This window comes from Pelecanus crispus, chromosome 11 (assembly GCF_030463565.1).
Source record: "Pelecanus crispus isolate bPelCri1 chromosome 11, bPelCri1.pri, whole genome shotgun sequence".
NCBI classification, from domain to species: Eukaryota; Metazoa; Chordata; class Aves; order Pelecaniformes; family Pelecanidae; genus Pelecanus; species Pelecanus crispus.
The window spans coordinates 19,597,635-19,667,630 of NC_134653.1; the positions used below are offsets into that span (position 1 = coordinate 19,597,635).

General features: G+C 55.5%; 1 protein-coding gene across 1 annotated transcript; it reads left to right on the forward strand.

The window, feature by feature from the left end:
* The first annotated feature begins 22,310 nt into the window (after positions 1-22,310).
* On the forward strand, positions 22,311-46,414 carry NTN3 (netrin 3). Its single transcript, XM_009484544.2, has 6 exons — positions 22,311-23,304; positions 30,352-30,540; positions 37,320-37,469; positions 38,357-38,410; positions 45,736-45,810; positions 46,086-46,414. Exons 1-6 carry the CDS (start codon positions 22,338-22,340, stop codon positions 46,412-46,414), a joined length of 1,764 nt encoding a protein of 587 aa, XP_009482819.1. The 5' UTR covers positions 22,311-22,337.
* Positions 46,415-69,996: the final 23,582 nt, after the last annotated feature.

Consider the following 69,996-nt stretch of genomic DNA (forward strand, 5'->3'; position numbering starts at 1 on the left):
GCAAAAGAAGTCATGATGGGGCATTCCAGAGGTTTCCTTCAGACAGCATCAGAGCCTTTTGATCCAGTTTGAACCCCCAGACTCTGTACATTCAGATTATGGTGCTGATGTGGTTGCAGCGACACAAGGCAAAAAAGGAATGAAAAGGTCCTTTACAGGCTGGATGGTGGATGCGATCCTTTGCCAGTAAGTGCGAGGAGAATGTTTTACTCCTCATCAACTTGCCTGGGTCAGTATGTTTTTCTTCCCCAAAGAAAATCCTTTGTAATGAAGCCTTTCTCTGCAGTATTTCAGATGCATAACAAAAAGTATTTTCCTGCCTGCAAGTAGTGTACTGTTAGATGTTTCTATCTATATCTTTCAGGTTGGAGGTATGGAACAAAAATCTGACCTTTTATTGCCCACCACCATCTTTGAAGCTGGGAAGGTCCCAATTTCAACCTCAGCAGCAAAAGGCACATGTAAGTCTTGATTTAAAAGGTCTGAAATTACTCTCATCATCTCTGGCTGCTTGTCTTATCCACCCAGTCTCACCTCATCCTGCCTCACCTGGAGTCAGGCACAGGCAGCTGGATCCCATCCGCAGCACTGTCTTGGCCAGCCTGTGGGTGAGATCATCAGGGCCAGATGTCCTGAGGTGGGGGCTCGAGGGGCACTATCTCCCTGTTAGTACCCATGTCACATAGCACAGCTGTGCAGCTGTGTGGTCCCCCCGGGCCTGACCCAGCCTAGTTGTTGTCCATCCCAGCCATGCAGGAAGCCATACAGGGGTGGGAAGAAGCTGCAGGGCTGACTCTTTCCCAAGGCTGAGCCAGACCCATGATGAGAGAGGAACCTCAGGAGATGCCCTTGTTTCCCCTACCACCGTCAACAATACATTCTGCAGCTGAAGACCTGAGAGCAACCCCAGCCCACTCTCCATGGTCCCCATGTGTCACCAGTAACACCTGGTACCAGCTCTGCCTGTACTCATCCCCTTGGCTACATCACGGAGGATGCTGAGCAGCAGGCATCTTGCTGTCTCTGTCTCACACGCTGTTTGGCATGCAGACAGCAAAGTGCTGAGAAGATGCGCAATGACTAGTCTGTGCGGGTTACCGTGCCATTGCCTTTCCAAACACTTTTAACTAAGAAGAGATGATAAGCCACTGACTGGCAGGTGGCTGCCAGCGAGCAGAGCCCCTGTGCAGTGCTTCTGGCACCTGGACTGCAGCAGGCAATATGCTGTCTGCCAAAGAGCATTAGCTGGCGGTGTGTGCGGTTTTTCTGCAGATGGAGGGGTGGATCACAAGTGCAAAAAATGCTCCTGATGCTGCTAGCGCCTCTGAGACACCAGGTGAAATAAAAGCAGGGTCACGGTATCTGTTATCTCAAGATCTCTCCTGTGCAGGCGGGCATGTGAATGATTTAAATCACACCAACAAATTTTATTTTCTCCTTACAGGATGCATCAGCTTGGCTAGTGCTCAACGTGCTCTGGGAATCGCACTTCAGCATCGTAGTCCTGTGCCTTCAGTCAGCGATCTAAGAACTGCAGCCAAGACTAGGCAGGCACCTCCCCAGGACTCCCTGGGCTTGTCATAGGGCTGTCCCTAGTGTGGCTCTTTGCCCTTGGCTTTGTCTAGCATCTCCAGACCTTTCCTATAAAATGAACTGCTGGAAGTGTGAATTTCCATGCCTCAGGACTGCTCGCTGGAGCGTGTGCATTCCAATAACCAGTGGAGAAAAGCACAAGGTCCCATCCCTTGCTGTAGCTGCAAAACCTGCCTCCTCATTGCAGAGTGTCCTCCTGTGGGAATCTGCAGCTCTCCCATGCCTTCTGGTTAGGATTAGAGCTGTGGGGCCTTGAGGACACCTTCGTTTTCACCTGCACGTGCATGGGCAGGTTTTGCTCCTATCTGTGCTAGTTCTGCTTTTGGACAAGCCAGGGTACCCTGTGATGATCTGCTTGGGTGTTTGAGTCCAAAGACTGCTCCTGGGTTACAGTTCTCCCAGGTCTGAGTTGCTTTTGAGACATCTGCCACCCAGGGCTGAGAAGAAGTTCCCAGGCCTGCTCAGAAGAAAACTGTCGCTGCCTGCTTGGCACCAGAGCTTGGACGCGAATTCTCTTGTTTTTCATGAGCAGGCTGAGCGGTCAGCACATACCACGAGCAACAGTCAGAGGAGCAATAAATAGCCTGCCCAGACCAGAAGGAGACAACCTGTTCAGACTGGACCACTCATCCCCTGTGCTGGGCAGAATGACTATTGCTCTGCGTCAAGGTCTCGTGCGTGCTGGGGAAACAAAGCCTCCGGCCTGGCCCAGACTGCACTGAGTGGGTCCTCCAAGAGGAGCGATGGTTACCAGGCGGGTTAGCTCAGTTGGTTAGAGCATGGTGCTAATAACGCCAAGCTCACAGGTTCAATCCCTGCTCACTGCAGGGGGGTTGGGCTCGATGATTTCTCAAGGTCCCTTCCAACCCAAAGCATTCTATGATGATTCTATGATTGGCACATCCCAAGGATGTGGTAGGCAGCCATCACGGTTGTTGTTGTTCCAGTGGGACATTTCACTCCTGCTCTCCAAGCTGTGCCAAGAGGCAGATGCCATCTCTTCAGGCTGGCTGTGGACTGCTCCTCCAGGGCTGGTTCCCATTTGGGATCGCACCCAACCGTATTTCTGCCTCCCAGCGAAAGTCTCAGCCTTGCTCATTCTCCAGGAAAAGGAGCGCTTTGAAAACATTAAGGTTCTGTAACTCATCCCAGGAAAACCCTGTTTTCCCAGATGATGTTTCTTTGTGGTCTTACATCACCCGTAAGACTGTGGGGAACCGGAGACGTCCCACGTAGTCAGTGCAAGCCCATCACTTAGCGTTTCCCCTTCTCCCCTTTAAGGTCTACAACAGAAGCAGGCGTGAAGGCTGTTCCTACTGCTACAGGCAAACATTTCCTCCTAGTCATCTCGTGCCGAGCATCAAATATGGAATAGCCAGGGGTTGTAAAGTGCTCTGAACCTGAAAAGTGCTAACTAAGAAAATAAAGCACAACACGAGTGTTATTAATAAATGCCAGCTGCTGTTATATAACTCCTAATCATGAGCCGCGTCTTTCGATCCCCATTGTTCCATTGTCAGGTCCCATTATCTGGGAACTCTTACCCACCGACCACAAGAAATAGCCTGGGCTCTGTGGGTTTGCAAACTTTGTTGTTGGAAAGCTTTTCATGCAATTGTTTTTGCTTTGCACTGTTGCCTTCCTTATTGTACAGATGTGGGTGTGTATCACAGCCCACACCCTCTGTCTTTTGCCCCAGGATAACTTTGAAAATGAGCTGATCCATCTCAGTGAGTGTTTTTCCTAAGAATTCTCTTTAACAACAACAACATCCAAACCAAAAAAAAACCCTCATTTTCCTGAAGCGAAGCTTGTGCTGGGGAAAGATGCTGGCTTGCAATCCCAGCAGAATAAAGAGTGCACTTTATCCTCAGAAGAGACTCCCCGCAGGACTGGCAGTGCCTTAGCCCAGGCCTGAAGGAAGAAGGGAGCGTGGGTTAACAGGGTCTCTGGGACTCATTTGGCATCTGTCTGGTTGCAGGGCTGGGCTATCAGTCCTCCCCTATGGGCCTATGAGCTTTCAGCAACCCTGCTTCAGTGCTTGACCTGTTTGCCACAACCCACCTCAAGGTGGGCTTCTGCATGGCTTTCTACCTGGGAGTCAACATGAAGCTCATCTGGCACCGGTGCAAGCTTGTAAGTGAGTCTCAGCTCTCCTTAGGGCTAATCCAGATCTGTGCAAAAGTTTCCACGCCCTGATGAGGAGTGTGTGGATCTTTGTGGCACCTTCACACTGGTCAGTGTAAGATACACCAGTGTGGGAAGATCTGTAGCTGGGTCATGCCTGTTCAGGTTGTTTGGGTCGTGGCTGCTCTGGTTAGAAGTGCTGTCGTTTCCCAGGGCTCAGAGTAGAACTGACCACACTGAAAAATGGCTTTCTGGTCAAAATGAGAAATTGCACTGAACTTTGTCTGGGTTTGGAAGAGAAATTATAAATCAAAACCAGAAAATGCCAGGCAAAAAGCTTTTGGTGTTCAGTTTCTGAGGCCTGTATTTTCTCTACCAACAACATGTTTTAAAAATCAATGCATTTTTTTCTTCCTTTTGCTGGAAAACCTGAAATGACACAGGAAGCTAAAAATAGTAACAATACCCAACCAAGTCACTGGTTTTTTTCAATCAGCTCCAATGCAAACTTTGGTGTTGGCTCAGGCACGATTTGTTATTTTTCTGACCAGGGCCTGTATTAGGGTTGTGAATATGTCCAACCAAAATGGTCTAGAAAAGCCACCAACCCGTTCCTGAATGGTTTTCTCTGGAGCTCATCCAGCACCTCGCACCTTCAGGCAGCAACAACCAGTAAGCACAGTGATGCTCTTGGGATGGGAACGGAGATGAGGAACACCCACGGCAGTGCTGCAATGTGACCACGGCATAGTCCCCAAGCCTGGGGCTGTGGCCGTGGGGTCACCCTCCTTCACCCTCAGGAGAGATGGGCTCTGGGACACTGTTCTCACAGGACCATCCTTGGTGGCTGCATCTCCTCCCCAGATGAGTCTGAGCTCTCCCAGGTGGCTGTCCTCTGGTCTGTCCTGTGTTTTGCAGCAAAAGGTGGGTGCAGAACATGCATGGCCACCACTGGGTGTCTTCTCGCCTCCTTCTGCCTGGCCATTCCCAGTGCTTTCTTTCCCTTTAAGAGGGAGCGAGACACAAGGCACAGAGGTTGTGTGTGCTGTGTGGGGAGCTGGGGCAGCCCAGGAGACCACTCTCCTGGGACCTCTGCATGGTACAGAGACGTCTACCTAACAATTGAGGGAATATTTTCCACCCAAAGAATTCATTTCGTGGTCCCCTCTTCATTTGTGACACAAGGGAAAATGTGAAGCAGCCAAGACGCGTGAATCACTGTCCCAAACAACATATAATGAACTCATAAAATCAAAGGCAGGGTTTGTTTCAACCCGTGCTGCCAGGGCTCCTTGGACATTGTCTGGAATGAATTTAAGTTGTTACAAAACTGTGTCTCTGTGTCTCTGTGTGTCTCTCTTCCCCCCAACCCTCCAACCCATCTTTCTTCTCTTCCCCCTTCACACTCTGCTTTACTATGAGCTTCTTTCCCCTCCTTTCCCTCCCACTTTTCCTCTGCCTCTCCTGCCTGCCTTCTCACCCTGTTTGCCCTGGTCCCTCCTTCCCACCCCTTTGCCCCAGGCCTTCCCCTCAGAGCCCTGCTACCTCCAACCCTCCCTGTGGCTGGGGGGCAGATACACCCACCGCTTTTCAGCCAGACTTATTTCCAGGACAGCTTTGAACGAAGACCTTTAGCCAATTCAACAGGGGCTGTAGTTCCTTCTCAGTGTGATGCAGCCATGCCAGGGAGCTCCCTGGGCTCTCCCCCAGCAGGACCTCAGCACTGCTGTCAGCCGAGGCTGGATGGAGAGGTGACCTTCCCAAGCAGTTTGTGGAGCTGGAGGAGTGCGACCAGCATGAACCCCACTGTGAGTGCTCCGGCCATCTGTAGCCCCAGCAAGTGCCCCTGTGGGCTGCCGCAGTGAGGGGCTTTGGCAACACGGCAGCAGCCTGAGGGGCTCTGGCAACGCGGTAGTAGCCGTGCTTGGAAAATGCCTGCACACCCCATTTACACTCGCTGGCTTTGGGAGAGTGTCGTCCTCCACCCCACCACTGCTGGGAGCAGGGATGTGCTCCGCAGGCTCCACTGGGTGTGACAATGCTGGCAGCGGCACAGATGGCTCGCCCTTGACAGTACATCAATTTGACCAGGTGCTCACGCTCCTTCTGCTGCCTCCCAGGAATTGCCTTCATTCCTACAGGCCTCCCCATGTGCCAGCACTCCTGAAGAGGGCAAGGAAGCAGGCACTTAAATCCCACCACCACTTCAAAAAACGAGGGATTTGTTTACATCATGCAAAGTGCTGCTGCTTGCAACTGAGCAGGCTCTGGAGCAGCAAGCCTCTAGCAGAGATTATGGGGTGCTGCCCAAGGCAAGTTTGAGTAGCGGCAGGCCCTGCTCCTTTGGGGACCTGGGCTGGCATCTCCATGTTATGACTCATGGTCCCAGTAGCAGGTTGGGAGCAAACAAAGGGCCCCCTGCGCCATGCCCAACTCAGCAGCAGAGGCATGGCCTGAGCTGCTGAGGCTTTCTGAAATCCCAGCCCAAATCTACCTGAACACTAAAGGCTGAATTGGTTTGGAACAAACAAGACACAAACCAAATCTCACCCCAGCCCATGCCAGAGACAGCCTAGCAAGCTGCTCCCGGCTCACACAGGACAGCCTCCATCTGCCAGGCAGGTTTGTGAACCTCTTCCCTTGGTGTCTCACTGGGAACACCCCTGCGGCATCAGGAGCATGCTGTGCTCTGATTGCAACATCAGCAGCCGCTTTCTGTGGTGAACGCCTGCTCCTCCAGTACTGTGGACGAGGAGTTATCCACCAGCCAGCACGGCTCGGATTCCTCCAGTACATGAGGACATCTCCTCCAGATCCCTGCTGTAAGCCCAAGGTTGGTGGGCGCCTGACTGGAGCTGGGAAGTGAGAGGAGATAGGAATCAGGTCCCCAGCACCTGAAGATGCTCAGGTTCCTAATGAGGCTTATTAAAAAATCTCCTTGTGCTAAAGCCAAGGTTTGCTGCTGACTTCAGGCCTGTGGATGGTGTTTCGGCCCCTGAAAAGCAGTCCTCAGAGGTCAGATGAGATGTTTTCCAGGAGAAACCCTTGCTCTTCATCCACATAACCCTGCTAAGCAGAGATGCTGCTGGTGGGTGGTCGTGCTTCCCTGAGAGACCCAGCCACACAGGGAGCGTGTCACAGGCTCCCGCGATCACACGCACAGGCGTGCAAGACACCGCACAGCATCCTCCCGCTGATGAAAACAAATTTAGCTGCAAGTGCCCCAGGGGACGGGTTTTTCATGAGGCCACTGTACGAGCCACCCGCTCCCAGGCTGCTTTCCTCGCCCAAGCCCCGAAGAGCCGGGGCTGCGAGATCGCAGCTGCGGGGAAAGGGCACCACCTCGCGGCTGCCCGGCCGGGGCTGTGCTGCCAGCGGGGCCGCATCAGGCCTCGCACCCGCCGCCACCGCTCGCCCACGGAGCCGGGGTTTCCCGACCGGAGCCCGCGGTTGCTGCTGCGCCTCTGCGGACGGCTCGGGACACGCCTGTCCCTTTGCCTGCCGTGGGGAAGGAACACGCCGGCAGCCGTAGCGGTGACTGCAGAGCAAGGGGTGGCCACAGACAGGATTGTAAGGTGGGGTGACGAAATTCTTGAGCAATCTGCACACAGCTACAGCAGTGATGCAGGAATGGAAATAGTTAAAACTGAAACTTAGCGTGGCTGGAAAGGGCCAGGCTCAGGGCTTGCAGCTCAGAAAGCTGCCGAGAGATGGAAAGAAGCACAAAATCAATTCCTGACCCCTACTAACAGCTGCTTGCTAGGTCGGGGGACCTGCAGTTAAGCAGGACACATTCATCACATTCAGCATTGCCCAGGGCATGTCTTCACCCTGGCAGTTAGTGTGAGCAGGGACATGCCAGTCCCTTCCTCATGGGGGGAGGGCAGCCACAGGGGTATAACATGGAGCTGGAGACATGCTGGAAGAGCTACCTCAGGTGCCTGCGGAGCTGCAGCTTGCTGGGGGCACAGAGGGTGTTTGGGGAGATGTTTCACGTCTTTCCTGGCCTCTGCACCCTCCTCCCACAGCATCCCCCCAGCTCAAGGCTGGGAAGGGCGATGGCACCGGCATGTGGCCTCAGCACAGACTTGCAGGTTCAGCATCCCTCCAGCCTCCCCCCGGCTCCATCTTGCTGGGGAAGCTGCAGGGCAGGCTGGCCTTTGGTCTGCCCCAGATTGGTCTTGTGCGTTAACTAAAGCTTTGGCTCTGTACCTGACCTGTGCGATGTTAATGTACAGAATCCTCTGAGTGGGGTGGGCAGGGACAGGGCAAGGAAAAATACATGTCACACCACTGTTATATGCTGGATGTTGCACCTTGTTTCTTTTTCCTAAGCCACGTTCATTGCACACCTTTCAACCAACAATCCCTGTCCCCACCGGGATCTGGCTCTCATGTCTGCTTATGCTTGGAAACAGGTATTTATGTCAGTGGTGAAATGGCTCATGTATAAATGAGACTCAAGCCCAGATTCTCAGCTTTCCCCTGGCAGACGACAGGCAGAGGCAAAAGTCTGTGTCCATCTGTGATTTTGCCTGTTGCAATGTCATGCCAATTTTACGCAGGCTTATAGGGGCACCCAGACCTGAAAACCTGGCCATGAGCTGCCTCCATCGACCCTCCTGGGTGGCAGAGAAGACTCATTATGGCACAGAGCAGTGCTACTGGTCCCCAGGAAAGGCCCCTTTGGGCTGCCCCTGTACTTCTACAGTGCTTGAACCCTGGGCACTGCCTAAACCTGGACCCCAGGGTGGACAGGCAGCCTGGGAGGTCTCGGTTCTCCAGCCATGCAGAGCAAGAAGAAGGACCCAAATGCCTGATGGGTGTGCTAGGCCTGCAGGAAGGCTGGTGGTGAGTGGGAGGCTCAGGGCTGGAGGGGACAGAGCCCATGGACTGGTGAGCCACAGGCAAGTCCCGAGCCACTGGCATGATGGAGCAGGGGCAGGATGGCTTGTGCAAAGCACACCCAACGAGGCAGAGTGTTCATACCTCTCTGCATGCACTGGGAAGACCACATTTCAGTTCCTGGGGACAGGTGGGGTGACCCACACTGCAGAAGAAACCGGATGTGGGGACAGGCTCTAAATACAGTGTGTGAAAGGAGATGTGTCTGCTAGGAGACTGGCAGCTTGGCAAGGGAGGCAGGTGAGGTGCCTTTTGAAGAGTAAATGGCACAGAAAGAGGGAAACATGAGAATTATGGAATTACCCTGAAGACCAGTGGCTAAAATGGGATCCTCTTCTCTCACTTCACTGAGACAGGAGCCTGTGGGACTGGGCAAAGGAACGAGTCCTCTCTTCTGGCAGCAGACCTCTTCCTTCTCCAGTGAAGAGATTAAAGAAGGATTCAGGGAAGGTGGTAAATGGTGTCTCTTCCCTGCCTGCCCAGCAAGGTGGCAGGAGCCTGCCTCAAAACATGAACTGCCACCTCTCAGAGCCTTTCCTACATGCTGGAATGTGGAGGCAACGAGGGGAAAGGTGCTGCCTGGTGCCAACATGTTCTCCTTCCTCTGGTGGGGATGGAGGCTGTGGCTGTCCTGCTGCAGGTCTGGCAAGTGGCACAGCCTTGGGGTGCCTGGCCCTTGCATCTCCGTGACTTCCTGCACCTAGCAGCTTGTCCTACCCCACTGCAGCTGAGCAGGAGGACAGGGAGGTGGCCCGACCTGTAACGATAGCACATGTTGTGTCCGCCCGGGTGGACCTGGGACTGAATTACAGTCCGGCTCATGGCCTGCAGTGAGTCGGGTTTTGCTGAGCCCGGTTCCCCGCCGCTTGGACCCACCTCTCGGCCTTCCCCCGACGACGGGCCCCGGGCGGGGCTAGGGTGCCGCGGCACGGCGGGGCCAGCCCAGCAGAGGGCAAGCGAAGGCCGCGCATCGCCCCTCCCGCCGCCGCCCCGCTCCTCCCGCAGCGCCGGAGCTGGGGGATGCGGGCGGTGCTCGAAGCGGTCCCGACCTGTCTGCAGGTCAAAAGCAAAAGCTAAGCAAGTGTTCTGCAGGACTGGACTGGCTGTGAGTTTGTGTTGTGGAGAGGATGTGAGATATTGATTGCAGAGAGGGTGTAAGAGTTGAGGTTCTTGAGCCTGGAGAAGGCTCCAGGGAGACCTTACTGTGGCCTTTCAGTATATGAAGGGGGGTTAAAAGAAAGGTGGAATGAGAGTTTTTACCAAGGCCTGTAGTGACAGGACAAGAGGCAGTAGTTTTAAACCGGCAGAGGGTAGGTTCAGATTGGGCATAAGGAAGAGATTGTTTACTATGGGGGTAATGAGACACTGGAACGGGTTGCCCAGAGAAGTTGTGGATGTCCCATCACTGGAAGTGTTCAAGGTCAGATTGGATGAGGCTTTGAGCAACGTGATCTAATGAAAGATGTCCCTGTAGTGGGGTTGGACTAGATGGTCTTTAAAGGTCCCTTCAACCCAAACCATTCTGTGATTCTGTATCTGCCCCAGCTGACACAGTGCTGGAGCCACAGCTTTTGCTCAAACAGCCCATGGATGTCTGTGTCCTTCCAGCAATCCTTTGTTAAATGAGAAGCCCGGCTGGCACCAGACATCGTGCCTTCACGTGGCACAAGGAGTAGGAATAGATGCACGCACAGAACAGGAGCTTGCAGGGGGCAGAACTTCCTGCAGACACCAGGGTGACAGAAACCACACAGTGTATTCGCCCACTCCTCCTCCCAGCCCTCATGAATCCGCTCAGGAATTAGTGCAATGTGGTGAGCATTGGGTACCCCATTCATGGTAATGTTGGCATGCTGAGGGACACCCAGGAGGGTCTCAGCAATCTGGTTCCTACTACAGTGAGTGTCCCATCCCCGCTGATGTCCTCAGCATCCCCCTGTTTGCCAAACCCAGATTTTTTTTCTCTCAGGCTCTCCATCCTACAAAGAGGGAACATGCAGGCAACAGTGGAAATGGGGAACCGGGAAACAGCTTCTGTCCTTCTCAGCTGGGCGTTCACTGATGTGAGGCCTGTGGACAGCAGTCCCAGGACTTGACCATATGGTGGCCAGCAACTCTAATGTCCCAAGGACAAGGGGGTCTAATACTGTCCTCTGAGTATGGAAGAAAACAGCAGCACTGAGACTACTCCAAGGTTGTGGGTGGTGGCACAGCCCCGCAACCCAGCACTACCCTGGAGCAGCCAGGCCAGGCCAACTCAGCATCATGGCTCACATCCATGGTAGTGCTTGTGCTTTCTGGTGAGGAAAACACCTTCAGGTGCATCCCTGGGACAACTCCTGCTTTGTGTCACCTCAGGATCATGGAGCCATACTCCCTTTTGCCCCATTGCCTTGGTCGTCCCACCCTGTCCTCAGCCCCATGCACAAGGTCCTGCACTTTCCTGACAATCGCTGGCCTTGCTCTGCTCCATGCTCTCATCTGACCCCACGAAAGGCAAACGCTGGCCCTGCACTTGCTTCCCCTCTGGGATCTGCATCTGGGCTGCTGGGGCTTTGTGGCTTGGCCTCCTGGCTCTCCAAATGCATGAGTGTCCCTGAGAGAAACAGTGGGGCTGCAGGACACCCACAGCATCAGACATAGAGCTTTGAGGTTTCCCTGTCCATGGACTGCATGTCTTCTGCCCTGTCACCTGGTGGCTTTGCCCTTGTTTATCCACGTCCCTGCAGCTGAAGTAAGGGGAAAATGCATTTTGTGCAACAAGGTTGAGAACAGCAAGCAGCATTTCCCCTGGGACTTGTAGCCAGCTGGGGTCTCCTCCTTCAGCAAGCATCTGCCAACTGGCTGGGGAGAGCACTTCTGCTCAATGTGCTGCCCTAGAGCAACAGGGTGGGGGTAACCAGGGGTCCTCTGGGAGTGGGGTGATGCTGGGTGGGGGCCTTGAATGTAATGGGTGAGCACCATACTGGCACCTTGCCCTTCTCCCCACCTCCAGTACCTCCAGTACTCACTCCAGTACCTCTTCAGTCCTCACATCCATTGCGAGAGCATCTATGGGAAGGGCATTCCCCAGGCCAAGTTGGAAGATGTGGGGGCTGCAGTGCTGTGAACGTGACCCCAGTGAGCGACAGGATCCAGGTCCAGGTTTTCTGCTCTCCTCCACCACCTCACACAAATGATGATTAAATTATTTTCACCTATTTTCCTGCCCCACTGGCAGGTGGCTTGGGGATGGCAGTGGGGCAGATGCTCCTGGGGAAGCTGTGCTGGGCAGCCTCTCAAAGTGGAAATGCCCCCATTTCTCTTCCCCGCCTTGACCAAAAATCAGAGGCCAAGGCCATCAGAGGCAGCAGCACATGAAAAGCCCCAGCATCGCACGGGATGGAGCAGAGACTCCATCCTCCTCCATGAGAGGAGGCTGCTCCCCGCCTGGTAAATCCCTGATTTCTTCTGCTTTCGGAAGCAGGGGGATGATTATCTGCTGCCTTCCTTGCGGCACCGGCTGAGCCCTTGGCGTGCTGGGCTGCCTGGGCTGCTACTCTGGAGCCACCAGCACGCCCAGGGTGATGGACCCGCTTCGGGCAAAACAAATTCCCCGGGTCGCGGTGGGGCTGGCTGGGCGGCAGGTGGAAGCCCGCGGTCACCGCACCCGCGCGACGGTGGCTCGACGGGGAGGGCTGTCCGCCGGTGGGGCGGCCCCTTCTTCCCCGCCCGGCCCGCTCCGCTCCCGGCCCCTTCCCGCTCCGCTCTCTGCGGGGCGGCCGCGGCGGCGGGAGGGCGGAGGCAGGGCTGGCAGCGCCGCGGCGGGCGGCGCACACACGCACACACACCTCCCTGCATGTGATTAAATGGCTCGAAATCTGCTTCTGATTTCCTCGGGGAGGTGACTTTTCCCTTCTTTTCAACCCGGGATTTATTGGAGCCTTTTTACTCCGCTTCCAGGCAGCGGTCGGGGCTCAGTTTCTCCACTTCTTGCTTTTCTTTTTTTAATTTTTTTTTTTCCCCTTTCCTCTCATTTTCTCCCTTTTCTCCTTCCCTGTTGCCTCCCTCCCTCCCGCAGCCGGAGCAGCCGCGGGCGGTGCGGCGGAGCTGGCGGGAGCACGGCCGGCTGCGGGCACGGCGCTAGGGACCCGCCCGCACCGCCGGGAGCAGCACTCCCGCTTTGCACTATTTCGCCTTATTTTGCTTTCTCCCCTTCAGCCCCCCGGCAATTTGTTATCATTGCTTCCCCCCCCCCTTTTTTTTTTTTTTTTTTTTTTTTTTGTGTTGCGATCAGCCAAGGGAAGGGGGAGCTGCCCCCACGCCCCGCCGCTCGCCCTGCTGCTGCTGTTGCGGCGGCGCCGGCTCCTCTCGCCGCCTCGACCCCGGACCTGCCGCCAAGACCGACCCCGCTACCTGCCCGGCCGCGGTAAGCTGCTCCTCCAACTTCCCGGCGCTGGCGGCCACGGCCGAGCAGCTCCCCGCTCTCCTCCCCACCGCTCCCTCCCTCGTTGCCTTTTATTCCTCCCTCTTCCCCCCACCCACCCTCCCTTTATTTCCCTTTCCATCCTTTCACCGCCGAAAACGGGACCTCCCCGCGGCGGGGCCGGCCGCCCGCCCGCAGCCGGCCACGGCCGAGCCCCGCTCCCGGCCCCGGGCAGCTCCGGCCGCCGCTGCTCCGCGCTTTGTCCCGGCCCGGCCCGGCCCGCTGCCACCGCCCCGGCAGAGCCGGTGGGGGGAACGCGGGGGTGCTCGGCACTGTACGAAGCGTAGTGGTGTCGCATCCCCCTGCTTGCTGCGGAGCTGCCGGGGAGACCGGAGCCTCCCGAGGCGCTGAACACCGGTCCCACCTCGGGTGCGGGTGTAGGCAGTGGCGGGAGCCCTGCCAGACTGCTGCCTGCCGTGCCAGCTCCAGCTGACCAGGCACAGGGCACGCACGTGCTCCCCCCTGCCCGCAGCTCCTGCCGGAGGCCTTTATCCACTCGGAAGGTCTTCACCAGCACAAAGCACCTTGGCAGGGTGGCTTCACCCTTGCCACCAGCCCAGGCTTGGGGCCATTGCTGATCCCTTCCCAGCACAGCTGCCTCGGAGAGACCCCTCTGCGGGGTGGCTCAGAGGGTGAGTTCCCTCTGGAAATAGCCCCGCACTATGTACTCAGCTGCTGTACTCAGCTGTACTCAGTCCTGGGGCCAGGCTGGGTGAAGCCCCTTGGCACTCCCCAGCACCCTGCCCCAAACCTCATCTAGGGTGAGGGCTGGCGGTTCTGGCTGGGGCATGTGCGAGCGGGTGGTGGCACAGGGAGAAGTGAAGCTGGGCTGTATTTGGTGGGTTTGCTTTTGCTTTTCTGTCTTGGAGCTGCTGAACCCTCGTTTCTTCAAAATGCTGTCCCTCCCCCAGCTTCCCTGGCCCGCTGGAGAGTGGGTGGATGGAAATACCTTTCTTGGGATAAGGAATAACTGGCGTGATGGAGGACGTGGCGCTCGGCAGTCTGCTGCCTCGCTTGGCTCTTGCCAAGCAGGGTGGGTGAGGAAGGCCCCGTGGGCAGGAGCAGGAACTACTCCAGCAGCGCAGTGGTCCTGCTGGTTTGCCGCTCAGCCAGGCAGTGCTTGTGCATGGATTCTCCTCTCTTGGGTGAGCTCACTCCATGAATGTACGGGACATAAGCCGGGCTGAGCATCCCTACTTTTCTCTGTGCCATTTGTGCCAGACCTGCAGTCAGGCTGAGATGATACTGAGCATAGACCTGGATGTGCAAACCCTGGATGGCTGGAAATGACACAGATCCTTCTTCCCCAGCCAAGTTAGCTGTTGCCTGCTCTCAAAGCCAGGAGAGGCTGGAGCTCCCTGTAACCAGTGCAGCAGGGATGTAGCTTGAGCCATGCTCTGAAAACACTCTCCAAGGCTTTTGGATGGATGAAAGGCAACTTTTTTTTCTTTTTTTCTGCAATATCCCATTTATAAAACAGAGGGAGCTGCTGTGCTTTTCTGACCACCTGGTTGGAGCTAGCTGGTGAGGGGACAGGAGGTCCAACAGTCCAAGCCCAGAGTGGGCTGCGGGGATCCCAACATCCCTTCCTCCTCTGCCTGCGTGTGGAAGGAGGAAGGCGAGTTGGGTCTCTGCAGAGAAGAGGGCAGGTGTAATGTTGGGTTGGGAAGGAGCCGCGGTGAGTCTGCAGCCTGGGGAAGAAAGAAGCAAGGCCTAGGGATGCAGCTGAGCACACTGTGGCCTAAAGCAAGGAGCCCACCAGGAATGCAAGCTACTGGGAATCTAGGCCGAGGAGCCTTGCTGCTGCTCCCTGGGCACCAGAACATGATGTCTTCAGCCTGGGCTGGCTGGAACAGTGGTCCCACCTTGGGTGACAGCTGGCAGAGGTGTGGGTCTGAGTAGGATTTCCCAGCCCTGAGGGAGGTGAGCATCAGCACAGACCTTGGGGCACATGCTGAGATGGCTTCATCTTCCTTCAGCAGGGAAGCAGCCTGTCATGCCAAGGGTGTCCACGGCACCTCTGCCTCCTGTTCCCCCACCCTGTTAGTCAGGCCCTGCTCCATAAGAAAGCAATTATTTTGTGCCCCCATGTGCCCCTCCCTGAGCCTGCACAGGACACTTGCACTCAGTATAGAAACACGACAGATTTTCCATATTCCGCTTTGCCCCGTGATGTTTAAAAACGTACATGACGGCCTCTTCCAAATGCTGCAGACTTGGCTGGCACTCAAGCAATAACAGGCTGTGTGACACCAAGGGCATGAAATATCGTACCAATAGCCAGGGGCAGGAGGGGGGAATGAGATGTCAAAGTGCAGCATGTTTCCAGCCCCATTGTCGTGAGCCATCCTCTACCCGATGTGAGAGATCTTTCAAAGCCGGCCAAATGTTGTCATCTGTGAATACCATTTTAAATATTCATCCAGACTGTTTTCAACATCTGTGCCCAGCATGTTGTGAAAAGGCAACAAGGGACGTTATGGAAACCAGATCACTTTATTCCCATATGGAGTGGAAAGGGGTTGAAGCAATGACGACTTCTGGGCCAGGACCACGAGAGTCCCGTGCATCCTCTGGGAGCAGCAGGAGGAAAACCTTCTGCACCCTGAGGGATGCTCCTGGGAGCACACGATGGAGCCAAGCAGCCTGGCAGGAGTGTGCAAAGGGGTTCAGGGAGCTGGGGCAGGATTAGAGTTGGGTAAAGCAATAAGTTGAGCAGTAGTAGAGGTTAATAAACAGGGTAGCATCAAGGCATGTTTCCTGCTCCGTCAAGGCCAGGGGCTCCAGATGCCTCCTTGAGTTGCTGTTGCATTGGAAGCACAAGGAGGAGATCTCCAGCTTGCACTGGCCAGGGGATGCAACAAAGTGTTGCAGCAAAACAGATTCAGCTCTGCAGCATGTGGGTGATACCATGTTTAAATCCCCCCTCCTGGGAGCGGGATCACCTCTACCCCGGGTTGCTGGCAAGCAGAGTGGGAGCAGCCGTGCTGGATGTTGGTCCCTCCTTCCCATGGTCAGCGTGACTTATGAGTTACCAAAATGGGTGAGCAGGGATGCATCTGAGCATCCAGCCTTTGACAGATCCATGCACATGGTTGAGTAGTTGAGTAGCCTGGGGACTGTTTGCTTCATGGTGGATTTCTTTTTTTTCTTTGGGGGGGGGTTGTTTTCGATAACCTAGGAAATCTGGGCTCCATTTCTGCCTTTTGTAACGTCAGGCTGTAACTAATTCAAGCCAGGCCAGATTCTGACCACAGGTATGCCAGTGTAAATTTGAATGGAGTCGCTTACGTCTTGGTTTGGCCCGATCTGAATGGAGTTACTTCTGGCTGATGCCAAAAGGGCTGAGGTCAGAATCTGGCCCATCCTTTCCTGCATGCAGTGTAATTTGTATGCGTCTCCTGGCACCACTGGGGTATCGTATGGCTTGTGTAATTCTGGCTCCAGCCTGCCAGAGTGCATTGCAGTATCTATTGCCGGGAGTGCCTGCTGCAGGAAGACGCTGCCTCGTAGTTGCCCACGTGAGCTGCGCATACTTTGGGGAGCAGGGGCTCAAAGCACGAGGGGCTGCGCAGAGTGGTCAGCTCTGCAGATGTGAGTCTGTAGGTGCATGGAAGCTTCTGATATTTAAATATCAGAAGAGAGGAAGGAGCTTGTAAAGAAAAGCGAGGCATCTCCTCGGTACCATTAGCCACATCCCAAGTGAGCATCAGTCGCTCCATTAGCAGCTGGGAAGGCGATTAGCACTGCCTGCCGCGCCATGTCCCTCTGGCCTCTCCCCACTGTGTGCACTCCCTCCCGCCGGAAAGCCAAGCCCGGTCCCAGCGCCTTGGCTGTGTGGGGTTTTTCCTTTCATTTTAAATACTTCTTAGTTTTGTTTTTTTTGTGTCCCAGCGACACATGGAATGATTTATCCATGGCCGGAGCACAGTTTGGTCCTGATGTATTCTGCTTGTTGGGTGGGGGGACGAGGCATCCCCCAGCTGGCATCGGTGAGGTGGGTTAGGGTCTGGTGCCCATGGAGGGGAGGGAGGCAGTGGGTACCCAGGGACCCTGGCAGCTCCCCGAGATCTGTCCCGTTCATGGGGCTGGGGCAGATCTGCAGTGAGTCACTCCCACAGCACATGTGGCAAGGGAGTGGGGATGCCCTTATTAGAAAAGGCAAAAGGTGGGAATGTGTAAGATCTGGCAGCAGATACATCCTGGTTAAGGGACATGCTGTGGTCATTTGTGCCCAGTTACAGCTTCTCTGAGCACATCATTCCTCTTCTGCTTTGGGTTCCCTCCTGTCTCCCCATTGCACTTCTGCTCAGAGGGCACCTAAGCTGCTGGCAGGGTTTACTGGGTTTACTGGCTTGTCTCAGCTCGGGGACAAGCAGTACTCACAGATTGGCCCTGTCTGAACACTTTGGATCTAGTTGCTGGATCCCCTCAAGTGCTCGGGTCCTTTGGTCCTTGCCTGGGCTTTCTCTACCTGCTGCTCCACGGCTGTGCCATGCCATGAGGAGCCTTTTGGTGCCCCATGTGTGTGGGTGGCTCTGTCCTGGCCCCGTGCCGGCACCCAGGACCTCTTCCCTGTGCACTGGGTGATGCAGCACCTCATAGGGACCAGGCATCCCCATCTCAACTAGTTCCAAGTAAGGCCACATACTTTCCTCGGGTTACGTGAGCACCCCATGCACCGCACTGACCAGGCCCAGAGGAGAAACCCAGCCTGCTACACCATGCCAGCAGCACTGGAGAGGCCTGAAGGAGCAGCACAGGTCCCTGGCAGGAGGGAAGCACCATTTCCCTGCTATCTCTTGAGGCTTTCCCCTTCCCCTCCCAGGCAGTGCTGGCTGCTCAGCTTTAGCCATCACCTGCCTTCTAAACCCATTGTTTTCGGTGGCAGGGCTGCAGCAGACAACGGAGGACTACTCGGGCTGCTCACGCCTTTCCCGTCTGCTTTAATTAGGGAAGGCTGCTCCCATGCTGCAAAGGTCCTGGGATCAAATCTGGCTAATAACCCCCTTCCCCCCCTTCCCTGTGTTGTTCCACTTAATCCTGTAATTACCTCTGCAAAGCTGCCACTGCCCCTGGTCTGCTGGGCGGTGACTCTGGGCCTGCTGTAGGCACCAGCATCTGTGTTTGGGGAAGTTTGCACTCTTTGGTCTGGCTCATCTGCTGCACCTGCCTCATGTATTCAATTTTGGGGACCAAGCACCCGCCTGATGGCTTAGCATCAGGAGACCCAGAGCTCTGGGTGTGCATCTGCACCCAGCATCACTCTCAGCAGCACTGCCTCCCGGGAAGGCAATGGGAAGTGGAACCCACGGTGGGCTGGAGCATCACCCTGACAAGCCTCCCACAAGGCAGGGAAACACTGCCGGTCGCCTTGGGAAGTGTGTTGCTCTAGGGAGAAGGGGTGTGGAGGCGTTGGATGCAGTAGCTAATTTTTTTAAAGCACTTCTGAAGCACTACAGCAGTGTGACTTCCTTCCAAACCGCACGGCTGTTAGCATTCCCTGCGCGGAGGAGTGAGGAAATCGCCCACCTCAAAAATGCAGCCGCTGCTGGGGAGGAGCCGGGAGGGCGGCTGCTTCCTCGGGAAGGGTGAGCCCTGCTGCCAACATCCCCCCAGCCTTGCGGGTACTGCTGGTGGCCGGGAGCTGATGGCCACCCGGGAGCCTCACTGGGGACACCTTCAGGATGCTGTCTGTGAAAGATGCACCCCATCACTTATGTCCCTCCTCATGCTGGATCCAGGCGCGTGCTAGGCTGGATTCAGCACCAAGGGGCTCATCCCATCACTCCCTGCTGAGTCAGCAGCGTCTCCATTTGATCTGAACTGGGGGCAGCAAAGATGGGAAGTGGAAAGGGGGGGCAGATGGGGGCCAGGAAGAGAAATACCCACTCCTGGGCCTCTCTGGCAGCTTGCCGGCAGTCCTGGGGTCACACTGAATATGCATAAAAGGGAGCAGATTGCAGTTTACCCTCCTCTCCGATACAGAGGTGAGGCCCGCAGAGACCACCGGCCCTGGCTCTCTTTCAGCAGGATAATGGGGTGAGCCGAGTGCGGAGTGTGCATGCCTGTGTGTGGTCTTGAGGATGATAATGATTTCCATTCATGCCCTGCCTCCACAGTGCTGATGCGCTGCTGGTCGAGTGTTGGCTCCCTGGTGGCTGCTCCTTGGCAGGAGTAGAGTCCCCAGAAGTTGGGCACCAAATCTCTGGGCTTGTGCCTTGGTATGGCTGGTGGGAGGGACAGAGTTTCCCATCAGGGCAGGGAGGACGGGCAGGAGATGCTCATGCTCCCCATGTGCCCCAAAAGCAGTGGTAACGCCAGCCCAGGTCCTAGACCTGCTGCCCTAGCCCTGCTCATAACACTTTTGTCTCTGTGCTCTCCCCGTGCTGCCATTGGGTGTTGGTGCTGTCTCTCTCCCCTGGGCAGGGGTTTCCCACCACCTTCATGTCTTACTAAACGGGGAATTAAAGGGCCTTTGCAGGTGGCACACCTGAGTGTGGCCCTACTCATGTCCCCTTGCTGTCATGTGGCAGAGAGGCAGTGGTGGATGTAGAAGACTTCTTCTTGGCAGGGTTTAGCCTTGTTTGATACATTCTCAGTTGCCCTGGGGTGGATGGATGCAGCTGCTGAGGCATCCCTGGAGGTTTCTCCTCTCTCCTCCCGGTGCAGAGGTCTTCCCACAGGGTTGTCCCCATGCTCTGTGCTGCCCTGGGGCTGGTGGGATGGGAGGTGGTGGTGGCTGCACCTGGCTGGGTTCCCCTCTGTGGGGTGTGCGGCAGGATGGGGATGATGGGGGAGCTGGCAGCATCACAGGACTGAAGGAGCTGTGCTGGGTGTCCACAGGTATGTGTGTGGCCAGGTGTGCCGGGCATTGCAGGGGAGTCTGTCAGCATTTCACAGCCTGCTGTGCTGGGTGTGAGCACAGGAGAAGGGCTCTGCCTGTGGGCTGGCAGGGACTCTGTCTCGCTGCCCACTGCTAGGCATCAGGCAGGTGCTGGGGATGGTCCCATTAGGACTGTGTTGTGGGGAGTTAACCAGGCACTGTCTTTGCTCAGCAGTTCCTGGACAGGCAGATGCTGGGGAGCTTGTAGCAGCTGTGGCTTTGCCTCCTGCCCAGGAGGCGGCTGCCTGTAGTGGGGCCAGGGCTCCTGACAGAGCCCTGTGGGCTGCCTGCAGCAGAGGATGCTGTTCACTGCCTGGTGCTTGTGGCACTGTGCTTCCTCCACTGCAGTGACTGCTACGTCCCTGCTGCTCCCCTGTCTACTCCGGTAGCCCTTGCCTGCATGCCACACTCCTGGAGTAGGGGATTCTTGGTGCTCCAGGGACAGCATCCCTTGTCTTGCTGCCTGCTGGCTTCCCAGCCACTGAACCGTGGGCTGCTGTGTTCTGGAAAGGTTCTGCAGCACTGCTGGATAGCAGGGGATGCACTGCTAGGGCAAAGCAGAGACCACCAAGGGAGCCGCCAATTTTTCAGCAGCAAGTATGTCCTTTTCCATCAGCAGAGGATTAAGCAGCAAGGAAACAGCATGGAGGTGGCAGGGCCAGGATTTGTCCTGGGGAAGATGTCCAGGGACGGGCTGAGACCCCTGTCCCTGCTCCCCTGTCTGTGGGCACAGGCTCTGGCACTGGCTGCCCAGCTGAGCATGGCTGGGAAGGGAGGAGCTTCCCCCCATTAGCGGTTTGGCAACCCAGAGAGAGGCAGCTTTCTTCCACAGCCACGGCTCCTTTTTTTTTTGCAAAAGGGAAAAAAAAAAACCCAAATCCCAGATCATTTCAAAGGTGATGTCCCCTGCCAGCCTCCTTTGGCTGGAATGGGCAGCTGGACAGGCAGGAACAATGTTGGGGGCTGTAGATGGGGAGCAGAGCATCTGCTATGCTGGGTCGTGCTACTGGCACAGGGCTTGGTTCCTGAGAGTGAAGCACAAAACCCAAGTCATGCTGTAAGGTTTTACTAGTGGGAGAGGGGACGATGGTGGGATCCCCTCCTCCTGCCCTGGCCATGGCACGGGCTGGTAGAGGCCAGAGAACCCAGCTTGGTGGCTGGGGCAGGCAGCGCTCAGCACAGACCCTCCAGCTGAGCATGTGGGATGGCAGGGCTGATGCCATCTGCCCAGCTAGGCAGCTTAAGTATCTACCACCAACTGCAGCACTTGGGGCCATTCTCCAGTGAATGTGTGAGCTGTGGCTGCTCACACGATGCTGTGGATGGGGCATGGCTGATCTGCACCTTGTGGGATGCTCCTGCTGCATCCAGGGCTGGTGGGAGGGGATGTGACCTCCAGTCCCTCTTCCACCCTCAAAGCCAGCAATGCGGGAGGCGGGCCATGTCCCCTGGGAGCCACCCAGCATCTCCTGGCCCTGTGCTGCAGCTGCCAGGAGAGGAGCCCAGCCAAGCCCTGCATTTGGTCCTTGCCTTTCCCTCCATTAACAGACAGGCCAGACCCAGACCTGGGTTTCTTGGGGGTGAGGCCAGAATAACCTTTTGCCAGTGGGAATACTCAGGTAGTGTGGTGGTAGGATTTGGAGGTATCCAGCCCCTGGCTCAGAGAAGCCATTGTGCCCATGGCCAGCGGGGTGTGCTGGGACTGTGGCACAGCAGGGAAAGTGGTGCTGGACCCAGGAGTCCAGGGGCTTCATCCTGGTGAGCTCCTGCCTGTTGCAAAATGCCCCCACAAGGTGTTTTCACTGCTGCTCCTTTCTCCTGCACTGGCAGGGCTGTTTTGGGCTGCAGTTGAATAACTTGGAGTTCGCAGCTACTGACCTGAAAGGTCTCCCCAGCTCTTCCCCACCACCAATCCTTGGCAGCCGTGCAGTGACAGGGGTCTCCAAACTGTGTGACAGCCAAGACCGCTGGCAGGTGTGAATGTTCCTGTCACCCCTGAGACAGTTTGTAAGAGGACAGAGAAGAGCTGGACCCTGATTTCAACCTCCTCCTTCCAAAGCTCAGCTCCTTTTGCCATTTCCCATGGTATTTCACTCCTGCTGATGAGTAGCAAGGGATTGGCATGGATAAGGCAGCGCAAAATAGTCACCTCCCTGCCCGCTCCCAGGATGCTGCATCAGTAGATGTGGGGTGGGAAGGTGGGGCACAGGTTGAGGGCCAGACCAGAGGGTGTTCCCCATCCCTTACCAGCCTCCCCGCATGGGCAGTGCTGAGGCTGTGCTTCTCCCGGTGGGGCTGCTGGTGCCATTCACTCTCTTTGCTCTCACCCCAGGGAGGAGCCTCTTCCCTCACCCCAGGAGGATGGAGGTCCTGCAGCTGCTACGCCTGCTCCTCACCACCACCATGCTGGGCCTCTCCCAGACGGTGAACCCCTTCATGGCCCAGCAGACCCCCCCAGACCCTTGCTATGATGAGAGCGGCGCTCCTCGCCGCTGCATCCCTGAATTCGTCAACGCTGCCTTTGGGAAGGAGGTTCAAGCCTCCAGCACGTGTGGTAAGCCCCCGACACGGCACTGCAATGCCTCGGACCCCCGCCGAGCCCACCCACCCGCCTACCTGACTGACCTCAACACCGCCTCCAACATGACATGTTGGCGCTCAGAGACCCTCCACCACTCACCCCAGAATGTCACCCTCACCCTCTCCCTTGGCAAGAAGTTCGAGGTGGTCTACGTCAGCCTCCAGTTCTGTTCACCCCGGCCTGAGTCCACTGCCATCCTCAAGTCCATGGACTATGGCAAGACCTGGGTGCCATACCAGTACTACTCCTCCCAGTGCCGTAAGATCTATGGCAAGCCCAGCAAAGCCACTGTCACCAAGCAGAACGAGCAGGAGGCCCTCTGCACCGATGGCCTCACTGACCTCTACCCCCTCACTGGCGGGCTCATTGCATTCAGCACCCTTGACGGGCGACCCTCTGCCCAGGACTTCGACAGCAGCCCCGTGCTGCAGGACTGGGTGACAGCCACCGACATCCGTGTGGTCTTCAGTCGCCCACATCTCTTCCGCGACCTGGGCGGTCGGGATGCTGGTGAGGAGGAGGGGGGCACCAGCTCGACCCCCTATTACTACGCAGTTGGGGAGCTGCAGGTCGGCGGGCGCTGCAAGTGCAATGGGCACGCAGCACGCTGCGTGAAGGACAAGGAGCAGAAGCTGGTGTGCGACTGCAAGCACAACACAGAGGGTCCTGAGTGTGACCGCTGCAAGCCCTTCCACTATGACCGGCCCTGGCAGCGGGCCAGTGCCCGTGAGGCCAACGAATGTCTGGGTAAGTGATTTTTAAATACTTTTTTCTTCCAGGGTTGAAACCCCAAAACAGGTCATTTGGGGAGGAAGGGATGGGTGCTAGGCCAAAGCAATGGAGTGTGCTTCTCTGGGGATGCTGGGGAACATCCCCCTTGTTGGAGGGCTGGAAAGGCTCAAGCATCTGCTCTGTCTCTGCTGCAAGTGCCCCTCTGGAGGTGCAGTGGTTTGGCCATGAGCCAAAGCATCAAAACCCTCCAAAAAATCACTGGTGTCATCCAGCTCATCAGCAAACCCTGGTGTGGAATGTGGGATGCCCAGCTGGGAGTGTTTCCCTTGGGCAGCAAACACAAGGGTTTGGGAGGGGGAGTCATGGCAGTCCCCTGTGAGATGTACTTTGGGGCAGGGAGCAGGCAGCATAACCTGGCAGAGATTAAGGAAATACTTGAGATACCCCAGTTCAACATTTTGTCATTTGCGTTTGGTCTGGCATGGTGCTTTGCGTGGTGGTTTTAGTTTGTCTGTCCTTGCAAAGGTTTCCATGAGTTAAAAATACTGTCATCGAAACTAAACATTTCCAAAACATCAAACTGGCATTGCTTGGCTGTCCCGCTTGTGAATCTTTGTGGGATTTTGGTGGAGGTTTTTGTCTTTTGTCCTGATTTGGGATGCACTTGGGGGATGCCAGAGCCCTGTGAAGGTCTGGGAGAGGGATGAACAGCTTCTCGCTTCTCCTGGACTGGAGCCTGGGTCCCAGGGGGTGGTGGGAGGATGGAGACAAGGGAAAGCCATACCATTAATCAGTCCCTGAAAGGCTCAGTGGATGTGCCAGAGGTCAGAGGGACTTGTTAGTATTTGTGATTGATGTCTTGTTGAGATCCTAGCTGTCGGCTTAAATATATATATGTTACAGCAGATTTCTTCTAAGAACGGCTAAAAAGGCAGTGGATTCAAAGCAAATGCTGGATCTGATGCTTTAAACCACCTCACGCCCTGTGGGAACGTGTCAGCCCTTGCGTTTTCCCACTTGTCTCAGAAAGATGAGGTTTGGAGCAAAGCACGGAAAAAAAAACCCTCAACTCTATCCTCTGCCCACGGCTGCTCCCTCCAGCTGTCAGCAGGTCAGGCAAGTGAGGGCTGTGGCTGGTGGGTGAACCCATAGAAACACCCTGGGACAAAAGGAGGACCTCGACCCAATGGCTGCCTCCCTTGTGGCACCCCATGCTGCATCCTCCTCACAGCTGAGTGCTCTGGTAAAGCAGCGTGATGGCAACAGAGGTGGCTCTGCTGGCACAAATGGGGTTAAACCAGAGGAAGCTCATTTTGGGGGAGCATCCACAGATGTCCAGTCCCTCTGTCCATCTTGTCCATCGCAGGGTGAGGGTCCTGCTCCGCAGGGCTGTGTTCTTGAGCATCCCTGTCCCCATGTACATCACCCTTTTGGCAGATGGGGCTGAAAAAATAAATGAGGGAGAGCAGAGGAGGCAGGGGTGAAGCGCAGTCCCTTCAAGCTCCCCCCTGACAAGCCCCATGCACAAAGACCCTTCCCCAAGCTGCGTGTGAAAGTAGTTTTTCCTGTTGATTTGCTCGCCTTCTTTCTCCCTTTCCCTCTTGGGCTTTGTGCCCTGTCTGAAGGGACCTGAAAGAGCTTCTCCATCACCCGCCTCCGAAGGGCTTAGCAGCTGAAAGCTGGATTAGCTCCCTGAGCCTTCCCCTCTGTGCCTTTCAACAATGACATCTCCCCAGCCAGCATGAACAGACGCAGCAATTAGCACCAATTAAAAGGAGAGGCCGCCCGGGAAGTTCCCTTTGCTCAGCCTGGGGGCTGTGGGGTTTCAGACTCTGTCCTGCGGCCAGGCATCAGTGATGCTGGCTCATGGTGGTGGATGGTCGCGTGTAGCTGGGGAGGGGCGAGGATGAGGAGGGTGGATGGATGCAGGAGCCTGGCAGCCCAGTGCCAGCTGAGGGGCAGGTTGGGGGGCTGCAGCACCCCAAAAGTGGATCCAGATGGAGCCATGGGGCTGATACAGCTTCAGTATGATCTGGGGAGTCACCTCTTGGCTCTGTGCTCCCCAGCACCCTGCATGGGTTTTTGTCCCCCTCCAGTGCACAGGAGTCTCTGCCTGCTCCAGCATGGGGACATACTGGTGTTCTGCACCATGTCACGGTGCTGGGACATTCATCCACCCAGCTGGAGGTGAAGACAAACTTTTCTTATTTCACAAGAATTTCTGCCTCTGGCTGATGCGGGGGAATGCAGAGGTGAAACAGCCCAGTGATACCTAAGGTCTGAGCATGGGTGTGGGGTGTGACCCCCACCACAGCTGCCATCAGGTGGCCGTGACATTTGCAGGGACATCGCCGAACGGTGGTGTTACAGGAGTCAGCGTGACTTTGGCAAGCAGGCAAGTTTGGGCATGTCACAGCCAGGATGGCAACAGTGGATTTGCCACACTGCTGGCTTGGCAAGAGGATATGGTGCCAGCTCCATGCCACAGGGTGCGTGGCCCCATGCTTGGTGGTTAGAGAGAGGTGCCATCGGTTCACAGGCACAGGGGGCTCTTCCGATACTGCAAAAAGGCTGCATGTCCCGCAGGGAGCTTACTCTGCCAATACTGGGATGTTCTGTCTACCCTCTAGTGTGCCCTGACCGAAACAGGGGAAAGAGAAGGGCAAGAAAGAGAGAGACGTGTTCCTATCCATGTGTCCCCCCAGCTTTTAGCCCCAGTCAGGCTCAGTGAAGAATAATGCCAGTAGAGCAGCCAGCAGGAGCAAGATCGCCAAAATCCTGAGCCCCTCCATGTGATGCATCAGCTTTATTCTTGCAGACTCACACCTCCTCCTTCCCACTGCCACTGCCGGTCCCTGCCTGCACACATGGAGCTTCTTGGGGCAGCCCGGTCACCCCCTTGGTAGGCTGTCCCCGAAACACCCGGCCTGGGGAAGGGGGGGAAGTGGATTAGCACAAGGCAGCCACTGGAAGTAATTGATGCACCCGCTGGTAATGCGGGAGCTCTTGTTCCCTTTGTGGCTGCCACGGCAGGAGTGCTCCCTGGAGCACTGGGATAATGCACAGGGCTCGCTTTGATCTGGGGGGCTTGGCGGGGAAGGGGCTGTGCTCTCCTGGGAAGACCTTGCTGGCTGCTGCTCCCTCCACTTCAGGCTGGGGGGCTGTGGTGATCGATCTGGGATGCCAGTGCCTGAAAACACAGATTCCCAAGAGCAGTGATGGGATTTAGAGGATCCCATGTGCTTCCCCTGTGTCATCTCCCCCTTCCTGTACATGTTTGCTTTTTTTTTCTGTCTCAGTACTTCCCATGCAAATATTATCTCAGAAATCCCCCAGTGAGCTGGCCTGGGCTGGTTTACCCCATGGAGCAGGATCTGTGCTGCCAGTGGCCTGTTGGCAGTTGCATCTGCAGCCCCTTCCCTTGCCCCTTCCCCTGCTGCAGGGTGCTCCTTGCCCTCTCCCCAGCAGATGTGCTGGAAACTGGTGGGTTCCCAGCAGCACTGGCCACAGTCCTTCCTTCCCTGGGGAGAGTAAGGGTGAGTGGTTTGGGGTAGGTGATGGTTTTCGGAGGTGGGCAAGCAGGCAGCATCCCCCTGCTACCCCTGCCTGGGGACCTGCTCCCCATGGGGTGCAGCATCCCAGTGGATCTGGGGTGCAGGGGGGGAGGCAGCCACCACAGTGGAGGAGATTAACACTTGTCTGACCATCCTGAGTCCTGCTCCTCACAGGATGGGGCTGGAGCAGCAAAACCTTGTTCCTCACACCCCTGTTCTCAGCTTGCAGCCCCTTGGGGAGGGCTCTCTGCTTCTGCTTCTCCTCCTGCTTCTTGGCAGTAGAGGTGTGAGCCCCAACCCCTCTCTCTGAACACCTTCTCCATGATGGAGGGGCAGTGCAGATGGGAGGGAAGGGGCTTTTCTGGTCTTGGTTCCTGTCCTCGGGGTGGAGGTGTAGTCCCATCCTGCCCTGCAGTCCTGGCCAGGCTCTCCTCCAGCCAAAGCAGGGGCGTAGCTCAAATCCACGGCGGGTTGGCAGCAGTGGCCAGTCTAGGGTTTCGCTGAGCCGGCTGCCTTCACTAATTATTCCCAGGGAACTTGTAGGGGTAGCAAACCACCGCTCCTGCCCTGCGGGCTCCATTGCCTGCCATGCGTGTGCCCTCATGCATGGTGCTGCCCGTCCTGTGCTGGGGTTCCTGCCCCAAAATCCCTTGTGCCGTCACCCCAGGCTCTTCCATCTGCAGCAGCCCAGGGGAGAAAGAGGTTGTAAGGTAGCCAGGGCCTGGGCAGGGGTTCAAACGCTGTCAAAATGGGGACAGAAGATTGCTCCACTGCAAGGCATCAACATTTAATTAGTCTATTATTGCAAATTATTAGATCTTGTGATTGTTTAATTGATCATATGATTGTTTAATTGGGCATACTGTACAAGGTCGGAAGCAAGCTACCATGTAATTAGCCCCAAACTGTGCAATTAAATTCTTATTAATACCCCAAACAGCAGGGAACATTCAAGCCTTTAATTAGTGATTAACGGGAGACAGACAGAGCTTGCAACTGAGTTGATGCTCAGGAACAGTACAAATATTTAGCTGGGTAAGAGGGGGGACGCGTCTGCCCAATTAGCACCGGATCGCTGCACTGGGGGGGTGAGGGCATGGTCATGCATGCTTCTGTGACCCTGTCCCTGAGCAGGGGACAGCCGCCCATACCAGCATGGCCAAGCCCAGCCAGGTGTCCATGTCAGCTGGCCAGGATTGCGCCAAAATCCCAGCTTGGCCTCTGCTAAGCTGGAGGCAGTTTGCTGACACCCAGCCTGGGCTGGGAGCAACAACCCAGAGCAGGCAGCATCACGGCCTGCAGGCAGAGGGGATGATGCTGAGCAGCAAGAGGAGGTTTCTCCCCAAAGGCCAGCTCCTGGGAGGATCTGTAGCATGTTCCTGGGGAAAGGTGGCCCCGGGACTGACAGGGACGTGCCAGCCAGGAGGGCCCCCAGCCCACCGCAGGGTTGATGATGCTGCAAAAAGGCCCCGGCCAGTTACTCTCTCACCAGTTAAACTGGAGGCATAGAGAGACCTGCACTGAAGGCAGAAAATCATTTACCTGACCTCTCTCCTCTGCTGCCCATCGCCTCCTCTCCGGGCTGCCACCCCCTCTCCTTCCCCAGAGGATGCCGGGGGCTCGCGGGGGCAGCCCCAAGCATTCCCAGTGGGACAGCAAAGCTGCCTTTTGGGGTGACCCATCTGGCCTTTCAGTGATGCAAGGGAATGACAAGGCCCCTCTACTCTCAAAAAATTGCTCCTTTGCTGCAGTTACATGTGGCTGCCTTGGTTCAGTGGCATGAACCACCTGTTTGTCTGTGTCCTGTTATCTGGTGAGTGCAAGAGTAGCCTGGATGTCAGGGTTCTTCACTGCATCTCTCCTAGCCTGACTGAGTGTTGGCATCCCCAGCACAGCAGCATCCTAGGCTGCCTGGGACCACAGGCAGTATTTGCTGTTCTCCCTCCAGGCACTGCATCCCAGCCCCTAGCCCCATGTCAGAATTTGCCTCAAAAGCCCCTATTTTTCATAAGCACTGGGAAAAAAAAAAGCTCAAAAGGCACAAGCCTCCAAAGGCACCTACCGCCACGCCAGAGTGCTATTTTGATGCCTGCCATGTGATTTTTACACTAATCTCATAATGTGGGGCCACTGAGGTTTGAGTGCATGGTGCTGGCAGCACCGAGGCCAGCACAAACCTTTCGCCCAACTCATTTAAGCCTCTGAAGAAGGCTCTTTTTTAAAGCTGGGGTTTTCTCCGGCTTTCTTCCCCTAGCGTCTCCAAGGCTGGAGTGACAAGGCAGGCGAGGGAATGTTTGATCTGCATGGGCTGAAGCTCCCACCGATCCTGCCGGCCGGGGGGGGAGGCAACTTCACACAACTGCCAAGCCAGGCCTAAGCAGTTAAATCTGGGCTGACACGTTAATGAATTTCACAGTACGCCTGGAAAAACTCTCACCCAACATCAATTTACCGGCACAGGGAGGGGGCTGGGGCTGGGGCTGGAGCTGGGGGAGGAGGGCGCTGCGTTTTGCTGAAGGAAATCTTGTTCCCATTATCTTTTTGTGAGAGTGTTAAGCAGGAACGGGCATTGCTTTGCCTTTTTATCTCGCACACGTGGAATCGGGTGGGGGGCTGCACTGTTCCTGTGGCTAATGAAAAAATAGCATGCATGTATGTTTGCAGGAGCTTGCACGTGTGTGTGAGCATGTGCAAGCTTCTGTGCATGCATATTCGTGCATGTGTATGTATGCACACATGTGAGCATGTGTATGAATGTGTGTTTGCACATGTGAGCATGCATGTTTGCATGTTTGTGCACATGTGTGTGCACATGTAACAGCATGTAGATTTTTAGGTGCACATTTGTGTGCATGCATGTTCACATGTATGTGTTTGTGTGCACATGAGCTTGTGTGTGTGTTTGTGCACATTTGTGTGTGCACACATATGTGCATGCATGGGTTGCTATGTGGGCTTCTTTGTGTGTGTGCACATGCACACAGGCTAGAGCCTTAAATATAAGGAATTTGATGGCTCCATTGCTGACGCTGAGGATGGCACCCTGTGAGGCAGCAGGGGCAATGCCATTGCAGCCCCTGGCATGAGGTGGGTGGTCCTGCCGAAAGGCGGGCCAGGCTCTGTCACTGGACCTGGCTGCTGGGGAAGGGGGAGGGGGGGCGGCAGGGCTGCAGGTGCCCGGCTGGCACTGCTGGACCCCCTGGCTGCACCCTTTCATCCCACACTTTTCTGCCTTCAGCCAAGCATTGCCCCGTCCCTATATGTGCCCTTTCTCCTCTGCCAGCACCTCCCGGCCCTGCACCGGCTCCGTGGGGCAATGGATACCGCACATCTGGATGGCATTTTGGGGTCAGCTGTGCTGTGTCCTGCCCTGCCCTGCCCGTCCCACTCCCCCAGCGCAGGCAGCCCTGGCCCCCAGCAGCAGCAGAGGGCACTGGGACAGCTCCAGCCCACCCAGGGGGGCTCCCAGGTTTCACCTCCAGCCCTCACCTTCTCCCTTCCTTTGCAGCCTGCAACTGCAACCTGCACGCCCGGCGCTGCCGCTTCAACATGGAGCTGTACAAGCTCTCGGGCAGGAAGAGTGGTGGTGTCTGCCTCAACTGCCGGCACAACACCGCGGGGCGGCACTGCCACTACTGCAAAGAGGGCTTCTACCGGGACCTCAGCAAGTCCATCACAGACCGCAAGGCCTGCAAAGGTAAGCTGGGGGGTTCTCCATGCGGGCAGCATGGGTGATACAATCTCTCTTGGTCTCCTTGCTCTTCCGTCCCATCCTTGGGACATCCCTCTGCTCTGCTTGGAGCTTGGCTGCACCCTCTGGCAGCTGCAGGTCACCTCCAGCCTCCATCACCCTGGTCACCTCTGCCACCCCAAGGGCACCAGGAGGCAGGGACATCGCTTCGAGCCCAACATCTCCTCGAGGGACAACAGGCAGGGAGTGAGCAGGCTCCCAGGATGCCTGTCCATCCTGGGAGAGTCCTGGTGGGGCTGCAGTTACGGTCTTCGCAGTCGGTGTTTGGAGAGATGATGGGCAGGTTGCTGGAGAACGTGCATGACTAAACGTGCTGGAAACCTGTCTCTGACACCATCGTTGTCTGTGCCATAGACACACTTGGAAGCATTCAACCTACTTCACAAAATGACCTGCGGTGGCTTCCCTGCCTTGGAAGGCTGGGGATGCTGATGGAGGTTTCCACCTCCCTGCTGGGCTGCAGTGCTGGACCCCACATGCATTTCAGCTATGCAGTGGTTCTTGGGACCTGGTTTTGGGGGTATGCTGAGCATCATGGCTCATGGTGCCTGTGGGCAGGGTAACTTGTCACCAAGCTGGCCAGGAGCCACGCTGTCTCCAAGCCATCAAGCTGCAGCTTGACCTCGCAAGGTCCCCAGCCTGTGCCAGATGTCATGGGACCTGCACTTGTCCTCTCCCTCCTCTAGCTCCTGGCCAAGCCTATCTGGTTTCTCTTACTTACCCCTGCTCAGCCCCCTCTGCAGAGCCTTTTTCCTCTGTGAAGCCTCAAAACAATAGTTTCACCAAAGAAGCTGAGATAAGAAAACACCTTGCCCATCCCCAAGGACTGGCAGGATCCAGGCTGAAATGCTGGAGCGGGCAGGAGGTTGGCCACAGCTGTGCTGAGGCCTGGAATTCATCCCTGATCCCCTTTTTTCCAGCTTAGGTTGCAAGTACCCCCCAGAAGGGAGCACAGCGTCCCTCTCCAGTGCATTGCGCAGCCACATGGGCACCGGGCACCTTTGCTGCTGTGAAGACAGGATGCTAGTGTGTTTATGTAAGGCTTACAGGATCTGCTGAAGCTGGTTTCAGACCATTAACATTCTGGCCACAGACCTGAATTGAAGGATTTGGCTTTTGGAGGTCCCCTCTCAGGTGCATTAGTGTTGTTTGTAGGTATGGCTCATTTGGGTCTGGGATGTAACAGGTAAAAATCCCTCCATTGCCTGTGCTGTGTGAACCACCCCTGCCTCTCCCCATTCTTGTTCCCATGGGAGTGGCCAAGAGGATGGAGAAAACGGAGAAACTTCTCACATTTGACCAACACCATGGTGGCAGCAGGAGTGCAGCTGAGTGGACACTGGCAGGGGGAGCCCTGCCCGCAGCCAGCTCATTAGCAAACAGAGAGCTAATAATTTTTAATAATGCTGACTTGACAGGTCCCACCTCTGCAGCCCATGTCCTGGGGAACCATGTGCTGCTTCCCAGCCCCATGGCCTTGGCCAAGCTGTGTCACAGCCATGGCTGTGGGCATGGCAGCCCCCCCAGCAGCACCAAGGGTTTCCCACTGACGGGGCTCATGCCAGGTGGCAGCCAGGTCCCAAAGTCGTGCCAGGTGCCAACATCCTTGGGGTAACACTGGAAGGCAATGGGAGAGAGGAAGAGGAGGAGGTAGGACAAGGCATGCATCCCAAATGTCTATAGCACAGCATCCCAGGTCATGTCCCATTCCTGGGAGGGGGTCCTGGCTCTGATTGATGCCAGGGAGAGATGGCAGCAGCCCCCAGCTCCTGCTGCAGCACCACCAGACTGGGGCAGCTACGGCAAAATTCCCTTTTCAGTGAGGATTTTCCTCTAGTGCTGGGGGCTCGCTGGCAGCCCTGGCTCACCCCGACTGGCACCGGGGCTCATGGGATGCTGAGGTAGCTGTGCTGCCTCCACCTCACCTTGCATCTTCTGTGGGCAGCACCCAACCTCCCACCCTCCCTGAATGAGAGGTTTCTGCTCCCCTTTGGTTCACCAGCTCCTTCTAATTTTGCTACCAAAATTATCTGATAAAATCTCAAGCGAAGTGGAAGCCCAGGCATTCACCTCCCTGTGAGACCCTGGGGCACTCAGTGCTGCCTCTGTGCTGGGCATTGAGGTGTCAGTTTCTGCTTCAGCTAGGGAAGAGACCACTTACCAAAAATGTAAAAATAAATAAAGCAAGCAGGATTTGGCTAGGTGGTGGAAGCAGGGAGGAGGGTAACTGAATATGGCCCGGCTCGATGTGTGGGTTGGAGCTGGGTACGGGTTTGTGGGACTGGGGACACTGTGGGCACAGCGTTTCCTAGCTGGGCTGTGGCTCAGGTCCCTCTTTTCAGAGCTGAGGATGGAGGAAGCAGAGGGGCCCTGGCTACCTCTGGCTGCCAGCGCCTGCCTAATGCAGGCAGCAGCCTGTGGTCTGTCTGGGCAAGTTCTGCTCCACCATCCTCGCAGGGCAGTAATTGTGGAGCATTAAGGTGATAGAAAGTATCTCAGATTCAAGGTGGGTCCTCTGGAGGGGATGGGGTGGGCAAGAGCATCCCGGGGTGCTCAGGAGCTGGTGGGATGGGGCGAGGGCTGATGCCATTGTACAGGAGAAATGCCAGTAAGTGATGCCCAGGCTGTGGCAGAGTGGAGAAGTGGGGCGCTGCAGCAGGTCCCAGCTCCCAGACAAACCTCCCTCCCCTGCCCACCCCCATGCCAAGCCACAAGCAGGTCTCTGCCAGCCCGGTCCGGGGGTGCTGCTTCCAGAGGGCTGGCGGGGTTTTGCCCGTGGTTTGGAAATGCTGCAAAGGTTCAGCCCAGCCAGATGAACATGTGCACAAGGGCTGTTCCCCACTACGGTGCATATGTTGAAGAGGATCTGGCAGCAAAGGCGGTACCCCGGGTCTTGGGAGCCAGTTTCTGGCTCTGCCTCAGGGAGAGTCTAACTCAGGGAACTGAGTTAATAATAAAATCCCCGATGCTTCTGCTTCTTTGGCTGTGCCTCCTTCAGTAAAGCAGTGAGTGTTTCCACCCCTTTCTTGTACTTATCCAGTGGTGGATCCATTGGGATTGGGAGCTCCTTGGAGCAGGACCAGCACCTGGGAGCCTGCCTGCCTGGTGCCATGAATGGGAGCTGGTGCTGCCAGACAGATATATAAATATACAGAGACGTGACAAGACAGTTTGGGCTTGTTTTTTCCAAAGATGTGTCCTGTACTACAGCTCAGATACCTACACTCCTGCAAGAAAAAAGAAAGAAAAGGAAAAGCAAGGCTCATGACAGCAGATCTTAAAAGCGGGCATGGAGCAAGCTGCTTTGAACTGACATCTGCAGCTTTGAATGAAGGTCTTTGCACCCACCACAGCACTGGTCCAGGGCAGAAGCTGAGCATCCCAGCAAAGGCAGATTTTGCAGGCACTAGGAACAAAGCTTGGTTCACATTCAGGAGGCGAAATAGTAGCCCAGAGGCCAGGAACTATTACATTTTATTTAAACAAACCCCAAAGTATGTTACCAAATAACTATCCAACCATGGTTTGCCTCTGCTGGGACGCAACGTCTTTGAGATAGGCACAAAAATACCAACTGTGGATTGCACAAGCCCACATCTCCTGCCGGCAACTGAGCGGAGCCCTCGGCCACCGGCTGTTGAGCAGGGAGGTGAGCTCTTCCCTCCAGCCACCGGCCGGCCAGCGGCCACCATCACCGCTGGATGCTGCAAGATGGAAAAGCTGGGAGGATGGAAAAGGCAGAACAGCCTACAGGATTAATTCAGTGGTGGTAATTAAAAAGTCAAATAAAGAATGGCTGTGCATTAATCCCTGTAATTTAAACAAAGCTGTAAACCGTGAACTTTCTCCAATGAAAACTGGTGAAGCAGTAGCAGTTAAGCCTTAAGACGCAAAAATACCCTCAATATTAGGTGCAAGACATGCTTTCTGGCAAGCACAGCTCGATGAGTTAAGCTCCAAGCTAGTGACTTAATCCACCATTCAAGCACTGTAGGCCAGATCCTGGCAACCAGCAGGGCTGCGAGCAGCAGCACACGGTGTGTGGGCAGCAGGCATGGAGCTGTGCTGTGGCCTCGGTGCCCACATTCCTTGGTGCCGGGATGGGTCCCCTGGCCATCCCCGCCCTGTGAGAGGGATGGAGATGCTGCAGCTGGAGTGGTGGGATGCAGCCATGCTGGTATGTGGGACTGGTCAGAGTAAGCACTGAGTGCTGCCTGGGATGCTCTTCCCATCAGAGTGGGAAGGAGCAATGGATTTTAGTGGGACTGCAGGAAATCCCACCATGGCGGGGTGAGGGACCAGAGGGTGGTCTGGCAGAGACCAAGCTCATCTCCCAGAAACACCTATCTGTTGTGGACATAAGATGAGCAAAACTGCCTTAATTGCTGATCCAGGTAAAACATCAAGAGTCGTTGAAAGCCACGAGGGATCTGCTTAGATGAATTGGATCCTGATTGTGCTGAGATTTATGTCTATCCTTAGACTTTACACCAGGAATACACCACTGCGGCCCAAGAGATTATCCACAATGTGTGAAGCTAAGTGCTTGTATAAATCTTTGCTGGAAGCGTGCCTTCGGCCATAAATTTTTTAGGGCATGGACTGTCTGTTGCTGTGCATGCAGAGCAGGAGTGATGGCTTCAGGGACCTCTGAGCTCTCCCTGCACAGTTACATCTCTCAGATGAGCAGGTGTTTGGCAGGGCTTGTGCCCAGCCACTCTGGGGTGGGTTGGACTTTGCAGGCTGGGGATGGGCACTGTGGCCCTGGGAGTACTCCAAGCACCAGTGGTGGGATGAGAGCCCTCATTCAGGGCAGCACCAGGGTGATGCTGGCGGCACCAGGCTGCTCTTTCCAGCATGGGTGGTGATGAGGATGGGTAATGCTTCATGCCAGCCCCACTAACAGAAACCCAAGCCTTTGCTAGCGGAAAAGAGTCAAGGCAATGGATGGTTTCCAAGAGGCGTATCTGCCAGCTCATCAAAGGCACCTTTCAAGTGCCACAGGATCCAGCTGAGCCTGTGCAGAAGAGCCCTGTGGAGTAGGTATAGGGAGACCATCAAGGTGTATCTGAAGCAGCTAAAATGTCCTGGAGCATGATGGTTCAAGAGAGGGCAGTAAGCCCGATGTTCTCCTCCAGGCAAAGCAGCAGTGTTGTTCCCATGGGTCATCCAAGGCTGGCCAAGCACTGGACCATCGCTGCCAGCTTTGCCTCTCACAGTCCAGGGATGGACCATCCCATGATCTCAGGACCTTTTGGGGTACCTGGTGACCTGATGGCAGATGTTTGCAGTAGAGCCAGGAAAGCCTGGCTCACCAGGGAGAGCCATCCGCCCTGGCAGGAGACAATCCTGTTGTGGGTGAAGAAAGACCCCATGTTTCCGACAGCCCTACGTCATGCCAAGACTCCCTCGCTCACTGCCATTTGTTATCACAGCTGAGCCCCCAAAATATCCTGTCAGAAAGACGTCCACTTCCAGTCACAGCCAAGATCTGATAAGGATGAAGCATCTGGTTCCCATTAAAGTCTGCTCAATCTGGTTTCTGGCGGTGCAGGGGTGGGGCCCAAGGAGCAGCACCGTGGTGCTCCCACTAGTGCCATCTGGTGAAAATTAGGGAAACGATAACATCGGGGGGTTGTGGGGGCAGGTGGGGGGATGTTTTTGTTTTGCTTTGGAATCACGTTCAACTCTTACACTGATGGAGACCAAGATAACCTCTTCCAGCTCATAGCCAGTCCAGCCCTGGGCAGGCAGATGGGAAGGTCCTCTCCTGCGGGAGCACCTCCTTCCTGCACCCCTCCTCATAGGCAACCCCTGGTGAGTCCATCATCCAGTGTTGTGTGATGGAGAGTCACTTTGGGTCTGTTCTGAGGAGGGAGACCCAACTTTCACCCACCTCAGATGTGGCTTTTCCCCTGGGGAGGCTGTGGTGGAAAGACATGGGGGCATCCTTTGGCTGGGGTCTCCGGGAGGCAGGATGGGTGTTGAGGCTCATGAGCTTGGGAAGCATCAAACAGATCCACTTCAGACCATCCTAAAACTAAAACAAGGGTGAAGTTTGTGTAAAAGCTCAGTGTTGGCCCAGCTCTGTGGACTGGAAAGCTCAGAGGTGGGGGAGCAAGTGGAGAAAATGCCTTTTACTGCTGTGATAGGAGCATCCCCCCAGGGTTGAGGTGGGGGAAGAGCAGACCTGGGTATGTATCTGTCTGCTTTCTGTCCCTGCAGTGCCCTCAGTCCACCCTGGCCATGAACAAGGGTTTGCATGGCCTCATGTGAGCCCTGCTCCTTTTGTTTGCACAGGATAAGGTAGGCAGCAGGCACGGAGCTGCATGTGGAAATCCCACATGCATGCTGGACTGTGCCCAGAGCAGCTGCCTATACAGCGGGCAGGAAGAGACTGTTCTACTGGTGTCCTGACCTTAAATGCCAGCTGGCAGCTGCAGGTGCCTGTGTGAGCTGTGGGGTCTCCAGGGACTTATCCTGAGTGTCCCGATCAGCAGAGCCCTTCAACCACTCTCCCTCCTGCCTGTGCTGGTCGCAGCACATGTGGGGCCATGGTCTGGACCCATAGGTCTTGGCTGTGCCGGCCCCAGTGGCTGCTTTCCACTGGTGCACTGGAAGGACCCACCTCCTCCTTGCCTCTCCAGGGGTGGCATGTTGGGTCCAGTTTGGGATTTGCATTGTGCATCACCTCTCATGTAACCTTTTCTCTCTCTCCCACTCAGCCTGTGACTGCCACCCTGTTGGTGCGGCTGGCAAGACCTGCAACCAGACGACGGGGCAGTGCCCATGCAAGGACGGTGTGACTGGCCTCACCTGCAACCGCTGTGCCAAGGGCTACCAGCAGAGCCGCTCGCCTGTGGCCCCCTGCATCAGTGAGTGCTGCCATGCCCTGCCCTGTGCTCAGGGGCACCCGCCGGTGCCAGGGGATGCTCTCCCTGGGCTAGCTTGCAGTGTGTGGGAGGCTGAGCTGAGGGGCTGCCCTTCCACGTGGTTGTTCTCCTGGAGGTGGTCAAGGCAGGATGGTTGGGTCATCTTCTGGGGCACCCATGCTTTGCCCCCCCCCAGCCCAGGAAGCCCTGAAAGACTCCTTGGGTTAGTGCTTCCAGCTGGCTGAAACAGCTCTGCTGGGACATGTCTTCAGCTGCAGCAAGGTGCCTTCCTCACCCAGTTGAGCCCTGAGCATGGTCAGGTCTGGGGCAAGGCTGTGGTCAGAGTAAAACCATGTTTATCATTGCAGTAGGTCTGAATTTGACCCAAGCAGCAGCAGAACAACTTGCCACTCTGCAGCATCTGCTGGTGCTGCTGGAGTGGTGGCAGTGGGGGTGAGCTGGCGGGGCTGGCTTCTCTCCCTTTTTTGTTCCCCAGATTTGGGTTTAGGACAGAATTTCCCCCAGGTTTTGATGCAGGAGTCCCAAGAAATTGTTGTCTTTGCCCACACTTGTCCCTGTGCTGTGCATCATGGAGGATGCTCAGATCAGCCAAGCATCCATTTGTCTGTCCATCCTCTGCAGCAGTGACCTATGGCTCTTCGGGGTTGCAGCATCTCAGCCTGTCCCAATTTACTGAGCTCAGTTTGGGCACCTCCAGGTCTATTTAATGGCCTGTGGTATTCAGGTCAGACTCATCCCATCAATCTTTCTTAGCCAGAGGGGATCCACAAAATCCCCTCTGCACCCCACTTGTGGAGGGCTTTTCTCCAGGTGTCACCCCCAGAACTGGGGATCCCTTTCCTTAAGACATCTCTCCCTTTCTCTTCCAGAGATCCCTGCTATCAACCCCACCTCCCTGGTCACCAGCACGGAGGCACCTGCAGGTAAGTGCTCTGTGTCCCGGCTGAGCCTGTGGCCCAGCCCTGCCCAGAGACATCCCATCCCACCTCCCCTCTCCCCAGCACACCAGGGAGAAGGGCTGAGCCCTTAGGCAAAAAGATTAATGGCGAACAATTTTGGCGAAAAAAAATGATTGAGATTTGAAATCCTATGTATTTCTGGAAAGGGACCAACAAAGCTTGGCGGGGCTTTCTTGAGGAAAGGGTTTCTCCATCCCCTCTGAAGAGGAAAGCAGGGATGCAGCCTGCCAGCGTGTTGCCGCCCCTCGGCACGTTATGGCAGGGGTTGTGGCATATGGCACTTATGGCTCAGTGGGTGCTTGGGGACTGGCATTTTTTAATCTCCTTATATCAGTGCCAGTGCAAGAGGTTTCTCCTCAGTGCCTTTTACCTCCACAGGACCTTGGCCCTCTGAGCAGCGCCAGGGCACTGGGGGTCCAGCAGGCTGCTGGCTGCAGGCAGGCTCAGGAGCCCCTGTGCCGGCACGTGGGCTGCCAGGTCTCCCCTGGGACATGGGTGACATGGGGCTTGCCCCATCCAGGTCCAGAGGAGTAAAGTGTCTGGGTCTGAGCTGCTTGTCCCAGTTCTGTGGGCTGATGGGACTGTGGGGTGATGGGATCATGGGACGACTGATGGCACTTGGTGCTGTCACTCAGTGGGAGAGGGGGGCAGCTCTGGTGGCAAGCTGCAGGCTTTGCAGAGGTGAGGGAAGCATTTCTGTGAGTGTCCTTAGAGCTCCTCAAGAACCACCCTGGCTTCCCCAGGCTGGAGCAGCAAGGGTCACATCTCCACGCATGCTGCAGGTGTGCTCATGTGCTTTCAGAGGCTTGGCTGGGGCTGGGCACTGGGGGGTGCCTGGATGCTTCCTGCACTGGTGGGTTAGGGTCCCTCTTACAGCTCTGCCACGGCTGCCAGGGCCCCACTGAGTTGCCCTCAGCTCTCACCCTGACATGGCACATGCCAATAACACCACACAGTGGTGCGCCAACTTCTGGACCCTATGAAACCACTGCCATGCTCAGCCCTCCCCAGGGCTGCAAAATGTGGCCTGGCAGATGCCATGGCAGACAGGTAATGCAGCCGCTTTGCATCTCTTCCCCAACCGCCCCTCTTCCATCAGCCATGCTCTGCCATCTAATCTATCTTCCTGGCACCTTTGTGCCCTGTGTGGTGGTCACCGGCGGCAGGTGCAGGTGGGCTGTGCTGATGCCAGGCCAGCTCTTCAGAGGCACAGATGGCCATGCATTGGAGGGGGCCATGGCAGGGCTTTTGTTTCCCCCCTCTTCTTCCGCAGTCCCATCGGTACCCTAGCATGGTTGTTCCTAGCCATCCCACTGTCTATCCCTCTGTAGGGATCCCAAGCCAGGTCAAGGGGGAGAAGCTAGGGAAAGAAGGAGCCCTTTTCCTCCTCAGGCCACCCTTCACCCTGCAGCCCCAAGGACCTTGGTCTTCTCCTGCATGTCAGCATAGGGGAATAGATCATCCTGCACCATAGCCCACTCCATCCCATGGCATGTGGTCCTGGAAGAGAGCAGGAACACCTCCAGCTCCCCATGCCCATATTTAATGAGGAATTTCGCCGTGCTCTGTTCAGAGTATGTCCATCCCAGGGGAGCCTGCATGCTCCTTGGAGACCTGGTGCCCTACGTGCATCCTTCTCCCCAGCTATCCTTCCCTCAGCCACTCTGCCTTGGGGGTGGAAAATGCCAACAGCCCCTTCCCCGGCTGGTGCATGCCTCCTCAGGCTTTTGGGAACATCTTCTAGCATGGCCCCTGCAGCCGTGTGCATGCACTCAGTAGCCATAAGAGGGGGACTGGAACAAGGGGTGTTGAAGATACAGAGCTGTGGAAGGAGTAAAGCATGTGGATGGGGCTGGAGGGATGAGATGTGTGGGAGGAGGCTGGTAGCTTGGCTCCTCACTGAGCAGTGTTGGCCCCCGTATGCATGCAGATCACATGTACTGATGAAGAGGCTGGGAGTGCTGCATAGCCCGGCACCCACCCAGCACCCATGGGCACATTTCAGCCCTCCCAGCCCTGCTCCACAGAGGCTCCAGGAAACGGGAGATGTTATCGGGACATGAGTTGAGCAGCCCTGCACGCATCTGGCAAAGGTTTCGCTCCACGCTGCGGCAGTAGAGGAGAGCCGGTCCTTGGTGAAGTGCGCGTCTTGCACGATGGGACAACCGTAAGAGCTGAGCTGTCTGTGATGGTAACACTGCTGGGGAGGCTGTGCGGGACAGGGCAGACCACCACCACCTCTACTGCTGCCTGCCCTGCTTGCCCTGCCTGTACTGCCTGCCGCAAGGGAGGGAGCTTGGAACATCAGGCTTTGTGAAAAGGAAAAAAAGGGGAGGGGAAAGGGGGATTTGGACGAGTTTATTGCAAACAGAGTGACACATGGAGCAGAATTAATCAAGGCAACTTCCCTCCAGTGCTTTATAAATAGGAACAGTCTTAGAGTGGTGTCTGATATTTTCAGCTGTGTAAAAATAAATGACACTCGCTGGAGACCCGGGTGTTTACTTTGTTTTAGCAGAGCAGGTCTGCCTTAAATTGCCTCTAGTTTTATCTGGGGGTTTGTTGTTTTAAGACTTCTGGCTTCTAGCTCGAATATTTTTAATGCAAATTAGCTCACCTCTGCCCCAAGTCTGTGCTAGGGAAGCAGGAGACCTGGTTGGGGTCCTGCTGCCCCCTTTGCTGGGGGGGGATCAGAGATGAGGTAGGTGATTCTGCCTTGCCCAACTCTGGCTGGGGTGCCCTGCCTCCAGCGTGCTTGTGCTACAGGCAGGGCTGGCCACAGCAGCACACCCTGTCTGCTGCCTGCAACCTGCCCCACTGCCTGCACCCTGATGCCCCTCTGCCTGCATCCCTGTGCCCCAGGAGCCCCCAGGCTACCTTGTGAGCTGGGCACTCCCCAAGGGGGCACTCAGCCCCTCAATGCCCCACGGTTTTCCCACCCCAGGCAGCCTCCAAGCCCCTTCTCCCTCCATTTCCCCACCTCCCTGCCTGCCTCTGGCAGCAGGTGCCGGACTGCAGGAACAGGGATACATTGTCTGGGGCCACCATGCTCAGGTGCTGGGCTTCCCCACACTCCCCATCCTTCTCCCTGCTGGGGTCCTGTGCCTGGGTGTGTCTGGGCTTTTTGCTGACATTGCATCCTCTGCATCACTCTTCCCAGGTTTCTCCTGTTTTTCTGACCCTCTGGAGCCGACTGACTCGGCAGTGAAACATCCTGGGTCCACTTCTCTTAATTTTTATTATTATTAATCTTAAAATATTTTCCACTTAGTGGAAAAAAAAAAAAATCCTTGTTCCCCATTACCAGAATTAACAAAACTCATGGAGCATAAAACAGGGCTTTAAAGGAATTCAAAGTCAGCAGTAAAAGATTTGCAATCATAACACCTAATTAAGTTACATCTCTTAAAGCAAAATATTCCTTCTTTTTTTCAAGGCAAGGAGAAGTAAACCAGATGTGCAAACTTGCCACCTTTCACACATGCTCTCCCCACGGAGACGGAGGATGCCCACGCCGGGCTCTCTGGTCACCATCTGCCTCCTCCCACGTCCATGTAGCATTGCCCAGTGCTTGCCCCACTCCGTTCATCCCTCCCACGTGCCGGCTCCCCATGGCAGCAAAGACATAGCCCGTGCATGGGGTGCTGCTGCCCGCACTATGGGCCAGTGCCAGACCAGCATCAGCAGACAGCAGTTCGATGGGCACATGCCTGCAGCAGTCATCACCTCCAGCGTCCGTGGAGGGTCCTGTGGGGTGAAAGGGCTGAGAGCTCCCCCAGGACACAAACAGAACCAAGCTGTGGCACAGGGCAGGAGCTTGCTTTTGAAGTCCCCTTCACTAGCAGGGAAGGACAGAGCAATGTGTCCAGGATGGGTCTGTAGTGTATCCTAGGCATGCAGCAGTGTCCAGGATGGGGCTGTAACATAACCCAGAGGATGCAGCAGCATCTCAGGGTTTGTGGGTGCACTTTCACAGCCTTGGGCTGCGGCAGGTCTCTGCAATCCCCCAGCCCCTCCACGGCGTTCAGCTTCCCCATCAGGCTGCATTGACACAGCAGGAGGTGTGGGCAGGAGGGTGGCTGCAGGCGGAAGTTAAACTTGATCTTCTTTCCACTACTCTGCAGCATGTGTAATGCCACATACAGGAAGTTTAGAAAGGATCTGGGAAAGTGGGGGATGCTCTGGGAGCTGCCAGGGGAGAGGCACTCATGAAGTGGCTTGTCTCATGGCCATCCATCTTCTCCTGAAGGTTTTATGGGGTGGACAGAGAGCATGCTGCCTCAGCTGGGCTGGCAGGGCAGACAGAGCTGCTGCTGGGCTCTCTGGGGCCTGCCTGAGGGAAGAGCTGCCACCTGTCCCCTAGCACCACCACACGGCATTCCAGCAGGCATGGGAGGATGGAGCTGTGGTCCATAGACATGTCCTGGTGAGAGGCACAAGGATGAGACCCTGAGCAGAGCCCTGCCACAGGGAGGACAGGATGGGGTGCCCAGGGAGAGGCAGTTTGTGGAGGTGCGGGCAGGCTCAGGAGACTGAGTCGGGTGGCAGCCTGGGCACCCACCTGGCCAATTCCCCAGCCAGAGCAACCACACCCGCCCTACACACAACAATGGAGGCCATGTGCTCAAAGGCAAGGAAGGGAAATGCTTTAAGTTACTCTTTTTTTTTGTTTCTTCCCAAGTTTCTTACATAAATTGAACAGGAATTGATTTTATATTTGAGGAATGTTCACAAAGCCGAGGTTAAAAAAAATCCCCAAACTAATCCCAAATTGTTAATTCCCAACACTATTTTCTGATTCTTTTGAATCACAGTTTTATGATGTTAATCATGAGCAGGAGCACAGGGCAGTTACTGGTTTTCTTTCTGCTTTTCTTCCTTTTCTTTCTTCCCCATCGCCAAGTGAGGGGGGTGGCAGGTTGGCTGAGGCTGCCTCGCAGCCCTGTCCCACCACCCCACCACCCATGGGCTCAGCACCGGTGTGGCTTCAGCACCATGTGGCAGCCACCCCGGCCATCCTCCTGCCCGACACCCCAGTTCGTGCTGCCTTCCTCCACTATGGCATCCAGTGTCTGTGGGCAGGCCCATGGTGGAGCCACAACTGATGCCAGCTGCAGGATGGTTTCCCTGCCTCTCGGTCACCTCCTTTCACTGCCTGGTCCTGCATGGCATGGTGCTGGTAAACTGCTGCAGTGGGATAGCTCCCAGCTCCAGCTCCAGTGGTGGGGGCATCGTAAACCCATGCAGTCCAGCATCGTCACTGAAGTCTTGCACAGGGCCCGGACCCAGGCTGGACCCTGCAGCGGGCATGGGGAGGCATGCCCTGCACCCATCACCAAAAAGTGCCTGGTAACCCCCCAATGCTGGGGAGGTTGCTTGGGCACATGACAGCCTCCTCTACTCTGCTTGGGGAGGAAAAGGTCACCCGTCCTGCCAGGCACTTCCCAAAATAAGGCAGGAGCTCCCTTTTAGAGTTCCCTTCATGTAGCAGGAAAGGACGGAGCAGTGTATCAGGGATGGGGCTGTAGCATGTCCCAGAGGATGCAGTGGGGTCCAGGATGGGGCTGTAGCATATCCCAGAGGATACAGCAGTGTCCAGGATGAGGCTGTAGCACATCCCAGGGATGCAGTGGATGGGGGCACCTTCAGTGCCACAGCCAAGCACTTCAGTGCACTCAGCAGCCACCGCTCACGGGGCGCCCTGCACTCCCTCTGCAGCCACCACCACTGTCCCAGGGGATGCAGCAGGGCCAGGGCAGCTGTGCCAGCCCAGGCAGAGAGGTGGCATGGCAGCATGGGGGGGCTGAGCTGAGAATCAGGGCTCACCCCCCTCTGCCAAGTATTAGCTTTGTGCTGTGCTGCTTCTATCAATGACAAATCTGGAACAGGTGGCACAAAGTCACAGATAAAAAGGAGCAGGCAAAAAGGAGACCAGCACAGCCCAGGACAAGCTTGTGCTCCTGGGCTTCTTTCTTTCCTCTTTTGTCATCCTCCCCTTGGCACAGGGCACTGTTATTCCCCATCTTCCCCCAGACCCTCACCTCCATCCTGTGATCTCTGTGGCAACCTGCAAACAAAGACAATTTCAGGGACTACTGGCTCTGTCCTGGGACATGGGGCCAAGCCAGAGAGAGAACCTGCAAGAGGGAGAGAAAAGAAGAAAGATGGGCTTCGAAAAAACGTGCCATTTGGAAAGAGACAAATTGTGATGTTCAAAGGAAGATGGCAGGGGGAAAGAAAGGAGAACAGGGCTGCTTCAGGCAATTGTTGGGATCAAAGCCTTTGGGAAGAAGGAAAGAGGCATTCCCTGCCCTCCCTCTGTTTGAGATGCAAATCTGGGGTCTTTAGAAATGCACAGAAAAAAGCCTCCTTGAGGACATGAGCCTCTCCTGAGAGCTGGGGGACAGCAGGGAGGGATGATGCATGGGGTAGAGGACAGCCTAGTGGCCTCCATGGCCGTGCTGGAGCAGCCGGAGCAGGAGATGCTTGGGCAGCAGGAGCGACCTGGCGCAGCAGAGCTGCTTCCTTCTCCTGCCTGCTCCCCTCCGGCCTGAGTCCCCTTCCCTGCTTTTGGGACACTGCTGGGGTACAGGTCTTTGGAGGGGCTGCCCCATGAGGATGATTCCCACCACCCTGGCTCCCAAGGGCAGAGTCACCCCTGAGGATCACAATCCCTTTGGTGTGGGGTCAGATCTTCCTTTGGGCCTCCTCCCTGCAGGGCCAATGGTGGGGCTGGTGCCAAGTCCTCTCTTTCCCACATCGCCCAGGTTTGCAGGGCCACAGTTGTTCTGGTTGACTCTCTTTGGCCATGGCTCTTGCCTGCTCTCCCTGGTGGCCACCACTACGTACCCTGCATTTCTCTCCTCCATCTCCTTCTGTGCCCCAGAGGTGGGTTCCCAGGCTCCCTCCACTGCCCCTGTGCTGATTTATCCTGCAGGACACTGTCACTGTTGGCACAGGAGGGGACACAGACTGCCTGATGGGCCCAAAGCCACCTGGTTTCTCTTCTCAGCTGATGTGGTGTCAGTGCTCATGTCAGGGTTTGAGCCCCCAGCCCCTGCGAGCTGTCAGGGGGGCAGCTGGGTTCACCAGACCCCCATCCCCAGCAGCAGCTGAGACCCTCACTCTGAAGCCTTCTGGAGGGCGCTGGGACATGGAGCACCAACCACCCTCTGCCAGGCTGGGTCTTGTTGCTTTCCCTCCACCCCGTTCCCCCTTCACTTGGGGTGGGACAGGACCCCACATGCTTCAAGGCCCTCAGTGCTCAACCCTCTGTTCTTCCTCCACAGACTGTGACTCCTACTGCAAGCCAGCCAAAGGCAACTACAAGATTAACATGAAGAAGTACTGCAAGAAGGACTATGGTAAGGGCCTCCTTCCTTCCCTGGGCCATGCTGGGCTTTGCCACAGAAGCAGCCAAGGGCCAGCCGCAGATTGGCCATGGGTGGGGGAGATGCAGATGTCCCAGGGGATGCGGAGCACCCAGCATAGAGAAGGGTCCCCAGATCAGCCCTCCCAAAGGTACGATGGATGAGGCAGGCTGGACTGCTGGGGACAGGCAGTTCCTGTCACTAAAGCTTCCTTTGGGGAGCAAGGCAAAGTATCCCCCATCACCATGCCTCCCCATCTTTTCCCTCAGTGGTCCAGGTGAACATCCTGGAAATGGAGACAGTGGCCAACTGGGCCAAGTTCACCATCAACATCCTCTCTGTCTACAAGTGCCGTGATGAGCGGGTCAAGCGTGGTGACAACTTCTTGTGGATCCACCTGAAAGACCTGTCCTGCAAGTGCCCGAAGATCCAGATCAGCAAGAAGTACTTGGTCATGGGGATCAGTGAAAACTCCACTGACCGGCCAGGACTGATGGCCGACAAGAATAGTCTTGTCATCCAGTGGCGGGATGCCTGGACACGTCGCCTTCGGAAACTGCAGCGGCGGGAGAAGAAGGGGAAATGTGTGAAGCCCTGAGGGGTTTCCACCCATCGCATCCCACCCCACCCTGTGCTCAGCCCCAGCATGGCTGTGCGCTGCCAGAGACTCTGTACATATATATAGTGTGAACGGACTCTTCTGTCTATAGTGTATATTTTGGCAATGTTTTCCCTTTGTGTGTGCGTGTACATGCATGGGTGTGCGTGTGGGTCTTTTTCTCTATGTGTGTATTAAAAATAATGCAGTAATGACAAACCTTTAATGAGGAGCAAAGCAGAGCAGGATCCCATGGATGCCTGTTGCCTGAAGGAGCTTGAAGGGGATTGGTGTCTTGCTCCGGGCATGCTGTTCATAGCACTTGTTTTTCTAGGCTTTTCCCTTTATCAAAGTCGTCTTCTGCCCAGTGTTGATGTCTGAGTTGTCAGCTCTCCCTTCTCCAGCATCCAGGGCCTGCCTCTTCCTCGCTCTCTGAAAATGTGCTGCTGTTAGACCTCTCTCTGCCCTTCTCCTTGCCCAGTACAAACAGGAGGCCATGTACATATGGTCAGGCTGAGTGGAAACAATCCAATGCTGCAGAGGAACCAGCCCCAAGAGCTCAACCAGGAAGAGCAAATGAACTATTGCAAGGCCTGATTTTCTGGTGACCTCAGGTTTACGTGGACCAGCGCTGCCACCTGGGGCGGGACCCATGCAATGCTGCAGTGCCATGGGGAGGAGTCAGGCCCTGTCAGCGGGTTGGTGGTAGAGCTGTGTCCACCAGGGAGAAAGGCACAGACTTCACAACCCCCTGGCCATTACCTATCCTGGTGCATAGTCCAAGTGACCCAGCAGGAAAGGCCTGGAGATACCCATTTTCCCCTCCCATGCCTACCAAGGCTATAGCCTGCCCTGCCAGCAGGACCTGGGGTAGAGTGAACATGCTGACCAGAGCTATCATGTATCATTGTCCATCCACCCAGGTCTATGTCCCTGTATTCTCAGCTGGTACCAACTGACATAATTCCACCCATTTCTGTTGAGCTGACACCAAGTCACCGTCTGCCTTGGTGTGCATCCTTCAGAGCTGGCCTGACTGTGTGCTCTCCTGGGAAGCATTGCTGTGGCCAAGGTTGTCTGAGGAGATGCACAAGGCAGAGGTGGCAGGAGGAGAGAAGAGCTTTCACTGACCCATCTCTAGTCTTCCACTTCTTCTTCACTGTTAATTAGTTTCCAGTTCAAACAGGCATCAGTATCAGTATATTGAGGTTGTAGTGGTCTTCACATAATAAATATGAGTAGAAATAATAGGTTATCTGACAATAGATATTCCTTTCCCTACAACCTTGCCTTGCTTATTGAATGGATCAGTAAGGTACTGTAGTCTACATCACAGTCTTCCAGTGCTTTAGGGTGATGCTTTGCCCTTTTGAGCCCATGGCAGCTTGCATGGACTCCCCATCCCATGGGCGGTCTGGTGCTTCTGGGCTCCAGCATCCCAGGGTGGTGCTGGAGCCTGCAGCTGAAGAGACTGGTGGAGCACCATTGCGGTTCAGGACAGGGGAGTTTGGGGAGTGGATCTAGGCACTGGGGGATGTCTGTGTGGACATGCAGGTGCCCTAGTTGGGGAGCTCAGTGCATTGGTGAAGCTGCTGGAAATGCTGGAAGTGGCTTTTCAGAGATGCGGGGGGCCTAAAGTAACATTTTTCAGGTCCCATAGATGCTGGGGTGCCTACACAGGGCATGGGCAGAACTGGGGGGGAGGTCAGAAGCTGAGGGGAAAAGGGTATGTGGGACCACTTGGCCTTGGATAAGCTGGTCTTATGCCACACTCCTGACATAGACACACCCCCCCCGCTTCCCTCCTCCAGCTGAGCTGAGGGGACCCTCTCATCCCTGGTTCTTCTTCTAGTTGTCATAGGCTATCAGCCTCTGCCATGAGATGGCCCTTGAAGTACATGGGCCATCCAGCCCTCCTCTTCCTCCCATGGCTGCTTACACCCAGGAGCTCTGGAAGCAGAGCTGCTGCCCCTGCCCCAGGCTCACTCTGACCCCATGGACCCAACAGTCCTCACACAGGAGTCAGTGGTGAAACACCCTTTAGTTGTGCATGGCCAAGATTCCCATTGGGGTCATCCCCACAGCCCCAGGGGCTGCTCAGCATCACCCCATGGGGTGCAGGGATCCCTGGCCCCTCTTCTCAGTGGCCACAGCCCATAAAAGAGCAGGGTGGCACCACTGCTCCATGGGCATGGATGCTCATCAGGGCAGGGCTGCAGAAGGCACATGCTTTCTCCATGCAAGTACAGCCTTCAGGAGAGGCATGATGTGTCTGCAAAAAGCCGTCTGCAGAGCCTGCTGGGGCAGGAGGCTCCAGGGTTTCCTTTGGCACCTCATTTCTCCTCCCTTGAAGCTGGGCACCTAAAACTCTTTGAGGACTTTGGTGTTGGTGTTGGTGGTTGAAGTTCTCAGTTTATGCTCCCAGCTGGCTTGTCCCTCTTGTTTCAGCTCTGCCAGCCAGGACAGCTAACAAGGAAGGATGGCTCCCAGCTGGTGTCCCAGTACACATCTGTATCCTGCTGGGGTAGATCAGAGACACAGGGACAGGACCACCACATACCCCATGGGCTGCCGCTGAGGAGAGGAGCAATCCCACTTTGGCTGGGGGATGTCCTAAAATCCTGGCTGAAGAACTGGAGCAGGCCACTCCACACCTTCACTAAGGCTGCTGCCTGGAAGATGTTTTCCTGACTTCCCCTGTTTGTGTCACCCCAAAGGCTGAAGCAAGCAGTCTTTCTTCTTTCTCTCCCTCTGCCTGGCATGGCCAGCTGGAAACAGTCATGCACCCAGGTTCAGCTGTCCCTGGGACACCAGGGCTGGGTCCCCTGGAGCTGGTGTTTGGGTGCCAAGCACGGTGGTGATGGCACCACGGAGTTGCATGGAGATGCTGCTTGTCATGCTCTGCAGCTTGAGGCACAGCTCGGCACAGACACTACCGCAGGCACAGCTTGGGGGAGTGCTGCAAAACCGGGGTCTGCTGTGCCATCCCCACAGGGATGCTGCTGAGTTGGCTCTTCTGGCTGTGTCTTTCCATGCCCCACTTGCTGCATGAGCAGCTCACTGGTGAAAAGAAGCCCTTTGCAGAGAGGGCTGGCGACATTGCATCCAGCCTGCATGCAAGCTTTGTGCGGCCCCTACGCTGTGCAGCCTGGCACTGCTGTAATTCTTCTGCCTGCATTTATCCAAAACTAGGTACCAAATGCAGCTGGAGGCATCCCCAGGTGCAGGGGGACAACCCCAGCTGGGGAACCCAGCCTGCCAAGCTGTACCCAATGCCTGCTGCAGTGGGTTTTTTGGGAGAAGCAATGCTGCCCAGGGAATTTAGATGCAGAGCTGCTCCCAAATGCATATTTAAATCCCCACACATGTCCACATTCCTTTTTATCTTCTTTTTCTGTTTGCTTTATAATTTAAATGTATGACTGGATGGGGCAGATCCAGGATGCTGGTGGGATCCTTTGCGAGTCACCCCATGCAGATTTGGAGGTGGGCTCTGCTGTGCTTCTTGGGGAGCCCTGGGCCTGGCTGCTGAGGCATGTGTTGTGTAAATACCATCCCGAGGGTGCTCTTGCAGAGGGGCCAGGCCCTGCAACATGATGTCTTCTGTGAAATATGTAAAAAGAAAAGCCAGTGAATGCTATGGACTGTAGTATAACATATATGATATGTACTTTGGGGGGGGGGGTATTATTATTTTTTTATTATTATTTTTAATAACATAAGTCTAATGAGTACCAACCGCCTAATTCTGCACCTTCTTTGCATGCATATGCAGTTTGTGTGTGGGCTGGGAAGCTGGGGGGCTTTGCCAGGGGGTTTCTCTGTCCCATCACCACCAGCTCTGTGGGTTGGGGCTGTGCTGACCCACAGGGTTTCATGAGCACTTGCAGGAACTTCCCCACAGCTTTGTATCTGGACTTGAGCGGGTTCAGGGCATGCCATGGGGCCAGCTCTGAGCATCCCCAGGTGCACCAGGGACTGATGGCTCATGGCCCATCGTGGTTGCCAGGCTTGGCTCAGCAGTTGTCCACCCATGTGGGCACAACAGGGACAGCACAAACCAGAGAGCTCTTCCATCTCACCAAGATTGGGTCACCAGCTTCCAGCCAGCTTCTTTGTACTCATTGGATTCACTTGCAGGGCTTCGAACCCATGGAGATTAAATAGCTGGAAAAACTCTTCCACCTTCCCATCACAACTCTCCAAGAGCTGTAACTGAAAAAAAACAGGAACATTAATGATATTACTTGCTGTCTATGTTATTTAGGTATTGTTTTTATATACTTATTAATGACTTATGTAATTATTTCATTGCTGTTCATAACACTAACACTTAAACAAAGGCACAGTTAAAAGAAAGAGCAATCAAGCCAAATTTCCAGTATGCTTAACTGCTTTCAAAGGTAATTTAAGGGGAGAAAAAAAGGATAATTAGCAGTCAATCAAGGAGTTGCCTTCCTGCCCATGCTGATGCAATGGGAGGCTGGTTGGCACAAGCTCTGGCAGGCTGAAGCTGTGCTGGGGCACTTCCATGTCCGTCCACACCCACCCAGCCCCAGCCATCCCCTTGGTGGTGGAGAGTGCTTGTCACCATGGGGTGCTGCCAGAGCCCATGGGTGATGCTGGGGCAGGGGGACTTGGGTGGCAGCAGGGGATACTGCGCAGTCCTGGTGGCCACAGCCATAGGCTTTGCAAGGGCAAGAGATGCTGCAGCACAGTCCCACCTTGCCACAATTAAGGTGTAAGTTTTCCAAAACAGCTCTAGAAGGAAAAACATACCAATTCAGCAAAGGATCTGAAAAGACTTCGGCATGCTCCAGTGCACTCCTGTTTCAAGTGCAGACCTTGCCTGCTCTGTGCAGCAGCTGGCTGAGCTCAGGTGTGCGCCAAGAAACGTTGCACCAGGACCAGCTGCTCCAGGCAGCAGATGCCTCATCCCCATGCAGGAAAGGCCAAAATGACCATGCATGTTTTGCATCAGTGAGGGTTTTTTTAACAGGTCTTTTCCTGGTATTCAGCTGGGGCAAAATGTTTGAGATTCAAAGGCAGCTGAAAGAGAGGCCAAGTTTGCAAGTTCCTCCCTGCTTTGGGACTGAATTTTGCATCTGGTTGAAATTTTTCTCATTTCAAAATGCTGATGGACATTTTTCATGGAAACACAGAATTTGGCAAGGAAAGAAGCAAATTGTGAGAATACTACAGAAAACTCGATACTCTTTTTCCGTGTGGTCCAGCCAGTTCCACTCACAGGAGCTCAGACAGCTGAACCCCAACCTTAGTGGACAGACAGACAGATGGGTGGATGGGCAGACAGATGGATGCATGCACATGTTATTTCCCATCACTTTGCTCTTGATAACCGAAGTCCGTATAAATAAAAACAGAGCTGAATCCCACAGCAAAACACCTCCCTTAGGTGCAGCACAAATGAGCAAAGAACATTCTGCTTGGCCAACAAGGCACAGCTCGGTGCTGGGCTCAGGGAACACACTGCCTGGTGAGGAGCTGTTTCTCTAAGTAGGGGCACTGTCGTGGTTTAACCCCAGCCAGCAACTAGGCCCCACACAACTGCTCACTCACTCCCCCGTGGTGGGATGGGGGAGAGAATCAGAAAAGTAAAAGTGAGAAAACTCTTGGGTTGAGATAAAGACAGTTTAATAAGTAAAGCAAAAGCTGTGCACACAAGCAAAGCAAAGCAAAACAAGGAATTCATTCACTACTTCCCATCGGCAGGCAGGTATTCAGCCATCTCCAGGAAAGCAGGGCTCCACCATGCGTAACAGTTACTTGGGAGGATAAATGCCATCACTCCGAATGTCCCCCACTTCCTTCTTCTTTCCCCAGCTTTATATGCTGAGCATGACATCATATGGTGTGGAATATCCCTTTGGTCAGTTGGCGTCACCTGTCCCAGCTGTGTCCCCTCCCAGCTTCTTGTGCACCCCTAGCCTAGTCACTGGTGGAGTGGTGTGAGAAGCAGAAAAGGCCTTGACTTTGTGTAAGCGCTGCTCAGCAATAACAAAAACATCTCTGTATTATCAATCTGTTTCCAGTACAAACCCAAAACATAGCCCCATGCTAACTACTATGAAGAAAATTAACTCTATCCCAGCCAAAAAGCAGCACACCTACTTAGAGAGGCAAGACCTACTTGCTTGGCCCCTTGTTGTGGCCTGACGTGGTGTCCTTGCTCTCCCTGCTCCCTTGATGCTCTCTGGTACACAGACAGCATCTTCTCTCCATCCTGTGAAGCAGATCCACATGGGTCTTTGTAGTGCCTCCAGCTGTCAAAGACGAGTGAGTGATGGCGGCCCTGCCAGCCCATCCTTTCCATACTTCTGTGGTTAATAACATGGAAAAGTGGTGTTTTGTCTCCTGTGGACATGGCATACTATGGAATGGTGGCCTGCTGCCATCCCTCAGGTGTGGTGACCTGTCCAACCACTTTGCTCAGTGCTGCGTCCTCTGTCCTGGCAGCCCTTAGGGGCAGGCAGGCAAGGCAGCACTGTCCACAACAGTGGCCAAAGCCCTACAGCCAGGACCTGCTGCCGAGGACAATGGCTCAGGGCCCAAAAAATCCCTCTCTCATCTGCCTTCCCCAACGTGATGAAAAGGTTTTTTCTGCAGTGATTTTCCTGCAGCCCTTCTGCAGTAAGACCTGAGAGCACCAGCTCCCAGCAGAGTGGGTCTGCAGGGGTAAAGTCCGCACAGGCTCTGCCGTGCCCTCGGTGCCACAACACTCCATCCAGAAGCCCTTACCCCAGCATGGTGTTTTACTTGGCGCTTTACAACCCTCATGAGCCTTGTTAACTTCCCAGATTTTGCTTCCTAAACCTCGGCGTCTACATTTCCCAACCCTTCTCTTGCTCTCCCAACCCCAACCAGAGCTCTTCCACCCACCCAGGTTCCTGCCAGAGGGGCTGTAGGACCAGGGTAGGATGAGCTTTTCCCACTCATTATGATGTCAGCCAGCTGTGCAGGGGTTTTAGCTGCTCCAGCCACTCTCATCCTTGCAAAATAGTGAGAAAAGCGCTGTTCTTCAAAAGGCCAAGTATATTTTTACAAGCCTTGGGGGCATTTATTACATCAGAGTTAATCACCATGTCATTCATTCATTTGTTCATTTATTCCTTCATCCAATCTATCTATCTCCCTGTTCCTCTTTATTAGGGCACAATTCAACAATTCACTGATTAAACACATGCTCCCCATGTGCACAGGATACCCAGTACCCGTGCAGGGCACAGGGGCATGGGGAGGCAGGGGCTCCGTTCAGCATAGCCCAGGGGGTGGGGGAGGCAGCTTCCCATGTCAGCTGCATGGGGGGAACATCAGGAAATCATTAATCGATGGGCTGGCCGATGCTGTGTTTTCCTAAGGAAGAGCCGAAGACAGGGAATGGCTGAGGTCAGCGGGGCACCATCTGGAGAAACCCGATGGCTCCCTTCTGCTGGGGTTTTCCCACCTCGGTGGTAATGGAGAGGATGAGGCAAAGGAGAAGAATGGTCCTCTCCAGCCCACCAGGGATGGAGGGACTCTGCTGCACCCTATGACTTGCAACCATGCTGCGTTGGCCCTAAGGCAACTCTGCGATATTACACCAGGAGGTTTGCCGGTGGCACAAGGGCTGTGGCACAAAAAGAGCATCCCACCCAGGGATTCTGCTGCCCTGGCACAGCCATGCTAGTCTCCCTGTAACTCGGGCTCAGCATCGCTGCGCCTCCTTCCAGGCTTTCACTGCCTAGCCGCAACCACAACCTCATCCCCCCCATTTCATCCTCTGCCATTCATGTCCCCAGCCCACAAGGCACAGGACCCAGTGGGATTGCTTTTTCAGAGGGATGGTAGCATCTGTTAAGTCAATGTTAAGTCAATGGCAGGCTGGGACCCTCCATGCAGGGCGGGATCAGGCCCTCACCGATGAGCCACCAGCCAGCATCCATTGACACAAGTCCTCTATTTTCACAGCAACTGTGAAACTCAAATAAACGGACGATGTTTTCATCTCGGACAAGATGCACTACCCCAAAAGCTTGGAGAACGGGCCTTTCTGCTGTCAAAATAACCACCCACCCCTTCCCTCTCGGTGCACCCAAGCTATGGGAAATCGTCTGCTTTTATTTATTGGGAGGAGCAGGAAGCAAGGCAGGGTGGCCAAAGTGGGCCACTGGGGTGGCCGGGCAGTGCTGTCCCAATCACCAACAAGGCTCAGCTGTTCCTCCTGTCCTGCCCAGGTCTGAGCCACACAGCAGCAGCCCCGTGGGTGCTGGTCCCCACCTTCATCCCCATCCAAGCGCTCAGCCCCTCACCTTCAAAAGGAATCCTTTTCCAGCAACCTGCCAGCTTGCGTGGGGAAATTCCCAGTCTTGTCCATTATGCAAAATTAGCTCTCAGGGAGTGCCTGGTGAAATTGCGGAACCTTCATCTGCTCTGGGCACTTTCAGACTTTTCCCTGGCATCCAGCAGGACTGCCATAAATCTCCACTACTGCCTCCAAGTCGAACATTTCCTCCGAGCCCCATTATTAATTTTCTGAAAGATCCCATAAACCCCCAGATGGAAAAATATGGAGATATTTGCACATGTGCCGTAAAACACATTGCCCATCTATTTCAAATGGATGTGGCAATATATAAAACATACTTAGGGCATGAGCCAGGTTTCACGGTATTTAAACAAGGTGGCATGATGTAATTGGAATTTACAGTATAGGAGCAGATTGAAGCTGGGATTTGGTTGCGTACCATATTTCTTCGATCTCCTGAAGATTTTGTCTGCTTTATAATGCCAAATGCCTTTTGTACTTGTCACCTATATTTTAAGTGGATGAACAGGTCCTTTCATGAAATATAACAGTTGGAAAAAATATATTTTTTCCATCTGAATTTCACAGCCTCTCCGGAGAGGAGAAATCTGCCCTGTCCCCCTGCAAACAGCACGTATTCCCACGGATGCAGATGCCTCGCAGCTTTGCTTCCCTCATCCCCCTGCCGTCCCTCAGCAGCACGGTGCCACCACCTCTCCTGTGCTACCACCTCCCACCCACTGAAGGCTCTGCTGTGTGGGGTGGGGGTGAGGACCTGCTGCCCACAGCCACTGTTCCCTGGGGCAGGAGAGGATGGTGAGTGCCCAGTGCCGCTCCCTGATGCTGGGAAGAGCAGCTGATGCTCCAGGTGCTCCTTGCAGGAGTGCGGGCGGGAGGTGCTCCGGGCAGAGAGCAGCCCCTTGAAGAGGTGTTACCATCAGGTAAGATGCTCTGACAAAGCCTGTCAGATGTGTCCCCACCTCTCTGCAGCCCCTTGAAACCAGCACTGGGGGGAGTAGGGGGCGATGGGAGGATGATGGGAGACCTGGGGATGCTCAGAGGCCAACAATAACAGAGCTGTCCCCAGGCCATCCCCATTGTGGGTGCAAGCACCCCCCTGCCACCCCTCCCCAGGACAGGGCAGGCAGACAGACACAGCAAAGCTGGGGATTTTGCAGCTCTGGCAGCCCGGTTTCTCCCAGCAAGGTCCTGGTTTCTCATCCCCTCTCCATGCTGGAGCATAAAAATTGAAATTTTGCTCATAGATGAGCCAGTGTCTCCATCCAAGCCAGTCCCAAGGGTGGGCTGTGTGTACAGGGCTGACAGCATCCTGGTCCCCAGCTTGCAAGTGCCAGGGTACTGTGAGGGCTCTGGCATGGCTGTGGGCACTCAGAGGGGTGCTGGGGAGTCCACCTGCAAGCCTGGGGCAGTCAGGAGGTGCCAGGAGCTGGAGTCCCCCCTGCCTGTCAGTTTCAGACAGGTCTGGTGGACCTGGTCTGGCGAAACTCACTGGCCACTCTCTCCACGCTACTCTGAGCATCCAGGGTATTTGGATAGGGAATTTTTGAAAAATGAATAAATCAAGTCGTTCCCTTCCGGCAGAAGGAAAAGCCCTCCAAAAAATGTCAGTTAGAAATAATCCAGGTGATTTGTTTGGAAAATTTTGAAGCGCAGGTCCTCCCAAGAGCCAGGATGGCCTCTTGGCCTCGATCTCCAGAGACAGGAACCAAGAGCCAAGACCCCGGCTCCAGGGCAGGAAGCCTAGAAACTCTCATAGCCATGGCTCAAGCTGCAGCCCAATGGAGCTGCAGGCCACCTGCAGGTGAGCCAGGACTGGGACCCCATGAGCTTACCCAGAGCCAGAGCTGAGCCTCCCCAGCGTTCTCCATACACAGGGTCCAGCCTCCCTGGGGCTGGGCTGGATGCTGAGAAGGGGGCCAATCAGCTGTCTCTGTTCAGACAAACTGGCTTTTTCAGAGGGTAAAACCAGTTTGACTGGGAATTTTCTAACCAGCCCTAGCTCTTGACCATTAAGCATGGTACTGGCTGCAGTTGGGGGCTGGTGTGTGCTAGCTGCTGATGTGGAAACCAGGTTATTTCTCCTCTGCAGACCCTGCACACGCCATGCCAGTGGCAGACCCTGAGGTGCTGTCCTGCAGGATGTTTTCCTGCTCCACAACTCCAGACTTAATTCTTGCTCATGAATGAGCTGAATTGCTCTGCAGAATTTTGTTAGCAACCATCTGTTAGCTGGACAGTACTTGTGGTTTCTCTAGACCTCAAGAGACTTCTATCATTTTCTGAAGGGCTCTTACTTCCAGACAGAAGGTCTCTGAGGGTTTCTCATGAGGTTCAAGTGTGTACAGCACAGTGAAAAGGAGTTTTCCTCAACAAGGGGGGGGTGTGTGTGTGCCCTTCCAGCCCTCAGACCTCTTGGAGACCCAGCTATCAGAAGATGTTAAGCATCAGTTCTTTGAAAGCCAGGAGCCCTTCTATCATTGCCATGAAGGAAGCTAGATAGGCAGGCATCTGAAACCACTTCCCATGCTTGAGAGTTTGGCCTTCACCAGGCCAAAGGATCAGCCTCACCTACTGTTGAATTTTTGGCATTCTGCTAACTCTGATGGGATGTGTCCTGCAGAGGTGTTGGCATGAGCAGGTTGGCACCACATGCTGGGTGCCATCTTAGAAGTGCTGGTGGAGGTGCTTGGCTCTGGGGCCAGTGGCAGGTTTCTGGCATGGGTTAATTGATATAGAGCTGTGTTCTGTGATCCTAACTGCCTCTTAATGGCATGTTTCTCTGAGATGAGCTCTCACAGGCCTGTTGGTAGTCATCCACTGGATGCCATCAGGTTGCTTCTCTGGGCTGACTGTGGTGGTCATCCAATATTTTGGCTCATTAATTCTAAGGGGAAGGGGAAGGCAACAAAATGAGCTTTTCTTGCACTACCCCCATGGCGCTATTTGTCAGAGTACCTTTACAGATGTAAGAAGAGAAGAAAGCAGATGGCTTAAGCCCCGTGGCTTTATCTAAGGAGTCTACAAAACCCCGCAGGGGAGGGGTGAGATTGTCAGAGGCTGGGAGCATTCAAACCCAGGTGAAGCAGCTCTGACAAATGGATGGAGTTGGAGGTGATGTCTCAGATGACGTAGATAATGGGAGACAGGGACCACACTAGTGATTTTCTGCCTGAAGAGATTGCAGATGGAGTAGCTCTAGGACACCAGAGATACGTGAGGCCTTTGTCTATAATGGCACACTGTGGGCACCGAGGCTGCAGAGCCGACCAGCACAGAACAGATCTTCACCAGGAATCAAGAAACATGACAGTAAAAACACATTTCTGTATCTCTGGGTCTTTCTTTCACATTCTCGCCACCCTCCTCCATCTTTCTCTTACTCGTCTCTCTCGCCTTTGACCTCTCCTCTCCTCCTGCCAAACTTTCTCTTTTCCCAAGTTTCTTGCTGTTTGGCTGCTCATTCTCCCATTCCCGTCAGGGATGATAAATCACCTCTTTGGATGAGTGTCATCAACATACCAGACTCATCCTTCTTTTGACCTCCTCGGCTCTGAGCCACTTGCAGGAGGTACGAACTGGACCCAGTTATGCTTGAGAGGAGATCACCAGTTGACCCAGTGAAAGAGGAACTGGTCCGTTCCCCCTTTTTTCTCCAGTCACAAGTCCCACCCTCACCAGTCCTGCATGTTCAATGGAGACCGCACATCCCTCCAGCCATCATGCTGTGCATCCAGCTGGGACATCTCATGCTAAAGATATGGCCATGTACACCTGCCCCTCTCTTTCTCTTGATCTCCCTTACCTTGCTCCCCCCTAACCCTCCCCCAACACACATCTGCTCACACAGTTCCAGAGAATTCATTTAATCTCACCATTGAGTCGTTTATTTCTTTCCAGAGAGTTAAAAGCCTGTCTCCCTTGATTTAGTGAGTCAAGAGTGGTTGGGAGGGAGGGGGGAGAAGAAAAGAAAGAAAGAAAGAAAGAAAGAAAATAATGAAAAAAAGGTCTTGGGAACATCTGGAGTTGCTCTTAAGCAAGACAATATTCTCAGCCAGATGTTGAGTGACTGGCTTCTACTTGGGAAACATCAACATGCCAGGCATCAAAGTCCCACCCAACACCACCTTCCCTTCCCCTTTTTGCCACCTCCTTGCCCCGCTTTGGCTGTGCTGCCCACAGCATCCCCCTAGGATGGCACAAAGAAGAAGGGGCAGTTTGTCTAGGACCTTTCTGGGTGTCACTGGGAGGCATCAATAGGCCGAGCTTGTCACTTGGAAACAACCAGTTCACCAAGCAGAGGGATATGGAGAGGCTGAGTGAGCTCTTGGCAGTGCTGCCTGCGATGGATGAGGCAGAGCCAGGCAACTGAGGAGGCATCTGTAAGCAGTTTCAAAGAGCCGGGAACAGGGCTGCAGCAGGACAGTCTGGGTGGTGAAGCCATCTGAGATCTCTAGCAGCAAGCCTTTCCCAGCAAGGCAAAGAAAAGACCTTTCTCAATCCCTGGGTGAACTCAGCTGAGCAGACAGCTGCCAGTGAGGCAGAAAGGGCACAGGCACACCAGCGGTGTCCAAAGAAGCTCTTGGACAGACCAGTCATACTGAATCATTGTGGTCAGTGTAAATGGACTACGAGGATTCATACCATCTCCAGAGCCATCCGGGTGAGCAGGGAGAGCACATCAGAGAAAGCCAGCATAGCCAAGGGCGTGACATCCATCCTGAACCGGACATGCTCCATATACCAGGACACCCCGCTGCAGCAGCCGCTGGAGGTGTCACATCTGTCAGCTGCCCAGGCTGGCACTGTGGACCCCTCTGCTCTTGGGGGGTGCCCCTCTGTGGTACCTTGGACACCATCCATTGCTCCCCACCCCATGATGTCCACCCGTCACTGAGCCGGTGCATCCAGCAGCGCCACCTGCGGATGCTCAGGAGTGAAATATTCCTTCTTCCCACCAGTGGTTTATAAATTATGAGCTGTGACGTGAAAAAGCAGAACTAGGAGTTACTCAGAGGAAAATCCCAATAGCTGCTCGGGAGGAGGACTGGCACCCCCGAACAAGGGCAGTCCTGGGTGGCACCCGCCATGCTGGGCCAGCTCCTTCCCCATGCTGGATACCCTGCAGAGGCTGAGGTACATCCATTTGAGCCTGACCACCTCTTCTACACCTCTGGCCTCAGCTCCCAGTGCTGTTACTCCAGGGACAAGCTGTGGCCTCCTCTAACATGCTGCTCTTCAGCTTCCTACAACCCAGGGTGTGGGCTGGGCTGGTCCAGGGGAGTAACCATTGCCAGGACCATCTAACTCCCTTCATTCACACTGTCCTGAGGATCAATAAGAAAAAGGATCAGTACTGCTGCCAGTCAAATGCAAGCACTGTCTAGGGCCTTGTAGGTGGGTTTCATCTCCCACATGTCATTATGGTGGGTGCCAGGAGCCCAGGGTTTATGGCCAACCGTATGGGTTTTTCAGGAGCTGGAACCTATCCTCATGCCTCAGCGGTGTCCAGGTACCAGGACAAGCTCCCCAGGGCTCATCCACAGCCTCCCACACATCAGCGATTACTCCAGATGCACAAAGCGCCCCATGTTTTCCCACGTCACTAAGCTGGACCAGGTTAAGCAAAGACCTCCCTCCCTCCCCAGTGAGAGTGGGAAATGAAGGGTGGAGAAGAAAGGACAGCTGAGACATCCCTCCCATCACCAAACTCTACGTGCATGTGGTTACCTCAGCAGGCATTGTGTGGTGTCACAGGGCTGTGATGGCCAGGACCTGTCCACGAGAGGCTCCGAGTCACAGCAGCCCTGCCTGTGCTCAGGCAAACCCTCCTGCTGGGAGAGGGGTCCCTTTGGGTGCTGCTCTCCCCACCTCTCTGCTAACTGTAGGGTCCCAAAGCCCACTCACACCCTTCCATTATTGCCTGAAGAAGCTGAGGAACCACAGCCAGAAGGACCATCTTCTGCCTCTTCAGGGTAGGGACAGAGACCGCCTTAGCCGGTGTGTGGAGGAAAGATGCATGACCAAGACACATGTCTGCAGCCTTTCCTGCACTTCTTTCCTTTTCCTGGACCAAAAAATAATAGCTGAAAGGCATCTGCTGAGACCACAGGAGCAACCCAACCTTTCCATCTCCCCATGGTCCAATAGCCCCCTCTCCCCCAGCACAAGTGGTGCTACAGAAGGACACATGGTCCTCCCATGTCTGCTGGTCCCTGCCCTGCATGTCCCAGGACAGGCGGACATAAGGAGGTGTCAGCTGTGCCAGTTGCTCAGCAACAATCTGCAGCAGGAAGGCTTGGTCCCTGCTGAGACCAGGTGCATTGGCAGGGAAGGTCTGGGGACAAGGGACTGTCACTGCTCAGGGGTGACCTTCTCTGGGTGCCTAGAGACTTCATCCCCACGTGGCATCAAAGGTCTGTGCTCCCTCCTGCTATGAGGGAAGGACATTTACAGTCCCTAATCCAGGGGAGGGTTACCAGGATACAATCTGTACAGAGACAGAAGCATCTCTCAGCAGCAAATCAAGCTCTGGTCCCCTTTCTGGAGCAGCAGCCTTCCCCACACTGCCTGGGGAAGCCCCTAACCCTCTACTCCTCCACAGGGATGGGATTAGCGGGGCCCAACCCCATATTGTGTGGGGGTCCCTCTCCCTTGGAGCAAGCTGCCCTCCAGAGATGGATGTGGGGTGGAGTGGGGTGAAAGTGCCAAGCTCAGGCACCAGATGAGCCAGATCCTCCATGAGACCCCCACAGGGCATCCCCACTCCCATGCCCACACCCCACAGCAGCAGGGCAGGGTACCTGTGAGAGTAGGGGGCCAGACACGGGCATCCCGGGGCAGGGGTGGTGGGGCTCAGGTGTCTGCAGCAGGGGCATGGGGCCGGGGGTGGCCATGGTAATGACAACCAGGTGAGCAGGCAGCGATAAGCCCCCAGGAATGTGGCAGCGGCAGCTGCCGGCCCGCGGCTTGCTCAGACCTTGGATGGACCAATTAAGTAAACAGAAAATTTGGAGCACGGGATCAAAGCTGGAGCACGCGGGCTTTATTTATTTGGAAAAGGTCAGATTATATTGGCAGATGTGTTAAAGGAGACAGGAGAAAAAAACCTTTCAAAAACATTGGCCTTGATTTGAGGTTTCCTGACGGGCTGGCCGGGGTTTTTTTCTTTCTTTTTGGGCCACGGGTGGATAAGAGTGCTGGCAGCGCATGGCGGAGGGGCGGGTGGGAAGGGTATGTCCAGCAGGCTTTCCCATGCTGGGCTTGCTGCCCCTTCCCACCTGCCTCCAGGACCCCCCAGACCCAGAAACGGAGGTGCCTCTGGATCAGAGCCCATGCCCCATCACATCACAGTGGCTGCGGTCCTCTGCAGCTGGCCCCTGCACTCTGAGGTGGACCTGATGGGCTCTGCCCACCAGTTCCCTTCCTGGCCCCTACAGCAGCTCCATCAGCGCTGGGCTCGGCAGCCTGATGTGATGCCACTGTCACCTTGATGCCACCCTGGCTGTCCCTGGCCATCGCAGGTTGCTGTCCCACCACTGCTCTGCTGCCTTTTTGGTTTTCCCAGATTGTAGAGGGGGAAAGACCACCCAAGCAGTGCCCCTGAGCAGGGGCAGGAGAGTGCCCAGCATCACCTTGCTCTGCCCGTCCTGCTTGCAGGCTCACTGTGCGGGGGCCAGGGGCATCCCAGGATTGCCTCTTATCGATGAGCCTGGGCCCATCCCCAGTGTTATTGGCACTGCCAGCAGTGTTTCCAAACCAATGCCTGGGCTGGGACTGGATTGGGTCCCCCCGGCTCCCACTCCAGATCACCACCTCCCCACAGGTGCTCAGCCAGCCCCCCAACACTGCAAAGGGGGACAAGCCTCTCCTTTAGCACCCCAAAACCATGGGAGGGTCACGCAAACCTCAGCATCCCTTGTCCCCAGGCTTTGCTCCATATCCCAGCTGGGGAAAGTGATAGCAGAAAGGACAGGAGGGGAGACAGGGGACATGGCAGGGGCAGCAGCATCCAGCACCAAGGTGGGAAGGCAGTTGGAGGGACCTGCAATGGAGGAGAGGAATGTGTTCGCCCAGGCAGGAAATTGTTGGGCTTGGCGAGTGCAGGACCCGCCTGCTAAGAAAACAAGCAGAGGCCGAAAGGCAGTCAGGGGCACAGCGCCCGGCGGGGGCGCAGGAAGGGGGCTCTGGGGGCAGGAATGCTGGCTATGTCCCCGCTCTGGGCAGGTGTGCCAGACCTGCTGCCGGCCCCACTGCTGGCCTATGCCAAAGCTGCAGCTTGGCCGTGGAAGCCCCATTTCTTCCACATGGGCAGGCATGGAGCGGAGTGTCAGGCCAAGAGGTGCAGGCATCTCCTTTTCTAGTCTTGGCCTGGCCCTGCCTCAGTTTCCCAAACCTTAAAATCACCCTGCACATCAGCCACATGCAGTGGTGAGCCCCATCCCAGGATGCTGAAGCAGGCATGAGCTGCCAGTGGGGCTGAGAGCTGCAGGGCTTTGCTGTGCATGGCCCTGGACCTGACTCAGAGTCATGACCAAGGGAGCTTCTGATCTCCTGTGTCCATGGTTATAGAGAAGGCAACACCTGCATCACTGCTGGTCACTCTGCTGGGTCTTCTCCGGCTACACACTGGGTGCCAGAGGGGTGATGGGGTGCAGACCAGAGCCCACACAGATGGGAGTGGGTCAGACCAGGAGCTGAGAGAGAAGCCAGGGATGGTCCTGATGGAAAGGGCTGGTGCGAGGGTGTATGGTCACAGTGGTGGCCAGGGGCAGGGTGTTCTCATGTTGGCAGCTGCCGGCTGCCTGGTCCCCACAGGGCTGCCACTGCGTGGCCACCCCAGCCACTCATCCCACCTTGTCTGTGCCAAGGGATGCTTGGTGCAGTCCCAGGATGGGTTTGCAGCTGTGGGGACATTTTTGGGTCCTTTCTGTTCCCTTTATGGGACAGCATGGCACAAAATGCCACCTTGATCACAGTGCTGTTTGGAAACTCTGCTGGTGTGTAATACAGTATCTGTCAGGGGCGTCTACAACTTTATCTGCAACAGATCAGGTTGGAGCAAAACCTTCTGAGACAGCATCTGGAAGTGGTTTAACTTTCGCCAAGTTTTGCATGAAATACCAATTTTCCACCCCTTTCATTTAGTTTATTGAAATTAGGAGGGGAAACTCCCCCTTCTCCCTTCTACTACTCCCCCCGCCCCTGGGTTCTCCTCTGGGGCAGCTCAGCTTCTCATAGCTCTTCTGGAAAAGCTGGAGACATCATGTAGCTGCATTTCAGGCCAGGGAGTACCTCCCTGTACTGTGACGGGCAGCAGGGCTGCACCTGTACAGCTGTGTTAAAGGTGTCTCTGATGAACGCAGCAGCACCAGGTTGCAGGCATGCAGCTGAGGTGGGTTGCAAGCAGCAATCAAGCCAGGTTGCAGGTAGCAGCAGGACCAGGATGGTGGGGGGGGGGAGTCTGCAGTGGCCAGCACTGAGAGCAGCGGAGCAGGGATGGGTGCAGCATCCCAGGGTGATAACCTGAGGTAAAGTCCCACTGTGCTGAGTAGGGTCACAATTCATTACATGGGACCTGAGCAGGAGCTGTGTGGAGCAGCCAACAGCATCACAAGCTGGATGTGCCAAGCTGCTACTGACACCAAGGTTTCAGAGGGCAGATGTTTTAACCAAACCTGGTATTTTCACCCCAAGCTCCATCGTGCCAAGCCACAGGCCCTCAACTGCAGAGCAGGGAGACGTGAGCAGCTAAGCAAACCATCACACACACTAGAAAATCCAGCTGAATTCTGTACTCGGCTTCAAAGTGCTCAAACAGCTGCCGGGCTCCACACCCTGTCCCTGAAATTTTCCTTTAAAATTTATCACCTGAGGCAGAGGGACAGAAAAGGACAGCTTTAGGAAGGGCAGTTGGGCTTGCCACTGGCTCTGCTTGCCAGGAGCCACCAGCTGGGTCCCAGGCTGTCCCAAGCGGCCAGCTCACATGTGTGCCATATTTGCAGGATCCAAGCAGGTGTTTTGAGGATGGACCTGGCATGCTGACTTTGGGAAAGATTTGCATGTGTTTGCCCCTGCGAGGTGGGGGCTCACAGTGGGACCATGTCATTCCTGGCACAGGGCAGCAGCAGTATGTTGTCCCATGGGAGAGATGGCAGGGAACAGGGACCTGGCTCTCCTTACCACCATGGGGATGAGGGTCCGGGGACAGGGACATGCCAAGGCTCCTGGCCAGGGGAGATGTGCTGGAAAGCTGGGAGCTGCAGTGCCTCAGCAAGAAACTTGGGTATTAAAATAACTTCCATCTTCCAAGTTGGAAACACATCCCAGATCTTGCCCAGCAGAAGGCAGCGTAGGCAGATGCTCAGGTGCCTGCAGCTCCCACCGGCACAGGTACATCGCGCCATGGGGACAGTCCTTTGCGAGCTCTTCCCTGGATATCCAAGGAGCACGAGGAATGTGTCTGGAGGCAGCACCAACCCAAGCTGTGTTACACAGCCTGGGCAACCCCCTCCGGGGTTATGGGGCTGTTTGTCCCCTCACTGGCCTTGGGGACCTGGGCTGGAAGCATGGCACAGCTCTGTGAACTGGAACGGGGTGCACGGTTCAACCCTGCAAAGGCCCATCCATGGTCCTGGCCTGCCAAAGCTGGGGCTCTGTGCTGGCTCCCCCCTTGCCATGCAGCTCCAGCCCTGGCCATGCTGCAGGTCCCCGCTGGGCTGCAGTGCAGCCGAGACCATATGTCCCTGCGATGCCACCACGATGCTGCTGCCAAGACTGAGCATTGCTTCCCACTACTCGGGCTCCTGCAAAAGGGGTATGGAGGGAGAGGGGGCCCCGTGTGCACATCCTTAGGGTGCAGTGGGGCAGGTGGGTGGGGCCTTTAGCCCTGCCATGACCAGAGTTGCACTTCCACCCCACCCCAGGACCTGCTGCAGCAGGGATGGAGAAGCCCTCTCCTGCCCCATGGGGGGGCCCTTAGGGGGTCCTCCTCTCCTGCACAGCCCCCCTGCTCATCCATCCTCCTGTCCCACTGCCTCCCATGAGGGGCTGGAAGGGCGTTTGTTTTCCACTGGCGTGGGTCCATGTGGAGCCCGGCTGCCAGGCAGGGAGGGGAGATGAGGCTAAGCCAAGAGCTACAGAGCAAGGCATGTGAAGCTCAAGGTATAGCTGCCCTCGTCCCTGTCCTGCTGCTCCCACCCCCCCCACCCCCCCCCTCCCGCCATCTCCAGAGGACTGTGCCTTTCCCATATGCTGGCAGGGCCAGGCTAGCCAGGAGCAGAGCCAGAGAGGAGCAGCGGATGCACTCAGCTGCAGCAGCCTCAGGCTTGGGGTGCTGTGCCGAAGCCCCTCTGCTCCAGAGAGAAAGCAGGGGGGGTTGCTGGGGGCTCCAAGAGGCTTTCCAAACTCAGGCACTCCTTAACACATGCTGCTGCCTCAGCATCCACCCTGTGTCCCCATCACCCAGCCCTGGCCCTGCAAGGGGTGGGCACAGGCAGGAGTTGGGCCATGGTGCAGGATGTGACCCATGGTGTTGAGCCCCTCTGCATACTCATCCTGGGCACTGTGCTGGGCATTGTGACTGGCAGGACATGGCCATCACCACTGCTGGTGTCAGCAGGACGGCACCCAGCCCCACTGCCAGCATCCCTGTAGAACCTTTAGGGACTTCCCAGGAAACCCAAGCCCTATTTGGGGGTGTGTGGGGGAGGTTTATAAGAAGAGCCAGACCTCCCACCCAGCTGGATTTCAGCTGTCACTCCTATTTGTCCACCTGAATAGCCAGCTCAGACACCAGGCTGGAGCTCCTCCTTCTGCTGCCTCCCAGCACTCCTCGGGGGTCCCAGCCTGCATTCCACAGCTGGGGAAACTGAGGCTCGGCAGGTGGGAACATGTCCCAGCCTGGCCTCAGTGAGGTGCCACCAGCACCCCCCTGGGATCTGGGGATCCCTTGTCCTCACTGGGGGGTGTCCATCCCGGCGGCACGCTGATGTGGAAGTGGGATGCAACGGTCTCTACACGCAAACAACACCTCTGAGGTTTCTTCCATGCACTCAGTGACAGCTCCATCCCTTTCCCCAGAGCTGGAGCCAGCCAGTGTGGCCACAGCGACCAGCCCTGCTCCTCCATCCCTGGGCTCTCCGTCCTCCAACCCCCGAGGTGTCCCAGTGCCCACACAGCCTCCTCCCTGCACAGAGTTGCACCTATTTAATTAAAGGTGTGAAATGATCTTATTAAATCAGTGCTGGGCTCTTTGTCCAAGCTTACAAATGTCTTGTTTCCACTATGTTTCATCCTTTCTTTTCTTCCTGCCCCCCCCCCCACCCCCCCCCCCCCCCCCCCCGTCTTTCTTTTTTTGGCTGGTTTCCAAAGCAAACGAGGTTTCTGCAGTTATGGTATGTGCGGGTATGTCTTTCTGTCCAGCTCTATAACTTTCAAAGCCACCAGCCAATTTCAAACAGAGTCCACAGAAGGATGGAGAGTTCAGAGATGCTCTGTCCCCAAGTATGCTGTGGGAAGGGTGGGAGATGCTGTACCCCCAGCACTGCTTTCACTGGACACCGGAGGAGCCAGATGGGAAAACAGCCTTGAGACACAAAACCCCAAGTCGGGGCTCACCCCCACCAACCCCAAGAATAATTTGCACTTTCCTACTGGAAATTTTGCCTGCATCAATGCTGCTGAAGTTGATTCACTGCAGGAGCCATTTTGACTGAAACCCCAATTTTAAACCACTCTTCCGATTTAATAACAACTGAGGAAGAGAAAAGGAAGAGCAAGAGCCAAGCAGCACAAAATTTGGCCAGTGCACTGCCAGGGAGCTGTGGCAGTGCACACAGCTCACACCAGATTACCCATCTAGGATGCATCCCTATGGATTAATATTAAATGCTGCCAATAAATCAACTGTGAAGGTCCTTTCTAGCCTGGGTCTCTCCCTCGGGACCTGGCAGGCAGAGGGATACTGTTGCATGGGGATGAAGACGACCTGACCACAGCATCTCCCCTGCACCGCCACAGTGGGCATCAGGCAGGGGCTGCATGGCACAACTGGCTGGCAGCAGCGATGCCATGGTGTCCTGCAGGTGCTGACCGGTTCCAGTCCTTGCTCTTCTGCCACTGCCCTCCATTGCAGTCCCTTCACCCACTCCTCACTCCCACTCCCAGGTCGGTCCCTCCCTTTCTTGGCTGGGTGTTTGCTGGCGCAGGTGCACGCTGGTCCCCCCCTACTGCTTCCCTGTTTTTAATTAGCCGATAAAGAAAGCATCCTTTTGAAGCAGGTAGGGGATTCCTTGCATCCCTGGCATTGCTGGGCTGCCTGGCTGTAACCCTATTCCAGTTAAAAGCTTCCTGCATCCGTCCACAGCCCACCGGGCCTCTGGCTCACCCCACACCTGCAGGCAAGTCCTCGCGGGCTGCCCGCTCGACCACTCATTCAATTACCCAACGTGATGATTAACTGAGGGAGCACAGGAGGGATGGAGACTTCACCCTGCCAGCAGCAACTGCCTTCTCCCCTGAGGTGGGGCAGGTGGGTCCCCCTCACCCTGGGCAGCCCAGCACCCAGTGCTGCCTCTGGAGCAATCCCCAAAGCAGGGGCTACAGGTGGGTGTTGGGGAGACCTGGGTCTCACCATATGTGTCCCCTCCCCAGCATCCCTATGCCCATCTCAGAAACAAGGTGCTGTGGGGCATAGGGCTGTTTACTGCACAGCCCAAAGCTGGGCTGGCTTCTCTGCTCCTCCCAGCCCTCAGGCAATGGGTTCATGACTTGAGGAGAGAAAACCAGGCAATGGAACTTGGAGTCCTCTTCTGAGCAGGGTCCCTGGCCTCCAGCAGCCTGGAAGCCCTCAGTCAGATGAAGGACAAGGTTGCAAAGCCCCATGCAGGTCCTTCTGCAGCCCAGTGCACATCCCCCAGATGCACATCCCCCTCCAGCCAGATGCACATCCACCTGCAGCCAGATGCAGGTCCTTCTGCAGCCAGATGCACATCCCCCTGATGCATGTCCTCCTGCAGCCTGATGCACATCCCCCCTGCAGTCCAGCACATCAGCAGGCCCCATGGCATGCCAGCATGCCGAGGCAGCATGTTAGGCTCCCAGCCCCATGTGCTGCCTGTTATATTGCGGAACCGGTAAAAATTATTTCGGCATGTGCCTGTGTGGTCTGCAGCAATGCCCCACCCTGAGATAACCTAAGCAGAGGAAGCCCCAGGCTGAGCTTTAAATCTTCCTGCCCTTTGCCAGCAACCCCCAAGTGTCTGACCCCCCTGTCCCACCTCTCTGTACCGGAGAGATGGCTCGGGGACCCCAGCAGCAACCCCCGGCAGGGTGAGCCCTGCACACCACAGCAGTGATGGCATTCAGATCCCACTTTAAATCAATTGCTGTGCCCTGGCAGCTCTATTTCCACGGTTCCATGTTATTCTTTCACTCAGTCATGGGGAGAATGACTCTGTTTTCCTTCAGCAGTTTTGGTTCTTTTTCTTCTTTTCTTTCTTTCTTCCTTTCTTTCTCAGGGTGAAGGATGGGGTTGGAGTGAATATTCTTTTCCATGGTTCCAGCTCATTGAGAACAATAAGGGCAGTAAACAGAGGGCAGCATTGCTCAGGAATGCAAAGCATTTGCCTGTGGTTTAAAATTACTAATTTTTTTACAGGCAAGGATATATATATATATTTTTAGAGACCTTTAAGGACAGGCCAAATTCTGCTCCCCCACATCGCTCCCCCCCCCCCCCAGCACCCTCAAATCTTCCCCCTTCGTTGGGTTTGTTGCAAACTGACACTAAGTGTGAGAGGTGATGGAGGGCTCAGCGAGCCAGGGGGCCCAGGAAAGCCTGGTTGTGGAGCTGGAGCAGGGAGGGGAGACCCAAAGTCACCTGTTGAAGCTGCAGAAGTTGGACTTGGAGACTGAAGGTTTTGGGAATGGGCACCAAAAAAAAGCGCTGCTGCGTGTGCTGCAGAAAAGAAAATGAAAAGTGGCTGGGGGTGTGACAGCACATGGTGGCACTGGTAAGGGGATGCTGCCTTGGGCATTGCTGGCAGAGGTCCAGGCTGCAGGGCCAAGGAAACTGCCAGGATACGCATGCCCTTTCTGGGATGCCACTGGGCAAGGCCAGGCTGTCTCCGCACAGTGGTTGCATGCTGCTCTTGGGGCTGCTGTTGTCCTTCAGGAGCAAAGGCAGGAGACAGCAGGGCTACCAGCTGCAGGGAGGGTCAGGGGGATGCCCCTGGCTGCTCCTAGAATGGCCACTATC

Bases quoted from the DNA above. Each gene is read 5' to 3' on its own strand.
- NTN3 (XM_009484544.2), top strand. From the start codon at position 22,338: ATGGAGGTCCTGCAGCTGCTACGCCTGCTCCTCACCACCACCATGCTG. The intron at 38,411-45,735 runs GTAAGTGCTCTG...CTTCCTCCACAG, and splicing joins CAGCACGGAGGCACCTGCAG to ACTGTGACTCCTACTGCAAG. The intron at 45,811-46,085 runs GTAAGGGCCTCC...CTTTTCCCTCAG, and splicing joins GTACTGCAAGAAGGACTATG to TGGTCCAGGTGAACATCCTG.